Source organism: Myotis daubentonii, chromosome 9 (genome assembly GCF_963259705.1).
Source record: "Myotis daubentonii chromosome 9, mMyoDau2.1, whole genome shotgun sequence".
Classification (NCBI taxonomy): Eukaryota; Metazoa; Chordata; class Mammalia; order Chiroptera; family Vespertilionidae; genus Myotis; species Myotis daubentonii.
In genome coordinates, this window is record NC_081848.1 from 44,514,331 (window position 1) to 44,586,419 (window position 72,089).

General features: G+C 38.8%; 7 protein-coding genes and 1 pseudogene across 7 annotated transcripts in view; 4 read left to right on the forward strand and 4 right to left on the reverse strand.

Moving 5' to 3' along the window:
* Positions 1-317: 317 nt before the first annotated feature.
* On the reverse strand, positions 318-1,271 carry LOC132242104 (olfactory receptor 52R1). The gene has a single exon (XM_059711018.1). It carries the CDS (start codon positions 1,260-1,262, stop codon positions 318-320), a length of 945 nt encoding a protein of 314 aa, XP_059567001.1. The 5' UTR covers positions 1,263-1,271.
* Positions 1,272-11,084: 9,813 nt separating this feature from the next.
* LOC132242105 (olfactory receptor 51F2) lies at positions 11,085-12,062 on the forward strand. The gene has a single exon (XM_059711019.1). It carries the CDS (start codon positions 11,115-11,117, stop codon positions 12,060-12,062), a length of 948 nt encoding a protein of 315 aa, XP_059567002.1. The 5' UTR covers positions 11,085-11,114.
* Positions 12,063-23,848: 11,786 nt separating this feature from the next.
* On the reverse strand, positions 23,849-24,820 carry LOC132242106 (olfactory receptor 51S1). Its single transcript, XM_059711021.1, has one exon. The coding sequence runs from the start codon at positions 24,818-24,820 to the stop codon at positions 23,849-23,851; it is 972 nt and encodes a 323-aa protein (XP_059567004.1).
* A 15,718-nt stretch (positions 24,821-40,538) lies between these two features.
* LOC132241861 (olfactory receptor 51H1-like) lies at positions 40,539-41,495 on the forward strand. Its single transcript, XM_059710825.1, has one exon. The coding sequence runs from the start codon at positions 40,539-40,541 to the stop codon at positions 41,493-41,495; it is 957 nt and encodes a 318-aa protein (XP_059566808.1).
* Positions 41,496-51,144: 9,649 nt separating this feature from the next.
* Positions 51,145-52,092, reverse strand: LOC132242107 (olfactory receptor 51H1-like). Its single transcript, XM_059711022.1, has one exon. It carries the CDS (start codon positions 52,090-52,092, stop codon positions 51,145-51,147), a length of 948 nt encoding a protein of 315 aa, XP_059567005.1.
* A 7,441-nt stretch (positions 52,093-59,533) lies between these two features.
* On the forward strand, positions 59,534-60,115 carry LOC132241862 (olfactory receptor 51H1-like; annotated as a pseudogene).
* Positions 60,116-64,742: 4,627 nt separating this feature from the next.
* LOC132242108 (olfactory receptor 51T1) lies at positions 64,743-65,738 on the forward strand. Its single transcript, XM_059711023.1, has one exon. The coding sequence runs from the start codon at positions 64,761-64,763 to the stop codon at positions 65,736-65,738; it is 978 nt and encodes a 325-aa protein (XP_059567006.1). The 5' UTR covers positions 64,743-64,760.
* A 5,480-nt stretch (positions 65,739-71,218) lies between these two features.
* LOC132242109 (olfactory receptor 51A7-like) overlaps positions 71,219-72,089 on the reverse strand; it is a 957-nt gene continuing 86 nt past the window's right edge. The window contains exon 1 of the mRNA XM_059711024.1: positions 71,219-72,089. This exon is cut by the window's right edge and continues 86 nt beyond it. Coding sequence (XP_059567007.1) covers positions 71,219-72,089 — 871 coding nt within the window.

The following is a 72,089-nucleotide window of genomic DNA, read 5'->3' on the forward strand; positions in this document are numbered from 1 at the left end:
CTACAAACAATGTAAAAATAATTTTTGCTTTAGTGGTCTGTGGAAGATGATATACTTTTCAAAATCTTCACTCATTTTGGAGATTTTTCTGTTTTCTTGTGATGATGAACATAGGTCAACTCAGAACTTCTCAGGGAAGTCTTATTCTGGGGATGCTGAAAATTGTCTCCTTTTGCTTCTGGAAGGTTGCCGACCTCTGGGCCAGTGGTTCAGAGAAATGACTTAGTGATGAGATATGATGGCCTGGCAAACTTTCTGCATTTATGTTCCCAGAGCAGTGGGGTGATTAGGGTGGTTGTGATGCTGTGCACTTGGGCTCAGGGGTCTTTTCCACAACATCCTTGAGTAACCCTGTCCCTGATTTGTTTGGTTCTAACTCCATAGATGATGGGATTGAGCATGGGAGGCACCAGTAGATAGAGATTAGCCAACATGACATGTACCACTCGGGGCACACGGTGTCCAAAGCGATGGGTGAGGAAAGTAAAGAGGGCTGGGATATAAAAAGCCAAGATGACACAGACATGGGAAGCACATGTACCAAAAGCCTTGAGTCGGGCTTCACCAGCGGGCAACCCCAGCACAGTCCTCAAGATCATCACATAGGATATGCTGATGACTATCATATCAAAGCCAACCACCGAGAAGGCCACGAAGAGTCCATATGCACGATTTACTCTGGTATCAGCACACACCAACTTCAACACAGCCATGTGCTCACAGTATGACTGAGGAATGATCTGGCTGGGGCAGAAGGGCATTCTGGAAACCATAAAGCAGAAGGGGCTCACCCACAACAGCCCTCTCATCATCACGACTGCCCCCAGTTTACCCACTGCAGAGGGGGTCAGGATACTAGAGTGACGAAGTGGGAAGCAGATAGCCACATAACGGTCCAAGGCCATTGCCATGAGCACCCCAGACTCCACAGAAGAAAAGGCATGGATGAAGAACACCTGGATGAGGCAGGCATGGTATTCAATCTCATGAGCATGAAACCAGAGGATAGCCAGCATTTTAGGTTGGGTGGAGGAGGAGAGGACCAGATCAGTGACAGCCAGCATAGCCAGAAAGAGGTACATAGGCTCATGCAGGGTGTGGTCAGTTCGAATTATGTGAAGAATAGTGATGTTGCCAACTACAGCCACCACATACATGGCACAAAATAGAAAGGCAACCCAAAAGTGGGAATTCTCGAGTCCTGGGATGCCAAGCAGGATGAAGGACATGGGATGAGAAGAGCTGTTTCCTGAAGCCGACATCACAGGATGGTTAAGTTCTCCATTGGAAAGGTAATCTACTCTCTGCAGGTGATAATCAAATAGCTCAAGTAAATTATTATTTATAATCTTTTGGAAGGAGCAATTGAATAATAGGGCAATAGCATTTAAGGATAAGCTAGAATAATTTCAACTACTTTAATAAATAAAAATTTATAACATAAAGTGATGCTACTCTTGATTCTTTATCCATATTTATGCCATTCAAAATGGGTCAGAACATACTAGCTGTAAGTGTAACTTTTTTATAAGAACATTTTTTTGAAAGTAGAATCTACTAAGGGAAGACTATATTGACAAATAATGCCACAGTAATTCTCACCCTTTTATTCTTTGACCTAACAACTGATTTGGTTAACCTTTCCCCTAGGCCAGTAGTTGGCAAACTCATTAGTCAACAGAGCCAAATATCAACAGTACAACGATTGAAATTTCTTTTGAGAGACAAATTTTTTAAACAAACTATATAGGTAGGTACATTGTTATTAACTTATTTAGGGTACTCCTAAGGCTTAGGAAGAGCCACACTCAAGGGACCAAAGAGCTGCATGTGGCTCGTGAGCCGCATTTTGCCGACCACTGCCCTAGGCCCTTTTTATCCCTTTGTTTAAGCTGCTTGCACAACTTCCAGGGTGGAAAGCCAGCTGAGAAATGCAATAAATTAGTGCCTTGTACATGACTCCACATCCATGCTTTTTTGGTCATAAACTGTCTTTGCTAGATAATGATTGATTAGAATACTCACCCTGGTGGAATAAAGTAGAGATTGTTGCCCTCTTATGACAAAGGCATATATGAAAGTTAGTCACAAAATTATATACTGAATTATAGACAGATCTGCATTTGAACCCAGAATCTCTGCCACATCACTGGAGTGGCTCTAGAATATGCCCCAAGTTGGTCTTCTGTGTATGGGCTGCTTTTTCTAAGAAAGCATCTTTATTAGTTTCTGCCTATGAGCTTCAAAGGAGAACTCAACTGTTCTACATAATTTTGGGGGGAGTAGTGACTCTTCTCAGCCAGGATTCAGCTACTCACAGTATGCAGTCTCTTTCACAAGCCAGCACTTACTCCAGACTCTCCATCGGCCTTCCCACAGACCAGAGCTCTCCCATAGAGATGCTTCTCAGCTTTCTCATTCCATTGACTCTGATTTTCTGCTCTAAGATGGTCTTTCTTGGGTGAACAACAAAGCAGTAGAGCTGACCTAAGACCCGAGTCTGATGTGGAAAAGAGGGCCCTTGACAGGCAGTTCTCTTTCCTCTCTGTGCTTTCTGCTGCTATCCCATGGAATCAGCAATTCCCTTATCATTTTTTTCTCTTGGACTTATGAACTCCACATGCAGAGTTAAGGCTGTAAGTCATGGAGAGTGGACAGGGAGTTAACAATCTTCGATCATTTTTGTGCAGTGCCTGCGGTTTTCAATAGTGTTTCTGTGGAGAAGACAGGTTATCTGGGTTAAGGGATGGAAATGTACATTCCCTAAAGGAAGATTGTCATACTCCCCCTTTTTGCCCAGCATTCTTTCCCCCCTTCCCTGATTTTAAATATTTCCTCCCTCCCTCCCTCTATGGGCTAGAATGCTTGTGAGCACAGTGCATATTAGATGATGAAATTGTCATCTTTTTCAAGCATTCTAGCTAGGGTGATCACACAATGAGCTTCAGACTCAATTTATCTTTCCCCCAAAATATAATCTAACTTGTGGGAACTTGGCATGGCTTTTGTTTCAGGAAATATGGTTATTAGAATTGTATTCTCACATTGATGGAGCTCCTCTTTCATCTGTGAGTATGGGTTTAACCCAGCTTCGGTCCCCACTGACTCTGTGGGGCCTCAATTACTGCACTCATTATGTAGAAATAGTTATGTCCGTTAGTACAATGGTGTTGCTCAAGCCTAAATGGATGAAAGATACAATGGGCTGAGATCTTGCTAAGAAATAGCTTCAGGGATATTTAGATTCTGTTTTCTCATGTTGGGTATCTAAAACTACAGCATAGAACAGCAATGCTGGAGCAGGGTGAGGTTCAGGTCCAGCCTCCTTTTTGCAGGGATTGCAAAAGGAGGTGGTCTTCCTATATTCTTCTGGAGTTTCCCTGAAAGACAGGTTGAGGAGTGAATCTTCTCAGAAGGAAGCTCAGCAGTCATGGATCTCTCGATTGGGAGCCCCAGTGAATCAGGCTATTCTTCACAGAACACATCTTGCCTTCCAGTATCTTGGAGCCCCTGTGAATCCTACTTCTCTCTGGGAGGGGCAGAGATAACTGGGGCAAGGGAAACAACTGACCTTGAGCTCTGTTTTATCTCTGACCAAGCTTCGCATGACTATGAGCAGCTCTAAATGGCTCCTGGGATTCAGTCATTAGCAGAGACCTCAGATGAGGGCCTATTTAAAGGTCTATTGAAGTCTGGCCTATCCCTTCCCCCAAGCATTAGTTTTCCTCCTCCTGAGCCCCACTGCCTCATGCATTGGCTTCCTCTGAGACTAGAGACTAAAGCTGGAAGCATTAACCCCTAACTTTCCCCTCTCCTCTGTGTGCACAAGTACAAAAGCAGGGGATTTAATGCATGTGGCAGAGGGTGCGTTGTTGCGATTACACGAATGTGAGTTTATCTGTATGAAGGTAATTGTTGTTAGTCAGAGTATGTACACTTATAAGTGAAGGAATATTTTGTTCAATGTGAAAGTGTATTGATATGTCATGTGGCCTTGTGTTTATGGAAGAATAGATCAATACATTATTGAAAAAAATGATAGAGATCAGAAATAACTCCAAACATAATTAACTGATTTTCAGCAGAGATATGAATGCAATTCAGTGATGAAAAAATGTCTTTATGGTACTAGAAGAACTGGATATCTGCATGAAAAAACAAAATGAACCTAAACTTCTATTACTTTAATATAAAAATATCTTGATTTGAAATGTAATATAAGCCTACTTTTAAAAGTTAAAACTGTAAGGATTCAAAAAGAAGAAAAATATCATAATATTGTCATAAGCTTGAGGAAAGCAAACATTTCTTGGGCAGGACATAAAAGATATTAGCCATAAAAGAAAAAAAATAACATTAAAGTTCATTTTAAAGAGTCTACTTCAAACGATTCCATTATAAATATGAAAAGGCAAGCCACAGATAGAGAAAATAGTTACAATGCTGTACCTGAAAAAATAAAGCCTTACAATTAATAGAAAGATGAACAACTCACTAAATTTTTAAGCAAATGATTTAAATAGGTACTACTTCACAAGGGAGGTAAAGGAATGGATTTACATATATATATATATATATATATATATATATATATATATATATATATATATATGTGTGTGTGTGTGTGTGTGTGTGTGTGTGTATATGTATATATATGTGTGTATATATATATATGTATATGAAGAGGTGCTCACCATTATTATTATAGGGAAATGAAAAGAATCAAACCACAATGAGAACCAATGCAAACTCATTAGAACAACTAAAATTAAATACAATGATAACACTAAGTTTTGGCAAAAATGTGGGGCAATAGGAGCACCCATGCACTGAGTAGAGCCACATCAGGAACATTTCTGGCAATTTCTTTAAACTTATTAAAGTCAAACATCTCTTTGTCCAAGGAATTTCACTTGTAGTTGCATACCCCAAATAAATGGTTTATATATATACATAAAAAATGTTAAAGAATGTTTACAATAGCTGTATTCATAGCAGGTAAAATGTGGAAACAACTGAAATATCTGTCAATCAATTAAACAATTTTTGCTACATTTAGTCAATAGAATACTACTAAGCAAATAAGGAAAAGGAAGAAAGAACTGGAGGGGGGGGCAGGCGGGGAATATATCCTTTATAATAAAAGCCTAATATGCAAATCAACTGAATAGCAGAACGACCGGTGGAACGCCCAGTCACTATGATGTTCACTGACCGCCAGGGGGCATATGCTCAATGCAGGAGCTGCCCCTAGCCTGCAGGCCCCAGGCCAGCCTAAGCAGGTGCCAGCAGGGGGGCCCCAATCACCCTGCCGGTTGCCCCACAGATTGGCCCTATTGCCGGCCAGGCCTAGGGACCCTACCCATGCATGAGTTTCGTGCATTGGGCCTCTAGTATAGAAATAATACTGTGGAATTCAAAGCACCAAGGATAAAGAGTAGAGCCTAATGCTTTAAAATAGGGAGATGACCTACAAAGGAAGGCCAAGAAGTTTAGTTTTTGTCTGACAAGCCTCGTAGTGAATAGGTGAGATTTCTTTAATAGTTTCTACATGCCAGACTGTATTCTAAAGGTTTTTAAATTACATAATGACTTATTCTCTACAACAACTTCATGAACTTGGTCTCAACATCCTCACTTTACAGGTAGAGAAAGTAAGGCACAGAGAGATTAAGTTTTCACAGTGTAGATATATAGACCCAGTACTTTATCACTAGTCTTATTCACTATGTTAAACTAAACCTTAAAATGTTCAGAGAAAGCCCTGGCCAGTGGCTCAGTTGGTGGGAGCGTGGTCCTGTCCACCAAAGATTGTGGGTTCAATCCCCAGTCAGGTGTGTACAAGAGGCAACCAATCCATCATTATCTCTCACATCGATGTTTCTCTCTCTTTCCCTTCCTCTCTCTAAAATCAATAAACAAGTGTGGCTCAGTGGTTGAGCATCAATTTATGAGTCATGAGGTCACGATTTGGTTTCAGGTCAGGGCACATGCTTGGTTGTGGGCTCTCCAATGGGGGGTGTGCAGGAGGCAGTGAACCAATGATTCTCTATCCCTTGATGTTTCTATCTCTCTCTTCCTCTCCCTTCCTTTCTGAAATCAATAAAAACATTTAAAAAAATCAATAAATACCTTTCTCTTTTTCTCTCTTCCTCTCTCTAAGATCAATAAACATATCCTCAGGTGGAATTAAAAAACATGTTCAGAGAAAATTATTTAAAAATCTAACAATTCTATATAAATCCAATCTATCAATAAAGTATAGGGTCTAAGAAAACATATTTTTTGAGACAAGCAGGAACACAGAAAATTTATCATTTTCTGCATCCATTTTTTTGTCCCTGAATAAAACTGGATTATGTGCTTCAGCAAAATGGAACAGATATCCAGTAAAGTTCAACTATTGCTAACCAAGTATGAATGGAAACTACTCAAGAGTGCCATGTAAAGTAATTCAGAACTCAGAACTCAGAAATTCAGAACTCAGGCTCCATCCCAGACATAATGAATTAGAATTTTCATTTTAATAAGGTCTTGAGGTTATTTGTAGAGTCACCAAATTTTGCAAACGTTTAACTACCATCCTGAGTAAATATCATGAGTGGGATGATGAAGAAAGCCTCTCTTTATCCTGCTAACAGGCAACATGAAAGATAATTTGAAATTCAGAGAAAACAGAAAGTGGTCTTAGAAATCCATTATTAATTATAAATGAAATGAAAAAGTGATATAATTGAATCATGTACAAGGAAAGAACCTATTTTATTGTGATGAATAGATGCTTCCTTAAATAGAGATATGAGCTTAGTGATTTAGGATGATATATGTACATTCCTTTTTTAGTTGCAGGAGAAAATGTCAAAGTCAGTCAAGCCAAGGAAGTGGAGTAAATTGTGATTCTGTGTTATTCAAGTTTGGCATTTATTATATACTAGAGACCTGATGCATGAAATTAGTGCAAGAGTAGGCCCTCCTTCCCCCAGCTGCTGCACTGGCTTCCCTCTGGCACCCTGGATCTGAGCTTCCCTCTGGCCGCCTACAGACACCCTCACAGCCTTAGCTTTGCCTGGAAGGTTGTCCGGAAGGTGTCTGGTCTAATTAGCATTTACGCTTTTATTATTATAGATTTTATTATTGTTTCACTCAGATTTTAAATTTGCCTAATTTCTATAGCCCTATTTTCTAGAAAATAAACTTTTTGAGTTCTTTCGTTGGCAGCAGCTCCATCTTTTTACAGGGTCCTCACAGTCTGAGTAAATAGCAGTAAGTCATGAGTGGGATGATGAAGAAAGCCTGTCTTTATCCTGCTAGCAGGCAAAATGGAAGATAATTTGGATTTCAGAGAAAACAGAAAGTGGTCTTAGAAAACCATGATCCATTATAAATGAAAAGTTGAAATAATTGAATCATGTACAAGGAAAAAAATCAATTTTATTTTGATGAATAGATGCTTCCTTTAATAGAGATATATGCTTAGTGATTTAGGGTGATATATGTATTGTGTAATGTTTGTTTAAGCCTATTTCAATAAAAATTTATTTGCTTTACAGTTCAAACAACTGAAATACAAATATACAATATTTAAATTTAGCTCTAAGGCTGTATATGAATTTATATATCTTTTCCAGGAAAATATTATGCTCTTGGTGACTAAATTTGGGAATGGAAAAAGAAGAGGAGGAAAGCGTAAGGACATTTCTTGCCTGCACCCTACATAGTAGTAAATAAAAACCTAAAGTTAATGGATAAAAAAAGAGAATGTTTATATTCGTTAAAAATATCCTATATAATAAAAGCCTAATATGCAAATTGACTGAACGGCTGAATGACTGGCTGAACAACCCGTCGCTATGACATGCACTGACCACCAGGGGGCAGACGCTCAATGCAGAAGCTGTCCCCAGCCCGCAGGTCCCAGGCCAGCCAAGGAGGGTGCTAGCAGCCCCCCCCCCCCCCCATCACCCTGTCAGTTGCCCTACAGATTGGCCCTGATTGCCAGCCAGGCCTAGGGACCCTACCCATGCACAAATTTTATGCACCGGGCCTCTAGTAAAGATAATAAAACAATTAAAAGTGAGATGGTAAACATACTATGTAGACCTGCTTTAAACTGGTGTGGTAAACCTCCAGGGAAATTCTAGTTCTCACACTAGGATCATGCTGCTCATCTGGTTATAATATCTCCAAACCCCAAGGGTCTCTAGGTAGCAGGACTGGGTGAATTCTGGGCTCCCTACAGAAAACCAGGTCCAGGAGCCACCCACATATGTACTTGGCTGGCAGATCGTGGAAAGGAGCTCTTCCTTTGTCGGGAGCCAGGTATGATGCTAGGGCCAGAAACAGCAGACCAAGAAGAGGGAATGGTGAGAGCTAACCTGGAGGGCAAGGCATGGGGAGAGGGAGACAGGTACTTAGTAGCAGAGGACTGTACCTCAGAGGTAGAAGAGGAGAGATATTAGGAAGAGGGATTCACAGTGACAGGCTGAAGCAGAAGGTTATGAGAATTAGTGAAAGATCACTAAGAAGCTTGCCAACAAACATTTCTTTCCAGGAGAAAATGTCAAAGTCAGTCAAGTCAAAGAAGTAAATTTTTATGACCTGTGTTACCCAAATTTGACATTTCTTATATATTTTATTGTTGTCTCAGCTTTTAAATTTGGCTGATTTCTATATCCCTATTTTCTAGAATTATAAACTTTTTCAGTTCTTTCACTTGGCATCTGCTCCACCTTCGGCAGGATCCTCACAGTCTGAACTCTCTGATAGCTTTCTTATTAGAACCCATTTATATTTAGAAAGAAGGACTTCAAATGCATCCTTGCATTTGACCATTACAGAAACAGCTGAAATAGGCAGATCAAAGATATTTTTTAAAGTTCAAGGTTTACAGGTGAGGAGTCTTAGATGGGAATGGGCTAACAAGGCCCTACCCTGTCCGTGTTGGGAGTGAGGACTGTGACTTTCATCTGCTGGACCAGAATAATACATCCTGGTGGCCACCATGTCCTTCATGGTGAGAGCTAAACCTCTGGACACAGAAATCTATTTGATATTTTTGTTTCCTGTTCCCAACTCCCTTCCTTCTACCAAACCACATACTGTCCTCAAACAAAAACAGACACAATGTATTTAAAGCAAATGTAACAGCATTGTTTGATCTTGGTCTTCTAATGCATGCACATAGCATGCTGCACTTCTGATTTTGTTACAGATATCTTTTGCAATCAGTAAGTATTTAAGTTTGATGTGGTATTCTGTATCAATCGTTTACTTAATGGCTTTAATTTCATCGTATTTCTAAAGGGATTCCCTAAAAGAGTCATAAAAAAATTTTCTCTTATTCTAATATAGTTATAGGGGTTTTGTTTTGCCTTGAAATTTTTAATCTAAATGCAGGAATATGGAAAATAGGATCTTTATAGTTTTATAAATTGTTAGCCAGTTGATTAACCATCATTTTTATCACATATTAGTTCTTTTTTCTAGTGTCATCATCATCATATTCTTTATCCTTATTTATACCTTTTTTTGAAACTATTCTGAGATTATTGGTGGCTTTTCCTGTCATTGTAATTTTTTCTCTGCTGAATTTAATTTCTTGGACTGGTTTGGTGATTGAGATTTTCCTACAAAATTATCAATTTTGTATCTCTTGCAAATAAAGTATTATACTTATACATCTACTTCATTATATTTACCTTTAAAAAATTTATCATACAGTTAACCATGCTTTTTCTACCTTTCTTGACCATTCTGGAAAAAAAGTGCACATATTTTCTTTTTAAGTAATTAACTTTGGTTTTTATTGTTAACTCATTTATTTGTGCTTTTTATTTTTGTCATTTGCCTCTTTTAACATTTGTTTAAATATTTCCTAGCATCTTCTATTGAAAGCTTACAAAAATAATATTTTGCATCCTTATTTTCCAATAAATGTCTATCCTTCATGCTAACCATTGCACTCCAATATGTTGCCTCTCAAGTTATGATATGTGGTTTTGTCATTTTTATTTAGTTTAAAAGATTGTTTTTCTCGTTTATATTTTCTGGCATAGAGAAGATTTTTAATAAATGGATGTTGTTGTTACTTTGAAGCCCTTGTTATTTTATATTTATAATAAATTAATACTATTTGTAGGTTAATTTAATAGCCCAGGTCATACGGTATAATACCTGAAGGAGATTGTTTTGTGTTTAAATAAGAATAGGTAGAATAAGAAAGAGAGATATTAGAAAAGACTTGGTAACTAATTGGAGTGGTGACCAGTAGAAACATATGAGTACAAAACTCCCAGAGCCTTGACTTAGATAATTGGTTAATTTTTGTGAAAATTATAAACTTTGCATAGAATATATAGGAGTAAGAACAATTATAGGGGAAAGTGACCAATTTGATTTTGAATAGAGTGAATTTGATTTATCCATGAGAAATCCCTATGACAATGTCCAGAAGAAAGTTCTATCTTCAGAAACCTGGAAACCAGAGATAGCTTTCAGATAATTTTTTTATTTTGTTATTAAATAAGTAAAAGATGAAACTGTGAAAATGGAAAATATAATTATTTTAATGTCTTTGAGAATGGACAAATGGCAGATCCTTAAAGGATTTCATATTTAAGATTCTTGGGGGCAAAATTAAACCAGAAAAAGAAATTTATGGATGTAGCTATACTTATTGTTTTTAGGAAGGTTCTTTGGACTACTCTATTATCACACATAGAAACATGTGTGTCTTGGGGATCTCTTAGGCATTTTTCTGGACATACGCGGGGAAAAATCTAATAATATCTACATTATAAATGTGACTTGATTTTTTGGTGCTTTAATATAAGATTAATAATTTATTTTAAAAAAATACTGGAAACCAGATTTTTCATCATATTGTTTAGGTAATCTACTGGAGACTTTTATAGTCAGGGATGATTTAATTGTGATGTTTGATTTCCCCAAAAAGAATTACAGACTTAAGAAAATTTTAAGTAGCATAATATGGGAATTCTCTTTTCCCAACAAGTGAGTCTCAGAGTACCACTATGATGTTCTAAGAGATAAGCTATATATTCATTATGTCATGTTCAATTATTCAAATATCCCTGTCTTCTCAGTCCCTCATTATGTTGGTCAACAATACCAGTGCTCAGCCTCTGACCTTCCTCCTGACGGGTATCCCAGGCTTGGGAGCAGTCCAGGCCTGGATCTCCATCCCTTTTTGTCTCCTGTATGTCATCGCCCTGTCTGGGAATAGCATGATCCTCTTTGTGGTCCTCCGTGAGCAGAGCCTCCATGAGACCATGTATTATTTTCTCTCTATGCTGTCAGCCACAGACCTGAGCTTGTCCCTCTGCACACTTTCCACTACCCTTGGTGTCTTCTGGTTTGAAGCTCGAGAGATCAACTTAAATGCTTGCATTGCTCAGATGTTCTTTCTCCATACATTTACTTTCATGGAGTCTGGGGTTTTGCTGGCCATGGCCTTTGATCGTTTCGTAGCCATCTGTGACCCACTGAGATACACCATCATCCTCACCAATGCCAGGATTGCCCAGATCGGGGTGAGCATGTTGATAAGGAACGTTGCTGTCATGTTGCCCGTTGTGCTTTTTGTCAGGAGGTTGTCCTTTTGCAGTTCTGTGGTCCTTTCACATTCTTACTGCTACCATGTTGATCTCATTCAGCTCTCATGCACAGACAACAGAATCAACAGCATCCTTGGGCTGTTTGCGCTCTTCTCCACGACAGGATTTGACTGCCCTTGCATCTTGCTTTCCTATGTCCTGATCATCCGGTCCATCCTCAACATTACTTCCTCAGAGGGGCGGGGAAAAGCCTTCAACACCTGCATATCCCACATCAGTGCTGTTGCCATCTTCTACATTCCTCTCATCAGCTTGTCACTTGTTCATCGCTATGGGCATTCAGCACCTCCATTTGTCCACACCGTCATGGCTAATATCTTTCTGCTCGTCCCCCCAGTGCTCAACCCTATCATCTACAGTGTGAAGACTAAGCAGATTAGAAAGGCTATTGTTAAAGTCTTAATTCAGAAGCAGCTGCAGATCTAATCACTAGTCGTCTCCGAGTAAAAATAAAGCAATTTCTGAATGAGTGCTTTGATAGAATGGGGTAATTGTTCCCAAAATGCCTAGATATGCTTCCAATAGTTCAAATTATGCAACTTATTGATTATATGATATTTGCTTAGTTTTCTTCCAGTAAGTTCATATTAATAAAACCTAAATTATGGTTTTATTTTAAATATTTAGTGAGACACTGTATATAAACAAATATTTATATTTGCAAATTGTATGGTACCTCAATAAAATATTAATTCAGATTCTGCATATAATTCTAAAAGTCTACATTTAATGTTGGAAATTTTATTAATATGCCATTGTGCTTTTCTGATGATATACAAAAAGCACTTCAATTAATTGGATTCCCCTGCCTTAAAACTCTTGATTCTTTGCATGCTTCCAAAATATTTAAACTATAGAGTAAACCCTAAAATGAATATCAGTAAACCTATGTCTTTATAGTCAAGTAATGTTTGACAAAGGGGGCAAGAACATAAAATGGAGTAAAGAAAGTCTCTTCAATAAATGCTGTTGGGAAAATTGGACAGATACATGCAAAAAATTTAAACTAGACCACCAACTTACATAATACATAAGAATAAACTCAAAATGAATTAAAGACTTAAATGTAAGTTGTGAAACCATAAAATTCCTAGAGGAAAACATAGGCAGCAAAATTTCAGGCATTTCTCCTAGCAATAATTTTGCAGATTTATCTCTTTGGGCAAAGGAAAAAAAGAGAAAATAAACAAATGGGACTACATCACACGAAAAAGCTTTTTCACAGCAAAAGAAATAATCAACAAAGTGAAAAGGGAACCCACTGAATGGGAGAACATATTTGCCAATGACACATTTGATAATGGGTTAATTTTCAAAATATATAAAGAACTGCCGGGGTCCAACCCCAGCAGGTCCAGGGGTCCCCAAAGGTGTGGACGGAGTCGGCGAAGAAGGAATGACACGGAGACAGCGTTCAGTTGATCAGCAGCCTAGCCAGGATCTCTAGCCCGGATCTCCAGCCAAGTTCTGGTCTGGATCTCCAGAGAGGTTCTGCTGTTTATTGTCTTGTTACATCCGTATTTATCCCAGTTGATTTTAATCCTGTCAATTTCTATTACAAAGATTAGGGCATTTCTTATCTCCATTCCAGGGAGTAAAGATTATGTAGCTTAAGCATGATTGTTTGTAGTGATTAACTACCCGCCTGGCACTTAGTTAAGGAGTTTCATCCCCTCCCTGACTTCAGGGAAAAATTCCTACCTGGGGAAACAACCTTTCTAGGAGAGGCATCCCCTCCCTGACTTCAGGGAAAAATCCCTACCTGGGGAAACAACCTTTCTCGGAGAGGTGACCTTGGTTAAAACACACAGCGCTAAGGGGAGCAAACATATTAAGAACAGTATGCTATATACGCCAGGTCCCTTGAAACATATGCTGTGCAGATGTTTCTTTCCTGCAGCGACTGTGTCAAGCAGCAAGGATGGACCGGCTTCCGGCAAAGAACTTCTACTACTCAACACCCAATTTAAAACAAATGGGCAAAGGATCTGAATGGACACTTCTGCAAAGAGGACATAAAAATGGCCAATAGATATATGAAGAAATCACATCGCTAATCATCAGCGAGATGCAAACTGAAATCACAATGAGATAGCTTTTTCACTCAAAATGGTTATCATCAATAAATCAACAATAAGTGCCGGTGAGGATGTGGAGAAAAGGGAATCCTTATACATTGTTGGTGGGAAGGCAGATTGCTGCAGGCACTAGGAAAAGCAGTATGGAGTTTCCTCAAAATATAAAACATGGAACTGCCTTTTGACCCAGTGATCCACTTCTGGATATTTTGTAGGTAAAATTATTTTGCCCTTTATTATGTGCAAGGTCATATTCCATGTAAATGCAAAAATGAAGCACTCAGAATCAGTTATTGTTGCTGTTAGCTAAACATTAAAAGTTAAGATAAACTTTGTCTAGAATTCCAGTAATCATCCTGCCTTTATAATCTCATACTTTAACCAAAAAACGAGCATGATGGTATGTTTGGTTGCCTATTATCAGTGAAAGATTATATCCTATGTCTATATTTTTTTAGAATATGAAAAATCAAAAAAACGTTTATAGGCTTCTTCTCTCCAATGTTCTACCTGACCTAACTTATTTATGGTAGCTCTCATCTCAAGCACATCCTGTCTTGTATTAACCTGAAGACAGAGACATTATTGTTGGCTTATCAACATTGATTTACTTACTAATATCTGTTCTTACTTTGTTCTAGGTCCAAGATGTTTTTGCTAGATCTTATTTTCCATTCTCTGTCTAAAATCATATGTTCTCCTAAAACATACCATCAGAATTACAGCTTTTATTTATTTCCAACATTTAAAATTGAGGGCTAAAATTGATATTCTCTTCTGAACTTGATGGTCTAAGATACCAGCAGTGCTTGTGACCCTGGTATTTCCTTTCTGTTCTGTGAAATTAAATGCCTTTGGTGGCCAACAAATGTGAAGAGACTAGATATAAAACATTGAGGAAAGGTGGAGTCAGTCTATGATAGATCTGAGAGCTTGTGACCTAAATCCATTCACATTAGTAATAAAACTAGACATTCTGATGACCAAACAGAACATATCTGTGGGCAGAATTCCACATAAAGTCTGTGATGGTCTTAGATTGTATCTACTATGGCATCCACTTAGTCTTGTGGCCTTACCAATGTCAGAGACTAGTTCTCCCCAAGCCTGCACCTGAGGTGGAAACAGGATCACAAGAGTTAAATCTGTGAGTGAGAGTCAGAGCCTGCTCTCTGCATTTCCATGGATGAGCCTCTCATTGACAGGCAGTGATGAAGCAAGGGCAGTCATTGTTCCCAAGGGAACTAGGCATCTGTTAATTCTCAGGAAGATGTGCCTATGCTAGAGATGAGTATGAGACTATAAATAAGGATATGGATTCTGAAAAGGGGCTGAAGCAGATAAGCTGCAGAATGTGAATAATCTGAAAGCTCTCCACCTTGCTCTGGGATAAGACAACCAGGAACTGGGTTGGTGTCCTAGACACTCAAACTGAAGTTCCTTAAGAGGATTTTATGTTTCTCAATGAAAATCCTGCAATTTATAGAGGTTAACCCTATGCCTTTCAGAGTGCTAGAGATAAAAATGCTTCATGGGGTGTACAGCCTACAGGACCAAGGTACATTTGAGACAGGGTTAACAGTTGCAAAAGATTAGGGTTTAGCCCTGGCCAGTTTTTCTCAGTGGTTAGAGTGTCAGCCCATGGACTGAAGGGTCATAGGTTTGATCCCAATCAAAGGCACATACCTTGGTTGGGCACATGCAGGAGGCAACCAATTGATGTGTCTCTTTCACATCCATGTTTCTCTTTCTGTCTCTCCTCCTCCCTTTCACTCTCTCTAAAAAAAAAATCAATAGAAAAATATCCTCAGGTAAGGATTAACAACAACAAAAGATTAGGGTCCATATGTGGAGTGGGGTACATCTTTGTCTTTGCATGATGAACATAGTTGGAAAAAACAATGTTGTCAACAGTAAGTCATATCTTTAGTTAGCTGAGTTAGGTGGAATCTTGTCAATAAAGGCTTCAGACATGGAATCTTAGAAATGACCCATTTTGAGGGGACTCATTGAACAAGAATGGACATTGTGCTATCACTTTTCTCCCTGTCTTAGTCCCACTTTCCTGATAAGGTCACACTGTGAACTGCACGAATAATTAGTGTGTACATTAATGTTTGAAATTTACTTTCCCAGGGCAACATGGAAGGGGAACCTAGAGAGTGTGTATTTTGCTAAAGCCAATTTTGGGGGAAATTGTAGGAGGAAATTATAGGTGGGCATTGTATTTGGCAGTATTTTTAGTAAAGATAGGGGCTGTGTCCTCGGGGTACAGTGGATGGAGACCCACAGGACCTCCAACATCATGCATACGTCTCTCTCACTGATGACATTGGGACTTCCACAAGGAAAGGGCTGAGCTTTATTCAACTTTGCACTGCTGGTGGGAATGCAGACTGGTGCAGCCACTATGGAAGACAGTATGGAGTTTCCTTAAAAAACTGCAAATGGAACTCCCATTTGACCCTGTGATCCCACTTCTAGGAATATATCCCAAGAAACCAGAAACACCAATCAGAAAGGATATATGCACCCCTATGTTCATAGCAGCACAATTCACCATAGCTAAGATCTGGAAACAGCCTAAGTGCCCATCAGTAGATGAATGGATTAGAAAACTGTGGTACATCTACACGATGGAATACTATGCTGCTCTAAAAAGGAAGGAACTCTTACCATTTGCAACGTCATGGATGGAACTGGAGAGCATTATGCTAAGTGAAATAAGCCAGTCAATAAAGGAAAAATACCACATGATCTCACTCATTCGTGGACAATAGAGACCATTATAAACTTTTGAACAATAATAGATACAGAGGCAGAGCTGCCTCAAACAGATTGTCGAGCTGCAGCGGGAAGGCCGGGGAGGGTTGGGGGGCAGGAGGTAGGGGGGTAAGAGATCAACTAAAGGACTTGTATGCATGCATATAAGCATAACCAATGGACATAAGACACTGGGTGATAGGGGAGGCTAGGGGACTGTCTAGGGCGGGGGGATAAAATGGATACATATGTAATACCCTTTGTAATACTTTAAGCAATAAAAAAAAAAAAAATGCAAAAAAAAAAAAAAATAAAAAAAAAAAAAATAAAAAAGTCTCTTTGCAATAAAGTACCTTCCATTGTGTTTAGTAGATGTATATCAATTTGAGCTGAAAGAATAGACTTTTGCCGGGAGCCGGTCCATGCTTGCTGTTTCAAGGGACCTGGCATATATGGCATACGGTTCTTAATATGTTTGCTCACCTTCTTGGTGCTGTGTTTTAACCAAAGTCACCTCTCCAAGAAAGGTTGAATTCCCAGGTAGGGATTTTCCCCTGAAGTTAGGGAGAGAATAAAACCCCTCAACTAAGTGCCAGGCGGGTAATTAATCCCTTTAACTACGAACAATCATGCTTAAACTACATAATCTTTTCTCCCTGGAATGGAGATAAGAAACGCCCTAACCTTTGTAATAGAGATTGATAGGATTGAATCAACTGGTATAAATACAGTTGTAACAAGACAGAAACACACAGAACTTCAGAGACAGAACTTAGAACAGAATCAAGAAGACAGAATCTACACGGAGCCTAGAGACAGAAGAACTTTGCTGGAGAGAGCATGCCAGAGGATCCTGGAGAGGGACTGGCCTCGGAGCCTAGAGACAGAGCCTAGCGGGAGAACATGGCAAGGGATCCTGGACTGAACCTGACTACAGAGATTGGCAGGAGAACCTGACTGGAACCTGGACACTGAACCTGACTGGAGTACCTGGACAGAACCTCTCTGGAGAGCCTAAGCAGAACCTCTCTGGAGATCCAGACCAGAACTTGGCTGGAGATCCTGGCTAGAGATCCTGGCTAGGCTGCTGATCAACTGAACGCTGTCTCCGTGTCATTCCTTCTTCGCCGACTCCGTCCACACCTTTGGGGACCCCTGGACCCGCTGGGGCTGGACCCCGGCATATGGCGCCCGAACAGGGACCCCTAGGTAAGCACCCCGCCCTCGGGACGGATAGGACTCCACCATAGGAAAAGGGTGGATAGTCTTCGCCGACTCCGTCCACACCTTTGGGAACCCTGGAAAAGGATTCCCATAGGTAAGCCCCCCCCCCCCATTGAGAACCCCCACACTCGGGACAGATAGGACTCCACCAGGGTGCTACAGACCCCCCTATAGAGGATAAGTAGGGTAAGAAGGTGGATAGTGCAGAACTTAGATTGAGAAGATGTGCCATACTGAGTCCAAAGAAAGAAGACTGTATTGATCCTTAGATTGAGAAGATGTGCCATACTGAGTCCAAAGAAAGAAGACTCTGTATTGATCTTTAGATTAAGAAGATGTGCCATACTGAGTCTAAAGAAAAAAGACTCTGTATTGATCTTTTAACATATATGCTTGCTAGCAGAGGAATTAAGGTTACTCCCAGTCAGATGGAACATTTTATACAAGAAATACGTCCATGCTTTTCTGAGGAAGGAAAGGTGCTGGAAAGGTAAATGTAGAGGCATGGGAGAAGGTAGGCCCAAGGAGCCTTATCCTTAACCCCACTGCAGCCTTTCCACCCCGGGAAAGTGCAGGATTGGCAAGCTCTCCCTGGGGTGATAGATCAGGACTCAGGTAATAGCAGAAAGCGCCAATCCTACTCTTAAAATGGATACAAGAGAGCATTTCAGGTTTTTCTTTTTAATGCCTGCTTTTAAAAAATAAAAAAGGGGGAATTTTCCGGGAGCTGGTCCATGCTTGCTGTTTCAAGGGACCTGGCATATATGGCATACGGTTCTTAATATGTTTGCTCACCTTCTTGGTGCTGTGTTTTAACCAAAGTCACCTCTCCAAGAAAGGTTGAATTCCCAGGTAGGGATTTTCCCCTGAAGTTAGGGAGGGAATAAAACCCCTCAACTAAGTGCCAGGCGGGTAATTAATCCCTTTAACTACGAACAATCATGCTTAAACTACATAATCTTTTCTCCCTGAAATGGAGATAAGAAACACCCTAACCTTTGTAATAGAGATTGATAGGATTGAATCAACTGGTATAAATACAGTTGTAACAAGACAGAAACACACAGAACTTAGAACAGAATCAAGAAGACAGAACCTACACGGAGCCTAGAGACAGAGCCTAGCGGGAGAACATGGCAAGGGATCCTGGACTGAACCTGACTACAGAGATTGGCAGGAGAGCCTGACTGGAACCTGGACACTGAACCTGACTGGAGAGCCTGGACAGAACCTGGCAGGAGAACCTAGCGAGGGAACATGGCTACAGAACCTCGCTGGAAATCCGAAGCAGAACCTCTCTGGAGATCCAGACTAGAACCTGGCTACTGAACCTGGCTATGATGATCACCCGAAGGCTGCCTCCGTGTCATTCCTTCTTCGCCGACTCCGTCCACGCCTTTGGGGACCCCTGGACCTGCTGGGGTTGGACCCCGGCAGTCTTTTAAAAGGGGGCATCACATCTGGTAAAATGGCTGGCATAACAGTTACTAAATATTAGAGAACACACAGTAATTCTGGAAGTTTCTGTGAAAAGAGAAAATTAGATCATAGTACCATAGAACATTCAGAATGAAAGCTCCTCAGGTTTTGCTGGGTGGTGGGGGGAGGGTAGGGAGCGGGGGGGATGCAAGTGTGAGTCAGAGAAGTCATCATCTAGGCTCTACTCCCCACTCTCCATACCTGTTACCAAGAAGTTAACATTGACAGGGGCCTTAAGGGGCCTTTGTGAGACAGGTTTCTTCCCTCTAAAGTGGGGTAGCCCACAATACTAGTAATAACTGTCAAGTCACAACACAGAAGCTGCACCTCAGTGGCCAAGTGCACATCCAAACAACTTTGCTACTTGCAGCCCCCTGGTCTCATCTGCCACTCTGGCATTTAAATGAAACCAGACTAAAGTGTTCCATGGGCCTCCTAATGAGAAAGGGCCAGTAAAGACATTTTAGGAGCCAATAGGGCTATGCCATCCTTATTTTGGAGGTCAGAGTCCAGGATTACTGCTAAGCAGTAAGATATAAGGTAGCCCCAGACTAGAGGATTTAGAAGCCAACCCGTAGAAGAAAGAATAAAAAGACCCCAGCAGGCATTATATGCCCTTTAAACTATCTGCTATGATAAATTAGTGTTTCTTGCCAGGGAGGAGGCAAGATGAGTAGACAAACGAGGGACTTAGCCAGGAAAGAAGGCCTCTGGTCTCAGCTCTACCATTTCCTGCCAAATAACACAGGAAGTAGTGGACTGAGAATTCAAACCCTGGCCTGAGGGTCTCCCAACTCTTTATTCACATTGTTCTACTCTCAGTAAATACATGGGAAGCTGGAGGTGGGTGTGTAAGGAAGAAGGAAAGGGTAGACTTTGGAAAATCAAGGCTTCTTGGAGACCTTATAGCTGATTAAAAACATTGCATCAAGATCAGGCTGTTTCCCTGTTCAACAATTTTAAAAGATTTGTTTTAGATTCAGGAAAATCTGAAAATAAATATTGCATCTCTAATTTTATAGACTTGGGGTATTCTTAAATTCTCAGCCTTAGTATTCTCATTGTGAAAGACAGACTAATTTATTTAATTCATTTAATAAGAGAATATATAATATGCCTTGCTGAGAAACTTGATATAATATGAGTAGATAACTATTTCTGCATTCCTGGAATGTATACTAACTTATTATTATGTATTCTTTTTTGGCGACTAAGTTAATTCAATTTGCTACTTTTTATTTAATATGTTTTTTTTTTATAAACATAAGAGAACAGTGATATTTCAATGTCAGAAAATTTTTCAAAACATTAAAGCAGACAATTATAATTAGTGGACGCTGAAAAGCATTGGGTAGGATTCATTAAGTACACTTATTAAAAAATTAAAATGAAATATAAATGAACTATTTAAATGTTATAAAATTTACACAAAGATATAGAAGTCAACCATCATTCTAACAGGTAAAATATTAATGCCACTTTTATTAAAATGAGAAATAAGATTTGAATGTTCACTTTCACTCTTAATCTTTCATAATTGGTTGAGACCCAGTGAATTCATTAAATTATATTGAAATAATGTGCATAATATTACAGAAAAGTCACCAATCACCTATTTTTACTTATATATGCTATATATAAATAAAATCCCCAAAAGTAAAAAAACAAAACTACTCTAATGCATATGATAATTGGTAAAGTAACTATCAATTCAAGATAAAAATGTATTTATTTAGCAAGATGTATGTGGAAACAGAAATGGGGAAATATTTTATTTATAATAGCAACAAAATTATACACTTAAAAACTACATGGAAATAAATTTAATTAAAACTAATAATTTTATTAAAAATGTAAAAAGCTGTTACGAGGTGAAACAACAATCATATATTATTGGATGTAAAAACTTATTAACAAATGTTGATTCTCTTAGATTTAATCTATAAAAACAATGTGGTTTCTCTTAGTATTCCAAAGCTCTTACTTGTTTTGTGAGAGAAGGCTCACTATACCACATATTAACAAAATCATACTATGTGGCTACTGTAATAGCTCAGTGATAAGTGATCATATATATGACACATTAAAAGATCTGTAAAGCAATGTACACAAACAGACAGACACACATATTGTAAGAAATGGCATTCACACATAGTATTTTATTTCAGTGAGAAAAAGAGAATGTATTTAATAGATAGTTTTGCCACTAGTACACATTGACTTTGATTAATATAAGTTTAGACTTCTGACACAGAAAAATCTAAAATTAAAACTATTTCAACAACTTCAGAAGAAAAGCATAAAAGAGTGTATGTAAAACAAAGGACTCAAAGATACATTTTTAGAAGCAAACTATAAAACAACAAAATTATAAAAAAAGAAATAAAAGTGGGTTTGATTATATAAAACTACCTATATTTTTTTTGCAATTTAATTGCCTAAACAAGGCCAAAGACAAACATTATATTGGTAAAGGCATAAAACTAGGATCTCTTGCAAATTTATATTTCACATATAAACAACAAAATAGAAACATGGATAAAGCTACTGATAAAGGGGACAAAATAATAGACATGTGAAAGACACTCATTTTTACTATTGGGAAAATTCAACATAAAGGTAAATGTGATAATTTTCACTAATAAAATTGATGAAAATTTAAGAATAGTGGTAACAGTGAATTTTGCTGGGTATGTAGGGAAAAGGCACACTTCCAGGTAGGGAAGAAATATAAATTAATCTAGCCTTTGGGGAAATGGATCTACTAATACTCATTGAGATAAAAAAAAATGTACAACCCTTTGAAACCAGCAGTGATGACCTGAATATCAGTCTTACAGAAATAAAAGCATAAGTGCACATGGACAGCTGCATAAGAATGTTTATTACAGCATTGTTTAGAGTGCCATAATACTGAAGACAACTCCAGTACCCACTATGAGGAAATAGTTGAGTTAAATGCAGTCCATCCATGCCATGGGATATTATGTAGCCCTTGAATGAATCCATACTTGTTTACTTTGAGGGATTTCTACCATAAGAAAAGCAAGATAAAGAAAGACATGTAGAATGTTATTCAACTTTCGTGCTACAAAGCAAGCCCCTTATATATGTACTAGAGGCCTGGTGCATGGATTCATACACTGGTGGGGTCGCTTGGCCTGGCCTGTGGAAATTGGGCTGAAAGTGGCTCTCAGATATCCCCTGAGGGGTCCCAAATTGCAAGAGAGCGGTTCCTGGTGATGCAATCCAGAATCGGTCTCCCTCCTCTCTGGTTCTGGGTGCGTCACCCGAGAACTGCTGCTGCCAAGTGACCACAGCTCAGCAGCTCCTTTTTTGAGCATCTGCCCCTTAGTGGTAAGTGTGAGTCATTGCTACTGGCTTATTGGCCAGTTGCTTAGGCTTTTATATATAGAGATATTAATAATTGTAATAACAAAGAAAAAATCATTAGGAATTAACCATATTTATAGAAAAAAAACTGTAGTTATAGTGTTAGTTCCTTTTTGTTGCAAACAACCACAAATCTTAGTTGCTTACAACTACAGAATTTATTGTAATGCTTGCTGATCATCAGGTTGACAGACGTCCTTTTGATGTAGGCTGTTTTGACTTGACGGCTCTGCTTCAGATCTCTAGTCAGCTAGGAATGGCTCCAGGGTATAGGTTTGCCCCATGTATCTTGTTTTGGGGACCAAGTAGAAGGGCACTACTACCTGAGCTTAACATTACTCATAGCAAAGGAAGAAACCCCATTGTGAAAATCCCACTTGGGCCTCTGCTCTTATCATATCCACTAACATCCTACTGACAAAAACAAGTCATAGAGACAGTGTTGACCAGAGAAAGTCATGTGTCCAAGCTCAAAATAAAAGTGAAAGTAAGTATAATCTGCACACTCTGATCCCCAACGTGGGTGTGGATATATAATACTACCACTAAGACCAACGACTTCATCTACCATGTGTAAGATTCCATTTATATAAACTTTACATTTATTAGTGTTCACTAAAATGCAATTATGGTTACATTTGGATGGCAATTTAAAGTAATTTTTACTTTTTCAAATTTCTTCTGAATCATTTGAAATTTTAATCAGAAATACCAACATTTTGAACTCAGTGAAGGCTCTTCTTTTTCCTGGCCTGATCAGAGTTATGTAGCATATCCCTTGACATGAATAGCCTAATTGAGATACTTACTTGTGTCCTCTTTCATCCAATTCCCATGGATACGTCAGAATCTCTACTTTTAATGAAGGCCCAACACTATCCAGTTGAGTAGAATGTTTCTGTCTTCTTTTTTTCTTTTCCATGTAACTGCTTAACTCCTTCAATTTCCTCAGTTATTAGGATATAGATGTAGTGTAGAAATTAACAAAAACAAATGAACAACCAACATATTTGGACAGTTGTGACAAGACCTAGATTCTGGCCCTTTTAATGCCATTCATTTGTAGTATAAGGTAGTTAGACCACTGCCATTCTCTGGGGTTCATAAGGTTTCATTAATATACAAAGGCACACATTTGGAACAGGCATATCTATCCATGTGCATGTGCTTGTATGTACCTGAATGGCCATTTCATGCATAATGAACTGAGTTCTCAGTCATGGAAACCTCTGTATCTTGTAGTCCTGAGTCCCTATATGTGGAGGGACATTTTTCTCACTGAGCACAACCTACTTTTCTGGGCTGCAACCTCTTGAGGATTTTCTCTCTAATCTCCTTCATCTTGACACTATAGAGAATAGGGTTGATCAATGGAGGAAGCAGGAAGTGAACATAGGAGAGAAGAGTATGGGCAGGCTGAGGGATTGGCATTCTAAGACGGTCAATGAGTGCCAGGAGGATCATGGGCACATAGAAGAGAAGCACAGCAGAGAGGTGGGCGGCACAGGTTTGACCAGCCTTCCAGCGATCCTCACTTGATCCCAAGCCCTGCAATACCTTGCCAATTAGGCCATAGGAGCAGAAAATAAGCAATGGGTCTAATCCCATGGCTGACAGGACCACAAAGAAGCTGTAGACTGCACCCGAAGCTCCTGGACAGGCCAATCGGGCTATATCTGGGTGCAAGCAATACGAATGAGTCAGAACCTGTGGGTGGCAGTAGGGCATGAGGGCCAGGAGAAATGGCAAAGGCAGATGGAGACCCACGCATCGGAAAACAATGGTGAGGCCAATCTTCTTAACAACATCATTGGTGAGAAGTGTTGGGTAGTGGAGAGGGCGGCAGATGGCCAGTGCCCGATCAAAGGCCATGGCGAGTAGGACAGAGGACTCCATGACAGAAAAGACGTGGACAAAGAACATCTGCAGGAGGCAGGCTGAGGCAGGGACAGCATGAGCATCAGCAAGGGCAAGACCCAACAGGGTGGGCATCAGGGCTGTGGCCAAGCCAACATCAGATACACTAAGCAGGAAGAGGAAGAAGTACATTGGACGGTGTAACGTGGGCTCCATGGCAATGATCCAGAGGGTAGTACTGTTGCCCAGAACAGAGAGAAGGTAGATGGTGATGAGGGGTGCTGTCCACCAGGAGGGTACAGCTGAGAGGGCTGGCATGCCCACCAGCAGGAAGGTGGGGGTCATTGAAGTGCTGCTGTTGGGGGCTGCCTGGGTGGGGAATGTTGACATCGTTCAGGATCCCACTTTGAACTCGGGAACCTGAAAACTGATTAGAAAGATTTACTTAATCTTATGACATGTTTGCATGATCTTTCTAAAGGAGCCTTTCTCTGCTTCCTGCCTTGATAGCAAACACCTGGCAGAGGGTATACACTCCTATGAACACTATTTCTACTCATCCCAATCCCAGACCATCTGACTTCTGTGCTGCCTAAACACACTCACATTTCAGTTCACTTGAACAGGTCTCACAAGTTCACCAATTAACCCTTTATTACTAAATCAAGTCATTTTCCTAAACTGATTTATTTTTCAATGAGCTTTAATTTTTGTGAATCCGCTTTCTCCTTTTCTCTTAAATTCTACCTCTCAGAATTTAACTTCTTAATTCACCCTGATGTGTCCCATCCGATTTTTACATTACATTGATATTTTTGAGAGATCTTTATTTGGCTCTTCTTTTTACTTAGTGGTCTATCTACTCTCATGACTTCAAATCAATTCCATAAAAGGATGTATCATGAATATATATCCCAGATTATTCTATATTCATTTCACCCTAGAAATCTCTATATGGATATTCTATGTATTTTAAATTAAAATAGTCCAAAACAGATCTTAACAAATGCATTTTAAAACCTCTTCCAGCTTCCTCAGTTAGGAAGCAGTAGTGGGAAAATTACAAAAATGATGGAAGGGAAAAAAAGAAGAAATAGGTCTTGGTTTCCTGAGTCAGGAGATGGCATTACTACTCACCAATTTCCCAAAATAAACGTCTCATGATAAAAACTCTTTACAAAAAAAAGAGGAATTTCCTCAACCTGATAAAGGCTATCTATGAATAAAGTTAACATCGTACTTGAATGCAAGATTTAGAATGATAAAAAGTTATCTGCTTTTTGTCACTTTAAAAAATGTTTTTATTTGTTTTTAGATAGAGTGGAAGGGAGAGGGATAGAGACGTAGAAACATTGATGAGAGATAGGAATCAAAGGTGAATCGGCCTTACTTGTAATACTTATTTTTTTTTTATTGGAAAGCTGTATTCTATAGCAAATGAGTAACTATCAATTATTCAGTAAGTGCCATTGTCTCATCTCAAATTTTTCTTCTGTGTCCAATTATTTTTTACATTAACTGTGCTTTGGCTTTTGCTGAGGCTTTTGTTTGCATGATCCTGAACGGCTCCCCTGCTGCCAGTCTGCCTTCCAATCCTTCCTCCTTACAGATCCCATAGTGTTATTTCTAATTTGCAATCTGATAATGTGGCTGTGGTATCTTCCCGTAAAGCCATCTGATTTTCCGCTGCTTTAAAATGAAGGCCACACCTTTATTTGTCATAGAAACCCCTACACCATCTGGCCCCAGACAATCTTTACTGCTTAACCTATTTCTATTCTATTTCTGCTTGAGTCTTAGCTTTCCAGACCTACTGTGATTCCTGAGATGGGTCACTGCTTTAAACGCTTTCAAAAAAAAACAAAACATTTTATAAGTGGAATTTCCTTTTCCCTCTCTGTATCATCATACCTCATTTTTTGTAGGTGAAGTTCCAACTCTGCTGAACACCTCTCCTTCAACAGGCCTTGTGATGGATTGTTTACCCTCTCCTCTCACCCTATGGCACATTCCCTAATGCAGTCCCTGTCATTCCTAATTATTCATATTTCTTTCTTTGCCTTGCTCTTCAATAGACTGCTAACTTCCTCAGGCAGATGCATATCAAACTAATAAGAATTCAAACAAAGAATGTAATTCAAGCTCATATATGCATTAAAAAGTAAAGAAATATGCAAATGCTCATTCCCTAAGTTAGAAACACCTCTGAGTATGTACTGACATGTATGCACGTCCTCACATGAATAAGCACATGAAAATAAAAGCACCCATACGTGTATATATGTTGTTATATGTGTCCACTTATTTCCACAAATCGTGAGCGGAAAATGCTCTTAAACAATCCTTTGCCACCTCACACAATGATAGCCAGGAAAATTTAAAGATTCAATAATTGTTTCAAAAGACAGGTATGCAGCCAAATGAGTAACCCTTATCTCTTCACATACACGTACATGTTCATCATATGTTCACAAACATCCCTTCAATGGTCAACACATATACATACATCTATATACACATCAGAAATGCAGGGGATCTTATACATCTTACAGTCACATCTCACATCACTCAATTAAGCCATTCGTATTGCCCTTCAAATATCTGATAAGTTCCTACAAAGAAAATAAGCTTCCTTTTTCTCAAACTGAAATCTTAATTTCTATAGATTTAATTCTATGACAAAACCAAAAGTAGAGATATTCTCACTAAAGGATATTTATAAATTCTGAATAATGTTTTCCAGGAGAGGAGAAAAGTTTTATTTATTACCCGATTAGTTTCCTGACATCTGAAAGACAAGTGGCTAAGGTTACTAAAGTGATAGAAAATAGGATATCTGATTACAGAGGAGATCTGTCATGGAGAGAGATCTTGCAGCCCCATGGAAATGACAGAGTGTTATGAATAAATTTGCTCACTTTACATTTGCGTCCAGACCTGCTGTTAGGCCCCTCACCACAATCTTCCCTGCTACTTACCAGACCAGCATTGGAGAGTGTGTGTCAGACAAGGTCTTTGGTTGGAGATAAATGCTGAGGAATTAGAATGGCTTCAAGAAGTGGCCAATGTGAGAGGACTTACAGCATAAGGCAGAGTAGGAAGAAATGGCTAAAAAGTGGACGCATCTCTGAGACATGATTGCCCCTCCACATCTTGAGAGATCCCCATTTGTCTCCACATTAATCCTGTCTGTACTAAGAGAGATATCTTCGGTGCTGAGTACCAGGAAATCTGCTGGAGCCAGGTGGTGTGACCCATGGATAAATACCTAACGAAGTACGAGATCCAATCAGGTACTTTATAGAAAATGGATATGGTCAGAGACCTGTGTATGCAGGAAGCATTTTAAAAACACCCAGCATAGCATGCGGGTGGGAAAGTAAAACATTCTAGGGAAGAGAAATGATTAGGGAAGTCACAGGGCCCAATTTTAGAAACTAACTTCCCCCATTCTTAGTCTCAGATCCTCATGGATAGTTGAAATATAAGGCAATGATCAGTTTTGCTGCTCAGTATGTTCAAATTCTTTCTCAGGCTGTGTCGTTACTAGGGATTTAGCCTTGCTCTGAATAAACTGGGGGCAAGGACCCCAGGAGATTATCTTTGGAGTCAGGTAAGTAGAAAGCCAGCCCATGCATAGGGTATAGAAGATTCCACCACTGAATTTTTCAAGGTTCCCTAAGGTCCACCATTTTGGCCTCCAGTAAACGTAGAAATGCACTATATAATTTTAACACGTTCTTCAGTGATATGGTTGTCAGCAAAGTCTATTCCGAGTGACTTCCTAAAGTATAATTTTTTTAAAATTAAAATTATTGGAGTGACATTGGTTAATAGAATTATATAGATTTTAAGTGAGCATCATCTGTATGCTGCATTGTGCTCATCACCCAAAGTCAAGTCTCCTTCTGTCACTATATATTTGACCCTCTTTGTTAAATTTCAAATAGTGCATGCTTGATCATAATCCTTTCCATTCTATCTGCTGTTATCTCTCTGCCTTCTCTCCATTTTCCATTTCAGGAAACAACTTATCTTTATCAGACCTCAGATTCTACCAGATCCCATAGACCTTCTAATATTTTACTCCTTTCAAATTAATCACTCCATCTCCTACCTATATTCATTTCTCTAGCATAGACTTGCACACTTATACCTCTTCCCATGCCATCCTACTACTCTGAGCTATTAGAAGACAAACAAACACTATCTCTTATATTTTTTCATTCCTATAATAAGAACATCTTTCCATTATATATGAAATAAGTTTGTTGAATTTTATGAGCTGTTTTAAAGAGTCTGCCTTTTTAAAACTTTCATTTTGGAATGTAAAGTTATTTTTAATTAAAGTGTAGTTGACGTGTAATATTATATCAGTTCCAATGTACAGCATAGTGATTTGACATTTATATGCCTTATGATGTGATCATCACCAGAAGTCTAGTAACCATCTGTCGCTGTACAGTTATTGCGATATTATTGACTGTATTCCCTATGCTGTACTTTACATCCCTGAGACTTATTTATAAGCTTGTACCTCTTCATCCCCTTACCTTTTACCTTTCAACTATCAGTTTGTTTTTTGTATCTATGATCTGTTTATTTTGTTTGTTCACTTGTTTAGTTTTTTAGGGAGAAAAATAGTCCAAATACAAAAATGTTTCTCACTGCCCAGGTTCTGAGCCCCCGAGCTCTTTGCCTTCTACAAAGGGCCCTATGATTTTCCGTTCTCTCCAATTGCTCCTTCCCAATTCCCAAGCCACAATGTACTTTCCCACTCTTTTTTGAATGAAGTAACTTTCTAAGAACAATCGAATTATTTTCCCAATCTCTTTTCTGTTCTTCCAAGCTCAGAAACAGTAACTTCTCCACTGATTTCTCCCCTGCTTTTTTCTCTCTTTCTTGTTTCATCTCCCCACACACTAACCTCTCCCCATTGACTGTGTCAGTCTCACCTGGAGTCTGATCGTCCTTTCCACCTGCTACTCCCTTTGTGCAGTTCACTCACCACACTCGGTTCTCCCTGCGACCCTCACACTGGTGTTCTAGAGGACTTCCTTAGGTGTATTCTGTATGCTACCTTTGTTGTATCCTATCTGGGGGAGAGGGAAGGGGGGTGGGAGACAGGGAAGGTGAGCACAGGTGTCTAGCCTCTTGTTGCCAGAGCCCCAGGGGGAGCCTCAGTGAGAATGCTGTGGTTAGTTAAGGGCCTGCTGTTCTGCCCAGAGGAAACACCATGATAACCTTTGGACTGCAGCAAGAATGAATGAATCCTTCCATCCCCAGCATTCAGCCTTGCTCTCATAGTCCCTGAAGCAAGTCCTCCTCTACCCCACACTAATCCTGAGCTCAAAGGCCCCATATGTCCTGAGGCCCTCACTTGCCTGGGCCTGTCTGCCCTTTGGCAATTACCACAGTTTATCTACAGCCTTTTTTTTTTTTTTTTTTTAGAGAACATATCATGAGCCCCAGACAGTGCCCCAAGTTCAGTCCACAGGGACACCTTCTGGTTTTGTTGCTTGTCTTTGTTTTGACTAATTGTCATTAGCACAGTGGAGTGCCACATGGTACTAATAGCAAGGGTCACAGATTCCATCTCTGCAGAGATCACTTAGTCACTTTGCTTGACTCAATTCAAAGACTACCTGGGATATAGAATGACCTCTTCTCCTGCTAGGGTTTGACCCCCATCCCTGGCACACATACACTGCTGAATAAAATCAGACCTGTCTGAAATTCAACAGCTGTCCTGACAGGAACCTCTTACTCCTATGGCCCAGTTATTTTGACTCACTCTTTTTTCTTTATGGTCCCTGTACTTTTCACTTTCTTATTTCCCTAACATTTCTTGTTCTTTATAGATGCCCTGTTTTCTGGTGGATCAAGTATCATTAGACACCGCCACTCCCCACACCAGCTTGTGGCTTTTCCTTCACACCCTGGACTTAATCAACCTGGGCATTCATTGTGCTCCATGCCATCCACTGCTCCTCCCCTCCCTGAGACCTTCCAAGGGTACTTTTGTTTCTGTAATCCCTGCAGCAGACCTTGGTAACCAGATCCCAGCCCATGGGTTTGTCCTGGCTCATCCTTGTCACTTCTGATTGCCTTCAGAAGACGGTTCATTAATATCTGTGTTCTGGGGACAGGTAAACTTCTTTTGACTCAGGTTATTGCATCTCTCACTTCCTGCCAGACAACTCCAACAGGTGTGATCTATTGGACCTTGGAGCTGCCCTCAAACTCTCCTGCTCAAGTTTAACACCATGGAGAATGGAGCTGAGGACATTGACTAAGTCTGTCTTAGCTCCCCAGAACACTCACAACCCCATACCCAGGCCTCTGTTAGGTCTCCTGTTTAGTTCAATGTACCACTCCCTATCTTTTCATCAACCTAGGATCCAGAGATGTCTTTATTCTGGTCTGTAAACTATAGAAAGGGCCATTTCTATCTGTACTCTGTGATGATCAGGATAGCCATTATTAATGTGATACATGAATCTGGCCTAACAAGTTGGAGGGAGGGACAGAATTAAACCATCCCTGGCTTTTTCCTTTTCTCAGATCAACATGTGTGTCATTTAATATTATTTATGATGCTCTAGCTTTCAGATTTAGATTAGCTAGTTAAAATTTTTCACTTTGCATGTTCTAGCTGTAAGGCTGTGGACAAGCTACATATCTCTAAGCTTCAACTTCCTCATCAGTAAAGAGAGTTTGCATGTAATGTTCGTGAAGTGTTCAGGACACTGCCTAACTCCTATTATTTACTGTATGTGCCCATCAATTTTGGTTCTCTAATCCCCCTCTTTGTTTAAAATGGCTTTCTCCCAGCAGATAATTTCTGAGCACCTGCTATATACCAGGTATTAGTCTAGGCTACAGTAGTCAACAAAGGAGGTGTATCTTACTTTCTTTTATGGATCTTACCATCCAACAGGGAGTGATAGACAATGAATGAGTAAACAATGTGACAATTCAAATGGCTCTATATAAGGTTTAGGAGATAAGCAGAAAAAGTTTATGGGGTAATTAGTGGAGAGTGACTGAATACTATAGAAAAATTGACATTTCTGAAGGTGATATTTAAGCTAAGATCTAAATACGGAAAATCAACTAGCCATGTGGTAATATGGTTGAAATGTGATCCAGGCAAGTTCTCAGCTGTGAGGCAACAGAAGCCGGCTCATGGCTGGCCAGCGCAGCGGCAGTGGCAGGAGCCTCTCCCACCTTGGTGGCAATGCTAAGGATGTCTGATGGCTTAAGCCTGCTCCCCGCAGACAGTGTCCTAAGCCATCAGTTGGCCATCCCCCAAGGGCTCCTGGACTGCCAGAGGGATGTCTGATTGGCAGCTTAGACCTGATACCCTGGGGAGTGGGTCTAAGCTGTCAGTTGGACATCTTCCGAGGGGTCCCAGACTGAGAGGGCACAGGCTGGGCTGAGGAACTCCCACCTCCAAGTGCACGAATTTTCGTGCATCAGGCCTCTAGTATACATATAAAAACCTCTATGGAATGCTTATAGCAGCTTATTAACTACAGTTCCTTCAACAGGCAAATGAATAAATAGAATATCACCTATACCCATTAATGGATATCCATAAAATAGAACACTTTATTAATAACATAAATAAATTCTAAACTGCATTATGTTAAGTGGAAGAATTCAAGGTTAAAAGATTATATGCTGTATAATGAACCAAAATTCTAAGGTCAGACAACAGATTGGTAAAGGCTTGTGGTGGGTAGAGGGGTTGACTACAAAGGGATAGCAGGAAGGAATGTTTTGGGGTTGATAGAACTGTCCTGTATTTGGACTAGGCTGGTGGATATATATATATACATATATATATATATATATATATATATATATATATATATATATATCTACACTAATAAAAGAGAAAAATGGTAATTGGCGTACGACGATACCCTTTTCATTGGCTAATCAGGGCTATATGCAAATTAACTGCCAACTAAGATTGGCAGTTAACTGCCAACAAGATGGCGGTTAATTTGCATATGTAGGCACAATGCAGGGAGGCGAAAGGGAAAGCAGGAAGAAGCCCCCTGCCACTGACAGTGATTGGAAACCCAGCGGGGAGTTAAGAGCTGGGAATGATCGGAGAATCAAGCGCCTTTTCCACCCTGGCCAGTGATAGCAGGAAGTAGGGGTGGAGCCAGCGATGGGAGCTGGCCACTGTCGAAGCTGGCAGTCCCAGGAGCTAGGGGTCCCTTGCCTGGGCCTAAAGCGAAGCCCACGATCGCGGGGCCGCTGCAGCTGCGGGTCCACGCTGCCCGGGCCAGACGCCTCAATCAGAGGCGTCCTGCAGGGGCAGGGGCGGAGCCCGTGCGATCGCGGCGCCCCCCGCTGCCACTGCAGGTCCCCGCTGCCCAGGCCAGATGCCTAGGCCAGAGGCGTTAGGCCTGGGCAGGGGCGGGGCCTGCAACCGAGGGGAGCTGGGGGTCCCCTGCCCAGGCCTGACACCTCTGCCAGAGGCCTCAGGCCTGGTCAAGGGGCCGATCCGGTGATTGGTGATCGGAGGGTGATGAGGGTCAACTCCTCTGGCCGAGGCATCAGGCCTGGGCGGGGGGCTGAGCCAGGGATTGGGGGGATATGATGGTCCTCTTGCCCAGGCCTGAAGCCTGGGTCAGAGGCGTCAGGCTTGGGCGGGGGGTGGAGCAAGCGATCAGAGAGAGATGGGGGTCCCTTGCCCAGGCATGATTCCTGGGCCAGAGGCCTCAGGCCTGGGCAGGGGCCAGAGCCAGTGATCGGGGGGAGATGGGGGTCCCCTGTCCAAGCCTGACACCACTGGCGGAGGCGTCAGGCCTGGGCAAGGGGCCGATCCTGCGATTGGAGGGTGATGGGGGTCAACCCCTGAGGGCTCCCAGTATGATGTGAGAGGGGGCAGGCTGGGCTGAGGGACACTCCCCCCCCACACACACACCCAGTGCATGAATTTCGTGCACCGGGCCCCTAGTATATATATATATATATATATATATATATATATATATATATATATATATATATATATATTCTGCATTTGTCATTTGTCAGTTGTCATAGAATTGTCCTATAAAAGTGAATTTCAGTACATATAAATTTAAAAAGTATTTTTAAAATATAAATTCTCATAAGACTACTTGGCATTTTAATTTACCTTTCAAGGCACATCCATCTTTTCTTAAATCCTTTGTGTTTTTCCCATTTTTTTCATTATGTATTCCTAGCTTGTTTCCTGCTTATTTCCTTTTTCTTTCTTCTGTCCTTAATTATTGGCATTTGGATTGAAGCATCTGTGACAAATTCTAGTAATACAGTTTTTCAAATGCCTCAGAAATGTATTAAGAATGAATACATAAAAAATAATATGTTTTGAGAAAAATATTCACTCTCATTAATGCTAAAAATTATCTTGGTGTTATGAAACTGCCTAAGGATAGACAAGTTATATTATATAGTCTCACACATTATTTGCAACTGTGTTATCAACTTCTCATGATTATGTTTTTTAATGAGGCTTTTATACAAAATCAAATTATGTGGCAATGAAATCATTTAAGTAGATGTAATAAGGCATCTGTCTAATTCAGATTTGTTTAGTGCCAAATGTTATTAGAGTAATATTTTCTAAAGAAAGTGATAAGAAATAAGAGAAATCTCATTACTCATTCATAGTTAAAAGAAAGAAGAAAAAGGAAGAAACAAGAATAAGCAAAGCAATTTATTTTTATGTAAATAAAAAGTTAGGATGTTATTAAAAAGCCCACATAGAATAAATAAAGAATCTAGATTTGTGTAGCACTGTTAGAAAAAATATTTAATAGAAATATTTAAGGAGTAAAATCTTAGGATTTGTTATTTATTTATTTATCTATTTAGTTAATTAGTTAGTTAATTCTCACCAAGGATATTTTTTCCATTAATTTTTAGAGAGAGTGGAAGGGTGGGAGAGAAAGGGAGAGAGAGAGAGAGAGAGAGAGAGAGAGAGAGAGAGAGAGAGAGAGAGAAGGAGAGAGAGAAACATTGATGTGAGAAAGACACATCAGTTGGGTGCCTTCCACCCATGCCCCAACCAGGCTGGGAATTGAACCTGCAACCCAGGTATATGCCCTTGACTGGGAATTGAACCTGAGGCCCTTTAGTGTGCTGACAGTCTAACCACTTAGCACACAGGCCAGGCCAGGGCAACATTATTTATTTAATGGCATATTTTCCTATTTTACATGACTAGATAGATTGATTTATCGATGAGATATAAAAATTATTAAAATACTAATTAAGGTATATAAAAGAAAGCATACACATTCTTTTTAAAATTATGAATTTATTGATTCTGATAAATATGTGTGATACAGAGGTGAAGATGATGGCTACCAAGCAGATACATATAACTGTCTAAAACTCAACACAAGAATCAAGATAAAAAATGTTGATTTGGAATGAATCTTCTTATATTTGTAGAAGAATAATATGTAATTTCAATTGCCAAAGGAGAAAGTGAAATGAGAAAAGCAAGTTGTTAAATAGAAGAGGGAGTCAAAGACATGGGGTATGGGGTTGGGTTACTATTGAACCTGGGAGGAGGCAATTTACTTAATTCTAGGAAGGTAAAAATGGGTGTGGATGTATTTAAAGAAGGAGCTGAAGGAGTTGTATATTAAGAAAGATTAGATCAAATTATTACAATTTTTTGAGTGAGTAGGGAAAATATTTTTTTATAGAACATGATGGGGGAAGATGGAATGGGAATGGGGATCAGAAATGTGAATATTTGAAATAGGAATGGGATTAGTATAAAATTAAGAAAAAATAAAATAATTAACTAAAGATAGATTCTCTAAATTTACAGAATCATGCAATCTGACCTATTGCAAAATCAATCTTCTCTATTCATTTTCAACTTTGAAGATGTTAAAATAAAAAAAGAGAGATGGTATCATTTGTTTAGTTTTATGTTTGTGCTAGCAGTATATGACAGAAAGTAAAAATAAATCAGAGTTCGTGTGAGATACAAATGATCAACCTGTTTAAGTAAAAACCAAGAACAAAAACAAAACACAGTGTTGGCTGAGAAATTAGAATAAAGTTATAGTGGTTCGGTTACTCCAAAACCCCATTTGTCAATATAGAAGAAAAACATGAATAAGAGCATAACTTAAGCATCATGACACATTTATAACAAGCAATGAAATATAGAGGTTAAATATTGAAAGTAGAGCAATTCCACTTTAATTACGTCAAACAGAATTAAAGGAATGATTATATGATGTAGAGATAAATTTTACATTAAAAAACTCAGTACTTTGATAGCCTATGGTATTGAAAGAATAATCTACATTAACATTAAATTACTCTAGGACTGTCATGTAGAGAGCTTAGTATATGAGCCTCAGTCCATATGAGCATTTTTCCTTACCTCATCATGTAACCTTCATGATCCAGGAAATCCAGAACATACCTGAAGCAGTGAGGATCTCCCGTTTTATTACTTCTATGCTAAGAATAATTTCTAGAGGCAAAGTCTTAGAATTATGTAAAGAATCTGGGCCCACAGGTTGGTGTGGCTTAGTGGATGAGCATCGAACCATGAACCAAGAGGTCACGGTTCGATTCCCTGTCAGGGCACATGCCTGGGTTACAGGCTCAATCTCCAGTAGGGGGCATGCAGGAGGCAGCCCATCAATGATTCCCTCTCATCATTGATGTTTCTATCTTGCTCTCCCTCTCCCTTCCTCTTTCTGAAATCAGAAAAAAATTTTTTTTAAAGAATCTGGGCTCAGCATCAGTGAGTAATATTCAGCTTATGCATTCCACAAGAGTATTAAAGTAATGAGGATTTATGAAGATTATGGTGATGAAAGTATAAAGCAAATATGATAAATTACAGAACTGATAAAACTAAGAATTAATATCAGATATTATTATTGTTATTATTAGTGATGCTGTTGATATTTTTATTGTTCAGAGACCAGGTATGTACAGTAGTGTTATTTGAAAGTGATCATTGGATATTTTGGAATATTAATGGTCTCTTACTGAATTGGGGCATTAACCAATGACTCTCTGAAAGGCCTCTTGCTTTTCTTTTGCACAGAGCATGATAGGACATGATAGGACTTATTAGGTTAATAATAAAAATTGAAAAAATGCAGTGAGACAGCAGGAAAAATTTATTCATTAGGGAGTCATCTTAACTTTAGAATTCATGGGAAAATGGAACAGGAAATCATGGAGTCACTTTTTTTCCTTGGGATAATTTTGTTTATTAGTTTTGCTGTGTTTTGAGACAAATAAAGGCAATTATTGTTTATATTAGGGAATGGAAAGAGTGAAGTGGCTAAGATGGCCCTGAGAGATTGATTGAGCACTAATCGGCCTCTGGAACTCCCCACCCAACACCCTCGCTTTTTCTATAGCCTCCTCAATACTATCTCATTTCCTAGATATGAGAATATAGGAGGTAATTTGACAGCCCTGGAGAGACTCCTGCTCAACCTTGGAGCCACAGGGAATAACCTTGCTCATAGATCTGTGAAACTCTCCATGGAATGGTTTGGGGAGGGGTTTTGCAGCAGCTCAGAAAATAAAATTCCTCATGTGGAAGGTGGCAATGGTTTTGCCAAGAGAACTTCTGATTTTTAAAGAATCCTCTCCCAGCTGAAGATACTCTTAGCAACCAAGTAAGTTTTAGGGCAAAATCGAAGGATAAAGTTGGTCTATCAAAATAATATTGTCAGATATCATCACTGGAATTTATAATTGTTCCTCAACCATTTCTCCCCCTTCCCCATCTCTTATTTCTCCTTTGTTCTCCACCCTAAGCACTCCATGTTCTTGTATTCTTGCTCATTCATGCGTGCTTTAAGGGAAAGATTGAAGACAACTTCTTTAACCTCATGCTGAATAGGTCACTTTTTTAGAAGAGATATCTGTTTTTCTCTAGTGAATGCATTGCTTTAGAAATTAGGGAACTGCCATTCACTTGAACTAACTAATGTAGGAAGAAGGTAAGTGTTACCTATAGAATACTGCATATTGGTTAGACATTGGACTTTTAAAATTCCTTTCATGTAGAATGATTGCAGTTTGAGAATTTCCTGTTGAGAAGCTAAACTACCCCTACTATCAGGTGAGGAGTGGTTATTACAATTAATCTCCAGATCAGGCGGGTTTTTCTTCCTGTTTCCTCAGGTCCTCCCTGTCTATCATATATTCTAATGAAAGCACTAATCAGAAAATTTTATTTTAAGACCAGTTCCTTATTCTATTGACCACAAATACCCTAGAATGCCTAGAAACCTGGAAGTTTCCATAGTACTGATAGCAAATGGAACTCTGTTTGCTGCTATTCACACCATAAAATTGGGAAATTTTATTGTTCATCTGCTCTTTCAATCTAGGATCTATAATGATTTCATGTATCTTGTGGTGGCCAATAGATACAGATAGAAAACACTTACACAGTGTATTTTTTCATAAATGTGGCAGTATGGACGGCAAAGGGTCAGGTCTAGATGAAACTTTTAAAGGAAGAACTTGGGATCTAAGAACCTAATCTTCAGGGGTCAAACTTGAACTCAAAGGCACAGTGATTGTTCAGAATGGCATGTTACACTCTGTTTGGGAGTCAGTATAGAGGCCCTAGGGGGGATCTGGAAGACATGTTCATGTTGTCAGAATCAGAGCAAAATCTAAAGAACCGTATTAGGGAGTAAGAAATTTGTGAGGAATGGAGTTTTGACTTGGTCTTCTCTTACTGAACCCCTCAAGCCTTGTTACACTTAGTTGCAATTTTTCTCAACAAGGCTCTGTTTCACATATACCCCTCCCCAACTTCTCATCTGTTTTGATACTAAGGAGGTGTTTGACTCCAGGAAAGTTATTTTCTTTACCTAGGCATCAATTTCTTTATTAGTAAACTGTGAAATGGATCAACTTTTACTTCCGCTATTTGTTGGATTTCAGTTTTCTCTTATTATTCTCTCCCACCCCTTCCCTCTCCTCATTCTATTTTCTCCTTCCCTCTTTCATTTGTTTACCTCTTAAACTTTTCTCTCAATTTAGTTATTTCCTATAATTATTTGAAAAACTTAATTTTTTTTTTCTCACAAACCATCAAAATACACAAAACAAAGACAACAATTTAGTGGAAGGACAGAAAATTATGCTGATAATCTAATAGTCCATATATTTATACTATTGTCTTTCATAACAGCAATGGAAAAAGACGCATATTTTATAGGAAAGGGGGAAACATGCTAAAATTAAAAAATGGCTGAGGCTGAGGAGATCTGAATCAGAAATCTTTTAAAGAAAATCTGATTTCAAAAATAGTTTTAATATTTTTTTTGATGTATCATGAGCAGGGGCATCCAGAAGTATATACATCTCTGGGGTTAAGAAAACTCAATATTTGTAGAGCAGAAGGTAGATTATTAAAGAGTTACAAGAGTCACAAAGTTAAATATTATTCTTTTTTATTTTATTTTATATTTTATTGCTTAAAGTATTACAAAGGGTATTACATATGTATGCATGCATATAAGCATAACCAATGGACATAAGACACTGGGGGATAGGGGAGGCTAGGGGACTGTCTAGGGCGGGGGATAAAATGGACACATATGTAAATATTATTCTTGTTGATAGAAGAGAACCTATTGATTTTTACTTCTACTAACTGCAAATAATTCTGACCAAAAAATCCAACAGAAAAACAAAACAAAAGATAAAAAGAGAAACAAAATCAAACCCATTATTATACTAAGAACTTATGAAGGAAACTTTTTATTCCAAGTAATCATAATTAAAAGTACATATTTTGTTTTCCAAGGTTTTTACATTTCTAATTCTCACATGGTCCCTGTAGGGTATTAGTATTGTCCACGTATTACATGTGTAAAGTTATTCTGAGGATCAGGGGGTACAGGGATCTGATTTTTCAATGTGTGGGTCTACATGTCTCTTAGTCACTTTGATTCCAATCAATTGTTGAGGCAACTGATGAGTGTCTGAAAGTTGAGAGCTTCTCAAAGTGAGTCTACTCTATCTCTGACTGGCATTCATGTTTAAAGTTGAATGACCCCATCAGGCAGCCTTTAGGAATAAATATAATTACTGATTCTGACAACACGAGCATTCTTCCAGATCCCTACTAAGGCCTCTATACTGATATCAGTTAGAGTGTAACATGCTATTCTGAATGATTGGTCACTGTGCCTTAGCAATAGGATTGTCAAATAATCCTGGTTAAAAAAAATAAAAAGGCTTCAGGTAAGCTCTGGGAGTCTCACTTTTCTTAGAAAACTGAAGCTACTTTATTATTTAAAAAATATTTTTATTGATTTCAGAAAAGGAAGGGAGAAGGAGAGAGAGCCAGAAACATTAATGATGAGAGAGAATCATTGTTTGGATGCCTTCTGCATGCCCCACACTGAGGATCATGCCCTCATGTGCCCTGAATGGGAATCGAACTGTGACCTCTTTGTTCATAGGTCAACGCTCAACCACTGAGTCATGCTGGCTGGGCTAAAGTTACTTTAAAAAGAGAATTGCTTTCCTAAGTATAATTTGCTCCCTCTTCTCCTAAAATTTCACTAGATTAAAGATGACAAAAACATTTTATTTGCTATAATTAGAAATGGCTGTATGAGGTTCCTGGGATGAGAATGATTCTGAGACCACATTCAGACTCAGGGTAAATGAAAGAGGGTTATGCTAAAATAGAAGCATGGACATGTGCACTAAGCATTTCTAACCGTGTCCTACATACAAGATTCATTTCCTTCATGAGCGTTCTGGGCATTTCCTTCATGAGTGTGATGAGTGGGAATGGAATCCTTTAGAGGAGCAAGTAATTCATATTTTATATTGATTTTGTCTTAGTTATTGTGTACTCAGTTTTCTCAACAGGATATACTTTGGAGTAGTAATTTTAGGGATTTAGTTCTCTCTTAAACTCTCCCTGCCCCATGTAAAAATAAAATGGTTCTACTTGCAGGGAAGTCAGATTCTAATATCTTGCTAATCCCCATGGCTGTATTTTCAGGAATCCGTCCATCAAGATCAAGCTCCCTTTTCACGCCTATGTCACATTGGCTTCATGGCAAATAATAACTTCTCCCACTTTCAACACCTTTATTTTGTCTTAACTGGAATTCCAGGGCTTGAACAAAAGTACTACTGGATGGCTTTCCCACTGGGTGCTCTATATGTCATTGCCCTCTTTGGCAATGGTGTCATCATCTCCACCATCAAGTCTGAATTGTCCCTGCATATCCCCATGTACTATTTTCTGTGTATGCTGGCATTGGCAGACATGGGACTTGCCCTTTGTACTTTGCCCTCTATGCTGGGCATATTCTGGTTTAACTACAAGTTTATCGCCTTTGATGCCTGCCTTGTTCAGATGTACTTTATCCACACCTTCTCAGCCATTGAGTCTGGTGTGCTGGTGGCCATGGCCTTTGATCGGGTCGTGGCAATCTGGAACCCCCTGAGGTACAGCACCATCCTAACCAATGGCGTGGTCCGCAAAACAGGGGCAGTCATCTTGACGAGGGCAGTCTGTGTGGTCTTCCCTGTGCCTTTTCTTATTAAGCGACTCCCCTTCTACCGCTCCAACATCCTGTCCCACTCCTTCTGCCTCCACCAAGATGTTATGCGCCTTGCCTGTGCCAGCACCCGTGTCAACAGTCTCTATGGCCTCATTGCTGTCATCTTCACCAAGGGCTCTGACTCCCTCTCTATCCTCCTCTCCTATGTGTTCATACTCCAAACAGTAATGACCATTGCCTCAGGGGAAGGCCGGTTGAAAGCACTCAACACCTGTGTTTCACACATCTGTGCTGTACTCATCTTCTACGTGCCACTTATCGGGGTGTCTGTCATTCATCGTTTTGGAAAGCACCTTTCACCACTAACTCATGCCCTCATGGCTAATGCCTACCTTCTTGTACCCCCTGTGCTGAACCCCATAGTCTATACTGTGAAGACCAAGGAAATACGAAGGAAGATCACCCAAATATTTGGTAAAACCAAGATTACTTCAGAGAGTTAAGGTCTGCTGATTTGAGAGAGAAAGAATCTATTCTTTGAAAATTCAATTATGACTATGACAAATAAAGGTTTACATTTTTTTACACTTCAGTGTGATTTGAATTGGGCCAAAGGAGATTTCCCTGATCTAAGAGCATACTTTCTTATTCTTGTGCCAATCTGTCTTTTGCTCAGTATAGCAAGAGTAGAATCTATAGGACCTGTCCAATGTTCTGCTCTTTAGTCCTGCATTTATGAGTTGACATATAACAGCTGAAGACAAAGAATATTATTAATTTCATTTTGTAATAACACTTTGAACAGAAAGAGGCCATTAGTTTTATGCTTTTAACATTAAAGCTCATTAAATTGATTTAATTTAACATTCTAAATCAAGAGTTACAAATGGCTTTCATTAGCTCAAGGGGAAAGAAACAAACTATACTCATTAAATAATAAGAGAACACCTGGTGATGATACATTATTAAATAAGATATGAATCAGAAAAATGATCAAATTTTAAAATTAAGAATATAAATAAATACAATTGAGCAGGGGCCCTGTTGCATAATTTGGGATCAGAAGATTAAGGGTAAGTTTAGCGCTTCCATGTGTGAAACTGGGTATTAGTTCTCTTACTTTCTCTTTACTGCAATTTTTAATTTTGAAAATGAAAATATCCCTTGGTTTCCAGTGTTGTTACAAAATTAAATTCAATCATATAAATACCATTATTTGTAAAGTTTGCAGTGTTGTGCACCTACAAGAAGTGTTCAAAAATATCAAATGTAAGAGTCTAAGCCTCTAAGAGAACATATCTTTATAGATTGGCCACTAGGTAAAAGACTGTCAGAGTCTTTACATGTTATCTCATTTGTTACCTATAGCATCCTTATAAGGGAGAGTGTTATGTGCTCTTTTCAGATGAAGATATCAAAGCACAAAGTAATATATTTGTTGGCCTAGGCTCATGTAGGCAGATTTCTTGGAGAATGATGGGCACCATGCATATTGTGGGTGATAGATAAAGTGGGATAGGCAGAGTACAGGAGACACTCATAATAGAGATTTAAAAATCATTATGGATAGTGATTGAAGGCAGAGTACCTATATAAAGTAGAAGGAGCATAGGCACATGTGTACACTGAGCTATTTGTATCTCTTTACATGATCCAAGTGACTTTTTCTAAAAATATTTACTGTTTTGCTGTTAAAACTTAAGACAAAAGATTCTTTGTGACTTGAGTGGTGAATGTAATTATCTATTACTCAAATCAGTAGCTATTTTAGACATTTAGACATTTTCTAAGGCAGGCTCTAGCCTAGTAAAGATTAATTCGGTAAGACTATGCATACAAGAAATGAGAATTTCCATTTAAATACTGCAAAGAACTTATATACTTAAATGCATAGCCCATGGACACATGCAATAGGGTAGTGAAGACCTGGAGAGGTGAGTAGGGGCTGAGAGGAGGCGTTTAAAGTGGGGTTGGGTGGGAGATATCTGTAATAGTATCAATAATAAAAATATATTAAAAAATAAATACTGCTTTTGGGTTCAAGAAGCCCTACTGACTTAATCTTAGGTTCATAAAAATTATCTTTATTAAAAAAACATAAGCACATTGCAGACATACAACAAAATCATAAAGTATAAAACATCATTTACATATTCTGGATGTTGTGGGGAGAATTGAGCTTTACCACTACTGCAGGCACAATCACAGTCCTGAGTCTGGAGCAGGGAACAGGACCCAGGTCTACTCTTGTTAAGAGGTTAGGTCTCAATCTGTCCTTTCAACATGGGGAAAGGTCCTTAAAGCAGTGTAAAGTGACCAACATCCTCAGGAGACGAAGAAGTCTCTTTGAGGACTTTCAGGTCTTGGGTGTTTTCACCCATATGTGATACTTGAAATTTCAGCTATGCCAAAATTTTCTAAATCACATTCTACCTTTTAGAGACAGGTAGAAATACCCTTCATAGCCATTATCTTTGGTGTCTTAAGTACATAAAGGCTGACCTCTGAAACAAGTGTACTGGTAAAGGAGTAGGTAGGTTTCTCTATGTCCCTTTCTGTCCCTTTTCTTCTTTAAAGATGAAGATGATTGATAGCCACAGCAGCAGCTGTACTAGCAGTAGAAATATCTGCAATACCATCTACTAAATAACTACAATAACTGGTGTTTTACACATGGTCTTATTACTCCCAAAATTAACTCTAGGGGTGAATACAGGGTGGGACAAAAGTAGGTTTACAGCTGTGAGTATGTGAAACAGAATTTATTCTTGTATTATTTTTTATTAATCATTGTATGATTTTTCATATGAACAACTGTAGACCTACTTTTGCCCCAGCCTGTATATTGAGGGCAAGGGCTTAGATGTCATACACCTTTGAGTTTAAGTTCTGGCTGTGCCACTTATTATCTGTGTAATCTAGGCAATATATCTAATTTATTTAATACTAATTGTTCTAATCTACAAAACCTGGATTGGACTATAATTTATTTTATAAAGTTATGAAGATTAAAGGAATTAATGCATGTATGGCTTAGCCCAGGGCCTGGAAGTAATAAGCATTGAATAAATATCAGTTGGTATTATTATTATTATTATTATTATTATTATTATTACTATTATTATAAATTGAAAAATACACACTGAGGCACAGAATATATATGTAGCTTGGTTATGTTCACATAGTAAGTAAGTGGGCACAATCACAATTTTAAAAAATTGTTTTTATTAATTTTTAGAGACAGAGGAAGGCAGTGGGAGAGAGAAACATCAATGGGGGAGTGAAACATCATATGCCCTGACTGGAAATTGAGCCAGCAATCTTTTGGTGCAGGGGACAAAGCCCAACCAACTGAGTCACACCCACCAAAGCATACACAGCCACAATTTGATCTCTATGTCATTTATTTCTGCTCTAATCTTTATTATCTCCTTCCTTCTGCTCACTCTGGGGTTTTCTTGTTGCTCTCTTTCTAAATCTTTGAGTTGTAGAGTTAGATGATTTACTACCATTTTTTCTTGTTTTTTGAGATAGGCCTGTAGCGCTATAAACTTCCCTCTCAGGAATGCTTTCATTGTGTCCCATAGGTTTTGGATTGTTGTGTTTTCATTGTCATTAGTTTCCAGGATGTTTTTAATTTCTTCTTAGATCTCATTGGTAACCCAGTCAATATTTAATAGCATGCTATTCAGCTTCCAGGTGTTTGAGTATTTTGGGTTGTTTTTATTGTAGTTTATTTCTAGTATTATGCCATCGTGGTCTGCGAAGATGCTTTTTATGATTTCAATCTTCTTGAATTTGGGGATACTTTGTTTGTGACCCAATATGTGGTCTATTTTTGAAGATGTCCCATGAGCACCTGAGAAGAACGTATATTCCCTGGCTTTGGGGTGAAGTGTTCTGAAGATGTCTATTAAGTCCATCTGATCTAGTGAGTCATTTAGGATTGCTGTATCTTTGCTGATTGTTTGTCTATAGGACTTATCCAGTGCTGTCAATGGTGTATTAAAGTCCCCTACTATGATTGTATTGTTGTCGATCTCTCCTTTGATATCTTCCAGGAGTTTTTTTTATGAATTTGGGTGCTCCTGCATTGGGTGCATATATGTTTACCAGGGTTATATCTTCTTGTTGTATTGATCCCTTTAGTATTATGAAGTGGCCTTCCTTATCTCTTGTTAAGGCCTTCACTTTGAGGTCTATTTTGTCCGATATAAGTATTGCTACCCCAGCTTTCTTTTCCTTTCCATTTGCCTGAAAGATATTTTTCCATCCTTTCACTTTCAGTCTGTGTGAGTCCCTTCTAATGAGGTGGGTTTCTTGTAGACAGCAGATGTATGGGTCATGTTTTTTTATCCATTCAGCCACTCAATGTCTTTTGGTTGGAGCATTTAGTCCATTTACGTTTAAAGTTATTATTGAAAGGTACTTGTTTGTAGCTATTCCTTTTTTTGTGTGTGTGGCTGTTTTCTTTCTGAGCTTTTTATTTCTTCTTTTTATACCAGTCCCTTTAGCATTCCTTGCATTGCTGGCTTGGTGGTGATAAACTCCCTTAGCCTTTTTTTGTCTGTGAAGCTTCTTATTTCCCCTTCAAGTTTGAATGATAGCCTTGCTGGATAGAGTATTCTTGGATTCAGTCCTTTGCTTTGCATCACTTTGTAAATTTCCGTCCATTCTTTTCTGGCCTGATGTGTTTCTGTTGAGAAATCATTTGATAATCTAATGGGAGCTCCCTTGTATGTGACTTTCCGTCTCTCTCTTGCGGCCTGTAAGATTTTCTCTTTGTTCTGAACATTTGCCATGGTGATTATGATGTGTCTTGGTGTGGGTCTTTTCGGGTTCACCTTGTTTGGGACTCTCTGGGCTTGTGTGACTTTTTTCTTCCCCACCTCAGGGAAGTTTTCTGATATTATTTCTTCGAATAGGTTTTCTAATCCTTGTTCATCTTTCTGTTGTTCTGGTACCCCTATTATTCGTATGTTGTTTCATTTCATGTTTTCCCAAAGCTCCCTTAGGCTCTCCTCCTGTCTTTTAATTTTTTTCTCCAATTGCAGTACATTTTGGGTGTGTTTTGCTTCCTTGTCTTCTAATTCACTAATTCGGTCCTCCGCTTCTCCTAGCCTACTGTTGATACTTTCAATGGTGTTTTTTATTGCAGCTATATCACTCTTCATTTCTTCTTGGGTCTTACTTAAGTTGTTGATTTTTTCATCTGTTTCTTCTTGCTTCTTGCAGAGGTTGTCGATTTTTCCCTCCATCCGGTTTATGCACTCTAGGACCCTTATTCTGAATTCTTTTTCTGTCATGTTGCATGCCTCTGTATTACTTAGCTGCTTTTCTGGAGAGTCCTCCTTCTCTTTCTCTTGGGGGTTTCTTTGTCTACCCATGTTTGATCTCACTGACATATCTAGACGTTGAGTCGTTCAGTGGCTGCTCCCTGGGTGACAGTGACTCCTTGGTCTGTGGTTGCTCTTCGGGCGGTTGTGGTAGCAGCTGCTCTTGAGTTGGCAGCAGCTCCTCTGGTGGGTGCTGTTCACAGCTGTGGTGGCTCTTCTGGCTGGTGAGGGGCGGTTTCACGTACAGCTGCTGTTCCTTAGCAGAGGGTGTGGTGCTCAGTAGGCTGCTATTGCTCGGTTCTGCTGCGTTGATTTAAGGGCACAAAATACAACACAACAAGGCACCATGTACCAGGCACTAAACACAAACATATTCACAATATTAATAACCCCAAATAAAGGTGACCACCCGAATAAAGAGAATTAGGGGATAAGGAAGAAGGAAGAGATAAAGATAAAAGAGAAAAAAGAAAAGAAAAGTAGGGACCAAAAAAGGGAGTGCAAAAATGAAATTGGGAAAAAGAAGGGGGGAAAATAAAAGCGAGAAAAGAAAAGAAAAAAAAGAGCGAAAAAAGAGAATGAAGTGGAAGAGGGGAAGAGACTTTTTATATGAGGCGAATACTCCTATAGAACCGCCACTAATCCCAGCAAATTCCAGCAACAGCTCCCTGTAGATGGATGCAAACTAGAAACAACCAATAATATAATGATGAAAATAGAATGGAGAACACTAATCCCAAAATAAAATAAAGAGAAAATAAAATGGCACTTTAAAAGATGGTAAAATGGTAGCAGTAATAATGCTGGTTAAAAATAAGAAGGTAGTGATTAAAAGGGTAAAATCAGGAAAAAGAAGATGGAAAAAGAAGAAAAAAAAAGAAGAAGAAAAAAAAGGAGAAAAAAAAAAGAAAAAAAATTGGTTTCTTAGTTAAAAGGTGAAAAAAGAAAAAAAAAATTGCAGTAGTGAAGGTCCTTCGGTTCTTCTATTCGTCAGTCTGGCTTGCCTTTAGTCCTGCCAGGTATTCAGGAGAGTGTTGAGTTTCCCTGTGATACACTGTTCCTCTGTGTTGTAAACGACAGTCCTTATTTCAAAGCAGGCCTTATTTGTTTCTCAGACTGCCTTATTTTGTGTTTAGCAAAGAGTCAGTTTGTGGCTCAGCCTCTGGGTGGCAGTGTTCTGGGGTTGGCCTCTGAGGCTATAGGGCATTGAAAATCCTTCTATAGGCCAGACCCTTTCAACTCCCAGGGACTGATCAGATTATTTTAATCCTTGATCTTGTTCAGGGTGGAATCTGGGTGTGGCTGTGCTCCTTGCCTGGGGGCTGGGGGGAGGAGTCTCACTCTCCAGCGAGAATGGCTGCCCCAGTCCTGGGCTAAGGGGTGTCTCAGCACTCAACACTCAATTCGCTGCCACCTCCCCTGGCCCCCCTTCTCTCCTCAGTCTCTCCCCAGATTCCACTCCTCCGCACCCTCTCCCTCTCTTCAGCACAGGTGAGTGTTTGTATCCGAAATGTCCCATGAACAGGATTCAGTGAGAACAAACAAACAAATGCCGGCTGCAGAAACGGGGAAGGCTTAGGTTCTGTAAGCTCCTCTCTTACTGGCACTGCATGGTCAGGTCAGCTCTTCAGGCTGCCCCCTTTAGGCTCAGTCCTCCATGGTCACAGAAACCAGTTCTCAAATCCCCTGGCAGCGCCAGGAATCCCGCAGATCTCCTTTCCCCCTTCAGGGGCTGTGCCTGTCCCAGGGGATGCGGCTGTCTGCCATGCGGTCTCCCTCCAACCCTCTGGGCTCAGAGGTCTGGCAAACTTTCCTGCCCAAATCCCTGTGTTTTTTTTTTTACCTTTCCAGGGGAGTTCTGCCCTTCCCGGCTGCAAACCGTCTCACCAGCTGAGCAATTTCGCCAATTCGGGGTGGGTGTTACTAGTTTCAGCTGCTCACTCCATTTGCTCCGGGACACAACCTGGGATGCGTCTGCCTATATCGCCGCCATCTTCTTTCTCCCACAATTTGAAAACACATCATTACTCCAGCTTTGAGATTAATAAGCAAGGGACTTTAAATATTTGTAATTCATTCAAATAAATCAAGTTGAAGGAGGATTGAGGGGGAAATTTTTATTATTATTATTATTAGTTAAGGTATTACAAATGTGTCCTCATCCCCCCCTTCCCCTTTAACCGAGGGGGAAATATTTAATTTGTTAGTTAGAAGGAGGTTTGAGCCATGGAAAACACAGCTTTCATATAGCAATGGAAACAAAAGTCAGATTACAGGATCTAGAGAAGGTATTGCAAAGTGATGATGTGGAGTATATGTTCAGATTGCCTATAAATAATTTATATTTTTCTTACTTTGCTACCCTATGGTTCCATGAGAGAATGAGCGGATGATGACATTAAAGGGCACTTTCAGCTAATTGTCTCTGTTATCACATTTGTGAATATTGGAAATATGGTTGGCCTTTATGCTTAGCCCAGTGATAGTTTTCAAATTTTTGGTTATGCATCTATACAAGGAAGTAAAAAGGACACTCCCTAATATATTTATATTCTACTAGAGGCCCAGTGCATGAAATTCATGCATGGGGCAGGTTTCCCTCAGCCCGGCCTGCACCCTCTCCAATCTGGGACCCCTCAAAGGATGTCTGACTGCCGGTTTAGGCCTGATCCCACTGGCAGTCAGACATCCCTCTCACAATCCAGGACCACTGGCTCCTAACCACTCGCCTGCCTGCCTGCCTGATTGCCCCTAACTGCTTCTGCTTGCCAGCCTGATCGCCCCCTAACCACTCCCCTGCTGGCCTGATTGACACTTAACTACTCCCCTGCCAGCCTGGTCACCCCCAACTATCCTCCCCTGCTGGCCTGATGGCCCCCAACTGCTCTCCCCTGCTGTGACCCACCTCTTCTGCCGGGACTCGCCTCCTCCATGCCATGTGGAGACATGGAACCCCCAGGCCTCACTGCATAGAGTGGCTGCTGGGCCCCGCCTCTGCTTTGAGCACAGCCATCATGTGGCAGCCATCTTGTGGTGCCATCTTGTGGTGGCCATCATGTGACAACGTCATGCGCGAGGACCAGACTTTTATTAGTTTAGATTTTATTCATTGAAAAGTGTATACAGATACTCCTATACTACTATCTTAATGCATATGGTAACACATTAAGAAAAAAATTTTGAAGGATGGGATAAAATTAAATACAAATAAAATTTCCATTATTTTCTTTTTGTAGGCAAATTGATGATAATGTATTCTGTTTGAGATTCATGTTTTCCATTTAGATAGCATCAATATTAAGGCCTTGACTGATATTTGCATTCTGCACACACCAACAATTTTCAGTAATTTCCATGGAAAATGTAAACTCTACATTAGTCTTGCAAATTTATTCTTAATCTGCCTCTCTGTCTAGTTTCATTTTAGCAAGATGAACCTCTTCCTTAAAGATTCAGCAATATTGATTACCAGCTTATCTTTCATTAATCTGAACCTCAAAATACAGGTTCCTTCCATCTCTCTAGAATTTGTTTGCAAGCCTAGGAAACCTTGGTACATGAGTCAAGTTTCGATAGACAGGCTTTACAATCAACAGATCTAAATTTGAACCTAGTTCTGTTTCTAATCTAGTTAGAAACTGTGTGTCTTAGAATAAGTTGCTTAACTGCTCTAAATCTCATTTCCCCCATGTGTCGAATGTTGATAACATTTATTCTCAAAGATTGTTGGGAGATAATATATAAAGGCACCTAGCCTTATTAGTTATTATTAACAAATTAAATGTGATATTGTCATGTAATACTTACATGACTTATAATTGTATACATATTTCCTTGAAAGAAAATGCCAGGGTTGAGCAGAAAATTGGTGGGTCTAGAATAATGACTGAAATTCCGTTAGTGTTAAGTGTATATTTATTGAATGAGTAAATAACCCCCCTACCAACTTGACTGTGTAATGATTAATAAAATACTCAAAGCAGGCATTAGCATCAATACAAAGGTACATTGCGTCTGACATACTCATCCCCACACTGTGCGCACTGCTTTCTTAAAGTTTGTCCCAGTGCTGAAAATTTTCATTTGTCCTCATATGAAACCCAGCAGTAATTTTACTCGGTGAAGTTCTGCTGGATTCTCTAGTACACAGCAAAACAGATCTTACTAACGCTGAGCACATCCTGTCAGGTCAGAACACCTATCATTCTATTAAACATATGGCAGGAAACTAGAACTATTATAAATCTGTAAAGAAGTAGTATCCTTTAGAAGAAGAGGTATAAATTAAGTAATCACAAGTGTGTCTGTTTCAATTTTATTATAGGCACTTTTTATCCAATCAACATTAAAACATAAAAACAAATCTACTTAATTCTGTAATAGTTTTCTTTGCTTTATTTTAAGAAAAAAATATTATCTCAGAAATCTAGCCTTCAGCAGTGCTATAGGGCTTCTATAGTTCTTTTAATGTAATTATTATTTAATTGATAATTAAAGAATCATTACTTAACATTATATGAATAAACATAAGCATTATATGAATAAACAGGTGATAATTTATATCATCATTGATGCTCATCTTCAGGTTCAAAGAAGAAATATTATGATGTTGATTAAATTAGATTTTGCATGTGATTTAGCAAAATACAGTATATACATTCCAAAATGGAGCGTATACAGACCAAGAATGATGTGTGTTGTATCTTGACCTGCAAGCCTTGCCCACCCTTTCATTTCACCAGCTGTGTATAATTTGACTGCATTGTAACTGCTGAAAATGCTACGTATTCTGCATCTTCCATTTGATTCCATTACTCTAGGTCCTGTTCCTTCTTCTCTGGAACATGTGGATGATTCGACTTCGTATCTGCTTGGTCTTCACACTATAGACAATAGGGTTTAGTACAGGGGGCAGTAACAGATAGATATTGGCCATGAGCATGTGCACTACTGGGGATAAATGATTCCCAAACCTGTGGGTCATGGTGACACCAATGAAGGGAATATAGAAGAGGAGCACAGCACAGATGTGAGAGAAGCAGGTGTTGAGGGCTTTGAGCCTTTCAGTTTTGGAAGCAATGCCCAGCACAGTCTTCAGGATGAACATGTAAGAAAATAGAATGATGAGGGCATCCATCCCCAATGTGAAGATGACTACGATGAGTCCGTATAGGCTGTTGATGCGGGTGCTGGCACAGGCTAGCCGCATTATATCTTGGTGGAGACAGTATGAATGAGATAAGATATTAGAACGGCAAAAGGGTAGTCGCTTTATAAGAAAGGGCACAGGGAAGACAACGCAGACTGCCCGGGTGAGGACAGCTATTCCAATCTTGCCAATGATGCTGTAAGTAAGGATGGAAGCATAGTGTAATGGGTTGCGGATGGCCACAAATCTATCGAAGGCCATGGATACTAATACTCCTGATTCTACCAATCCAAATGAATGGATAAAGAACATCTGTGTGATGCATGCATCAAAGGGAATCTCATGGGAATTAAACCAGAAGATGCTGAGCATGGAAGGCAAGGTGGACATGGAGAGACTAACATCAGTCAGAGCCAAGATGGAGAGGAAGTAGTACATAGGCTCATGGAGACTCTGATCTACCTTGATGACAGCTAGGATGGTACCATTTCCCAGGAAAGTTAGTGTGTAGAGAAATCCCAGGGGAAAGGCCATCCATGGATTTTTATCTGGTATCCCTGGGATACCCGTCAAAATAAAACTATGGTGATTGATAAGTGATGCATTAGAGTTCATCCTGGTGTTCTCACCACCGGGTGAAGCTGGACTCTTCCACTTTGCTCACAGTTCCTAAATTGGAAACAGTTTCATAAAAGAGGGACAGGTAAGTGGCTTTATGAATATACAAGTGGAACAGCAGAGGGGAGAATTAAGCTAAAAACAGCATCTAAAATGTTTTTGTATCACTGTCTTCTTGCCTCATAGATAATCGCATGGGATGACTTCCCTTCCCTTGAATTTAATTTGTTCATTCAAAAAATGGAAATAAAACTAATCCTCTAATATTTAGACAGTAAAACATCTGGATATCTCCTCTTTTAACAGCTCTTAAGGTTTGACAAAAAAGAAGTAGCAACACCCAAGGACCTAATACCATAGAGAATTTTGCTAAATAATTCAAAAAGCCCCCACTATGCTTACATTACCACACACACATAGTTACACAGATTCCATTGCCTTCACATATCCATGTCCACATGAATCTATGTGCCTGTTTGAATATGCATGTGTATACATATGTATATTCACATACAAGCACATATGTGTGCATATATTCTTCCACATGACTAGGTATTTATTTCACTGTATTTATAATGGCCTCCATTTGTAAATAGACACATTAGTGGATAAATTAGTGGATAAACCTGTTCAAAGTAATATTTAATATTCACAACTCTTAACAACTCTTAATTTTTTATTACCTCATTTTAAAGTAGCAAGGAACAGAAAATAAAGGTTTTGACCCACAAACAACCATAAATGAGATATGGGAGTAATCACTCATAGGATTCAATTTTTTTTATTTAAAACATACTTTTATTGATTTCAGAGAAGAAGGGAGAGAGAGAGAGAAAAAAAAATCAATGATGAGAGAGAATCATCTATGGGCTGCCTCCTGCATGCTCTTTACTGGCTATATACCCTTAACTGGAATCAAACCCAGGACCCTTCAGTCCTCAGGCCGAAGCTCTATCTACTAAGCCAAACTGGGTAGGGCAGGATTTTTATTTTGAGAGTCTCCTAACTCACCAGAAACAGGGCCATTCTTGAAGCCCCTTCTGTCATCAAACAGCATTCAAACTTGTCTTCAAAACATATGAAATAATTATCTTCATTTTATATAGCCAATAAATAGGATAGCCCACTTCTCCCAGGCTAACTGATCATCCCCTTTCCAATAATTCTTCATTCTGTAGTCAGAATACACTTTTAAAAAATTACAATATGATTTTCTCAACACAAACAAAAGCTCCTTCTAGGACTTCTATTATACTTACTGGTAGAATAGAGTCACAAATCCTTATCTTAGCCATCAAGAGTCACCCTTATCTGCCTCTCGAGCACCAACTCACACCCTTTCTCTCCGTTTTGGTCTCTTCAATCCAGCCAAATTTGTGGTGTTTAAGTTCCTGGATCTCATTAAGATACTTCCTGCCACAGGATACCCACATATGTGCTTCCCTGTTCCGTAGGCCTTTCTCCACCTTCTGCACAGTTCCTCTGCCTAACCAAAGCCTAGCTGTCCTTTTCAAGTAAGCCTTTTCCAAATGCCCACTGCCCTTTAAGACTCCTTAGTATACTGTTTTTCACATTCTGGGATTTCTTTCCTTTTAAGTGAATACAGTCAATTAAACATTGCATCAGTATTTGTTTAATGTCTATCTCTCCTACTAGAAGTTAAACTCCCTAAAAGAAAGGAATATTTATCAGTTCATCACCTAATAGATCATATGCTAAACATATAGTAACTTTTCCATATGTGTTAAATAAAGGAATGAAGCAATGAATAAATTAATATGGATGACTGAATGGCATTCTTCTTTCCAGAAGTCTTAAAAACCCTCACACTCCCCCTTCATCTTCTCCATGTGGGTTGACAATTATTAATCAAGAGAAAAATCTGCTTTTCTAGGAGGGTCCAGACAAAAAGCTTAAATAAGGAGTCCACTTCCAAAGGTTGTGATGTGTGTTGCAAACAGAATCCAGGCCTCTTTCCCAATAAATCACAATGCTAAGATCTAAACAAGGCACGCTGTAGTGGTCATCTACCCTGTGGCTGGAATTTGAAGAGGGGCTTTTGAGTACTCTGCATGGTAAGTGAGAGCTCTTCTCTGCTGACTCCTCATCTCAAGCAATTCTGATGGCTTTCACTAGGGAAGAGTCAACTGGCTCATCCTTACTGATAACTTTTCTTGGAAAGACTTAAAAAATCTTTGATATTCTTTGACTAAGCCCTAGGATCTGCTGAACCACTGTTGTTCTATGGAGATTGTTGACTTTTGTTTTGCTTTTCACTTTTTTTAATGATTGTTTTTAAAAAAATCCTTATTGATTTCAGAGAAGAAGGGAGAGGGACAGAGAGATAGAAACATCAATGATGAGAGAGAATCATTGATTGGTTGCCTCCGTATGTCCCCAACTGAGGATCAAGTCCACAACCAAGGTATGTGCCCTTGACTGGAATCAAACCTGGGACCCTTTAGTCCGCAGGCTGACACTCTATCCACTGAGCCAAACCAGCTAGGGCATTCTTTTCACTTTTACAGCCTTTGACTCTGTTTATCCAAATGTGTTTTACCCCCTCTTCTCTTCCCCCCTCCATTCATTTTTCTATTCTCTACCTTCCTTTTCCATTTTCCCTAAGTTTTCAACCCCCCTCTTTTCTCTAGTTCCCAATTTAATTCTCATTTACTCTTCCATCCAATTTTGATTTCATTCTTCTCTATTCACTAGATCTTCCCCCACAGTATATGTCTTTTTTTTCTTAAGTGCAACTTCTATATTTTACTTTTTTTCTCTTTTCTTTGCTTTCTGCTACCCATGATACTCTATAGACTTCTCATTTGTCCTTATCATTTCTCTCATTAGAATTCCTATGAGGATTTAATAAAATTATGTTCATAAATAATCCTACACAGAGCCTGCTAGGTGGAGGGCATAAAAAAATGATTTTAAGATTAATATATTACCTGTATCAACCTCTGGGCTCCAGTTCAGGATGAACTTGGCTTCTCTCCTGCTTTGAGACTAGCAAAGAGAGTACTTATAAGATTGCTCAAACCTCTGGTGGCGACTGGAGCCATCATGATTCTATAACAATTTCACAACTGCTCTGGAGAAATCCCTTGAGGTGTGTTATGTATTGCCACGTGGGCTACTCCACCCGGATTTTCCTGAGAACTCCAAGCCCTTTCTCCATTTGTTAAATTATTTTTGACTCTGTAAACACATCTCAAAAAATTTTGTTTTCCATTTTGATTTTATTTGCATCTTATCAGCCAAGTTTGGAAATGAATGAAGGATCTATTTCTCTCATTCTTGCGTACACACACATGCATGTGTTTATGTCTTCCTTGTGTTAAATCACTACATAAGTTCTAGTATTCCAGCCCAGCATCCGTCCAGGTCTTCTGACTCCAACGTCAGTCTCCGTCTCAGTGGTGACATAATGTGATTTACTCTGAAACAGGGCTGGGGACTACTGTTGTCGGATGGAGAGATGGATTGCCTGAACTCTCCATCAGGAACACAAGACAAAATTTTAAAAATTTGTTGGACTTGTTTGTAATGATTATTTTTCATCAATGAGGTAGTTCCTAAAATCACAGAAATAGCTGGTTATTCCATCAGTGCCTTTATGTGGTTAGTCCTTAAATTGTTTACAGACCCTTTCCACCAGCTCTTCATGCCCTTTTGGTCTCACTTATTTTCTTTCATAAGCATAGTCACATTATAAAAGGCACCATAGAGAATTATGGCAGGAGTTTAACTATCTATTTTTAATTTCTAAACCCATTTATTTCCCAGTGAGTATTACAACCTATAGGAGACCACCTATACCATACACATTATGAGCAGTTGCTTTATAAGTATTTCTGTATATTTTTAAATAATACAATATTACTATGTTTAGACAATACCATATGTTGTAAAGAATGTGGAGTGTCGCCGTGACCGGTTTGTCTCAGTGGATAGAGCGTCAGCCTGCGGACTGAAGGGTCCCAGGTTTGATTCCAGTCAAGGGCATGTACCTTGATTGCGGGCACATCCCCAGTAGGGAGTGTGCAGGAAGCAGCTGAATCGATGTTTCTCTCTCATCGATGTTTCTAACTCTCTATCCCTCTCCTTTTCCCTTCCTTTCGGTAAAAAAAATCAATAAAATATATTTTATAAAAAGGAATGTGGAGTGTAGAATGTTTCAGCCAGAATAGTAAACAATTTGACATTTTCCTCAAAATTAGACAAATAACTATCATACTACCCAATAATTCTTCTCCCATATATCTGTCCAAAAATGCCCACACAAAGACTACATGCTAATGTTTGTGTTGGCATTATTCATAATAGTCAAATACTGTAAATAATCCAATGTAGGTCAACTAGTGAATGGATAAATAAGTGTTTTATTTATATAATGACATACTCAGCAAGAAAAAGAAATAGACTATAGATACATAAATATTATGTTAAATGAGAGAAACCAGACACAAAGGTAATTTATTGTACAATTCCATTTATGTGAAATTTCTAATAAATACAAACTATAAAAAGAGCATAATCATGGTTTCCTGGAGCTGGAGACAGGCCTATGGCTGACCTCAAACTACCATCTGGGAATATTTTTATGTGACGGAATTTTTGTGGGGATTTTTTTTTGGTTTGTTTTTTGTAGGTGAGGTAGTTTTATTTAATATCATTATTATTTTATTTTTAAAATATATATATTTTATTGATTTCAGAGAGGAATGGAGAAGGAGAGAGAAAGAAAAAAAATAGTGCTTTAAGTGGGGCTTATTGGTCTTTTTTTCTTGATCTCAGAGGACCTAATTTTTCCTAATGTATACCAGTAATGGCAACCTCCCAAATGCAGAACCAACCTCAGTCCTACATGAATGCTACCTCACTAGCTTTATGAAAAAAAAAAATACAGCTTAAAGCACTTTTATTACAATAATAAAACTCGAAACTCATATGTAGTACAGGGGAGGTGGGTGAGGGGTAAGCAGCAATAATTTATCTCACCAAATCACTACACAGGACAGCACAGGAGTGAGAGGAGGGAAGGAAAAGCCAGGAAACTTTGAGCTCAGCAGGGGGAGGTGAGCATCAAAAACCAGGAGATGCTGAAGCTGTGATGAGTGGCATCATTTTCTTAAGACAACACTCAAGGATTTGTCATGATGGCTGGCTTTCATTTGGGTTTTAAGTGTCTACAAATAGCACCTTCAATTTAAACTTTTCAATTAAAATTCTTAAAATTTAGGGAGTGGATCCTGGGTAGCTATGGCATTATAAAAGATGTGTCTGTGTGTGTGTGTCGGGGGGGGGGGGGCAGGTCACAAAGAAGGCTTCAGAGGTCCCTGCTGGCTTGGGGACAGATACCTGTAGTGTCTAACATTGCAATGAAAACTATTTGCTTTTAAAAGGCAGAGGGTTTAAGGGGAGAGTGGGATGGGGCAGTGGAGGTGAGGACTCTCCCTGCCCCACTTCAGTTTTGGGTAGGGCTCTTAATTCATCCCAAAGACATCTTTCAACTTGGAGATTATTATTATTTTAATTTTAATTTTATTGAATTGAAGAATGAACCATAGAGGTTATTAGGTAACTTGTCTAAGTTTGAAGAACCACTATTTAAACCCAGATAGTCTCTCACTGTATAGATCTCATCTGACTGAACCAGCTATTAGTTCAGTGAATACTAGAGGGCATTCTGCTCCATCAGGAGTATCAGATAAATGGATATCAGAATTTCTTTCCAGATGTACCTTAGGACAGAGAAGTTTAATTGCAATGGAGTATGAAGAACATACTGTAGAAAAACAAAAACAAAACAGGGTCTGAGTAAATGAGACTGAATGGAAGACTTGGAGTATTTATGAAAAAGGTGCTAAAGCAAGTCTTCTCTGGCTCCTCTGGCTATTTTTTTCTACTTATACAATAACAAATTACCACATATATTTATTATTTTACAATTTTGTAGGTCAGAATTCCAACATGCTCTTACTGGGCTAAAATCAAGATGTCAGCAAGTCTGCATCTTCTTATGAAGATTGTGGGGAAAATCCTGTTCCCTTGCCTTTTCCAACTTCTAGAGCCTACCCACATTTCTTGGCTTCCAGTCCCCTTCCCTTAACTTCACAACTAACAAATCATGTGAGTCTTTCTTAGGCTGCTATCTCTCTGGTTGTCTGAAGCTGGGAAAATTGCCACAATCAGCACTGCTAGGGTTCAGGATCTGAAGAAGGGGCCGACGCACAAATAAAAACACTAGACTAGAAATATGAATTATTAAGGGGTGGGGGCCAGGTGGTAACCTCTCTTTAGGAAAGGCACACTGAAACCTGGTCTTACTCGTGTTTATTCAATTTTAGATACACACCTTACCCTCAGTAAAGCACAGCAAACAGGTCGCAGACAGACAGTCTCAAAGGTCAGTAAAGATCATTAAAGATTTACTTTGAGGCTATCAGGTCAGGAAATTGCTTCAAGCCATCGCTATCTCAACATGGAACAATTGGTTCATAGCTTAACCCTGCTAAAGCTCAAGGTTCATCAGCCTTCTGAATTCCTTGATGCACTCTCATGATAGTATTGACAATGGATAGCTTCCTGTAGAAAATGTCTTCACTTTTAAAGACTCATATGATTAGATTTGACTTACCTGGATAATCCAGAATAAATTCCCCATCTCAAGATCTTGAACTTTAATCACATCTACAAAATCCCTTTTGCCAGTGCAAGCTAACATATTCATGCTTCAAAGATTAGAATATGAGCATCCTTACAGACCATTATTCTGCTTATCAGGGTGTGTCCTTCTAAAGTTCTTTGGGAGCCAAAGTAACTTCTCCCTCCACTATCTGCTGCATGCTCAGGTCTTTTTAGTACCCATATACTCCTAGGAATGCAGAAGGTCAGAGTTTTAAAGTTCTTAAAGAATATTTTTCTCCTCTGTCTGTCCTACATAATTGAGTCCCAGAGAGGATCATGTCTAAATTCCAACAATTTAAGATCACAATCAAGACACACACATATGTTACACACCTGCATATCTGCGTTTATGAGCATCCATATGTCATGTCTGTGCTTGCTAATATTTCCTGTATAATTATTGGCATCTGTATTCATTACCCATATAAATGTACAATGTCAAATATTTCCTTAGCAAAGAGGCAAGACAGCTAACTCCTGGATGTTTCCAGATGGATTATATCCATATTGAATGAGGTGTTAATTGAAGGTTGTTGTTTTTTCTCCTAGGTATTTTAATATATGATGTTCAGTAATAGAAATGTTAGAAACATTGCTTCAGTGATAGAAATATTGCTTCATGGGGCAGGGCCATTTGTTTTTATATCAGACTGTGGACACAAGCATGTTCAAATAATATTTAAGTTATCCTCTCTTATGACTACCATCTTATACTACTGCCACTGATTCTAACTTCTACTGCACTATGTTGTCACTCAACCAAACTACTGATAACCACCAGTGCTTCACCTTGATTGGGATTCCAGCAATGCCAGAGATGGACTTCTGGAGGGCCTTGCTCCTCTGTCTTCTTTATAGTTCCACAGTCCTGGGTAATGTCACCATCTTTGCTGTCATCAAAGTTGAACACAGTCTTCATGAGCCTATGTATTATTCTCTGGCTATGTTAGCCGCCACGGATCTCTGCCTTTCACTTGATGCCTACATCACTCAGATGTTCTTTATCCACAGCTTTGAGGAAGTAGAGTTAGGTGTTCTGGTGGCCCCATGGCCTTTGATCATTTTGTGGCTATTCACTTCCCTTTGCACTGTGCTACTATTCTCACTTATGCAGTCACCAGCAACACTGGGGCAGCAGTCCTGCTACGGAGTGTCGTGGCAGTGCTCCCTGTGCCTTTCCTCATCAAAAGGCTACCTTTCTGCCATCCCAGTGTCCTATATCATGCATACTGCCTTCATCAGAATGCCAGGAGGGCTTGCCTGTGACACCCATGTCAATAGCTTCTATGGTCTGCTGGCTGTGATCTTCATCGTTGTCAATAAATGACATAGAGTGGAAATAAATGACATAGAGACTGAAAAATGATAGAAAAGAGCAATGAAACCAAGAGCTGGTTCTTTGAAAAGAAAAACAAAATTGATAAACCTTTAACTACTAGACTCATCAAGAAAAAAAGAGAGAAGACCAAAATAAATAATATCTGAAGTGAAAAAAGTAACAAGTGACAAGTGAAAAAAGAAATACAAAGGATTGTAAGAAAATAATATGAACAACTATATGCCAAGAAATTGGACAACCTAGGTGAAATGGATAAAATTCTAGAAGCATACAGTCTTTCATAACTATCAAACACTAGTTTAATTCTGCTTAGAAGGGGAGGTGGGCTACAGACATGACTCAGTCAATAGGATGGCTTCTTAGGAGCGGTACCTGTATAAGAGGAGGGACTTGGCAATGGCCAGGGGAACAATGACACCTGAAAGGAAAAGTTCATATTAGAGAAAAATAACTTGAGGGGTAGCTCTTCTTGCACACTCCTGATCCCTCTCTGACATTCAGGGAGCCTCCTTGGCTTAGAATCTGTAGCTTAAGGCAGGGTGAAGAGGAATGGTTATAGTTACCTGATGCAGGCAGGCAGTTTTTGAAGTACTCATTACTGTCAGCCTCCAGGGCCAGGAGGGCTCTGATGTATGAGGTTTGTTTGGGCCCCCGAGCAGGGTTTGAACCTGTGTCAGGAAGATATGTCTGAGCTGTTGTAGAGGAACATGCTCATAAGGGTTCGGTAACTCTTTGCTCCAACTCACGCATGAATGAAAATAGCTCTCTGTTGCCTGGTGACTCTACCGAGCTGCCTATAAAGCTCACACCCTTGGGAGCCAGTTTAGTTCCTGTTCTGTGATGGGAATGAAGAGAAGTTGGTGGTGTTTCCTACTGATGTGAGCAGGTAAAACGAATGCATAAATGGAAAGCTTTGGGAGGAGAGGGGCTAAAGAATGAGGAATGCTAGAAGGAGGGAAGGATGATACGTGATTAGAAGATGGAAGATGGGATAAAGAAAAGGGATGTAATGGAGCCTGGATGAAGTTGAGATAGGGTTATGGAAGACATAAGGGAAATAAAGGAAGAAAGAGGAAAAGAAATAGGACCCAGAACTCTGTCTGAGGTCAATATTATTCAGCAACCAGTCAAACTATTAATTGAAGGTTTCTATTATTCCATATCCTACTTTAGTAGCTTGCATTGAGAGGGAAAAAAAAGATATGCCCAAACTTTCAAGGGACTCACACTTCAGGCAGATAAAGGAGATGACACTTGCATATAAAAATTGCAGGTACCAGATTTTGGAAACAATAAACAGAAGATGGGGACTTATAAATGAAGAGGGTGGGTTTATATCATTATTCATGCCAGAAAGTAGGGATGCTGACCTTTGAATCACTTAGTTATTGAGTTGGGTGGATTCCATCCTCATTTAATCTAGTCTTGTGTATATTAATTGGAAGATATTACCATCTGCCTTGCCACTCAGAGGGAGAACTGAAGATAGAAAGCTCTAGCCCATTCTTCTGGTTAGTGGGCAATGCAGAGAGAATCTTGATGAGCTGAGGCACAAATTTTGTCCTACAACTGGCCCCAGAGGGTCTGAGCTCACTCAGTTTGGAGGAAAGGCTCTCTGTTCCTTCTCCTGTCCACATATCTGCATTCCATACAAAACAAGTTCTCTACCAGCAAAACGAGCCATTGTCTCCTCTCCTCTTAACCCTCACATCATCCAGGGTCATCTTCTTGTCCTTTATGAGCTATAATTTAAAGAACAGAAGATAATGATTATCTACTTTATCTCTTAATTACTCTCCTATTCCAAAACTTCTTTCTACATACACCAGTACATAGAGACCCATAATACAAACATATGCAAACATTCAAATATTCTCTTAAACACACACGGACTGACTCCACAAATATTCTTTTAAAAATAAGCTATGTGGACACTTTTCTTCCTTTTAATTATTTTTTCATTCCTTCTTTAAATAGTATAGATATATAATAAAATATAAGCAAGTCTTGTATTTTAAAATAAGGAAATCATACTGTCCAACTGTTTAACTTCTCCCATAAGCCTGGTTTCTCTAATGTTCTATGATTTAATAAAAAATAAGGAACTTTGGGATTAGTAAATCTGGTCTGAATTTTGAATCTGTATCTAGCTCTTTTACCTTTGAAATACTATTTTACCTTGTGGTATCCTTTCTTTAAAATACGAGAAATATATCTGTATAATTCCCCCCCTTAGATTATATAAAATTATATATAAGGTGGCTATCAAATGTTGACATATACAAATGATCTTAATTCTTTTCTTTTTCTTTTAATCTACCTCCCCTTTTTTCCCAGCCAATGAGAGGAAAATTGCTCTCCTATGTTCCCTAGTGTCTGGGGAAATGTTTTCCCTGAGGCTCATCCTTCCTGCAAAACTTCTAGGCTCAATCTATAGTTTTCTCATCTAGTCTTTATCCATCTCTGTTCAATTATCATTTATCCATCCATCAATACTTCTACTATAAATTATATTATTTGAGTTTTTATCATGTACCAATAACTGTGCTTGTCTCTGGAGAAAATATAAAAATTAGACATAAGTTTTATGTTCCCAGAAAGCTAGCATTTTAGAGGAAGAAAGAAATGTGATCAGGTAATAAGATTGTAGTGGTATAAACAGCATACATAAAGTACCTTTAGAGAAGAGTGAATAGATTGAGTGATTTTGCATTGCAGAGAGATTCCTGAATTGTAATCACAGAGGAGATGGATTCACTATATATATAATTTTCTTTTTCAGATTGAGAGGAAAAAGAATGAAACAGAAATCTTAGTAGCCTTCTGCTTTCTTGTCTGACTAGTCTTCCCTCATTTTCCCATGTATTAAATGCCTTCCATGAATATTTTGCCTTGACTTCTCACACTATACATTCCATTAGGTTAGGAGACTTTAGAATACAGAAACTATTCTTTACTCATTTCTGTCTCCCTGGCCATCCTCACAGTAACTGGCATCAAAATAGTCATTATGAGTCTGAGTGGTTGATTTAATTCAGCATTCTAATCCACATCTCATCTGGTACTGTTTTCCTGATTCTTATTGTTATATCTCAGCCACGTATAATATAATAATACTAAATATTATACCTGAAAGAGCAATTAGTCTATTTTCCCCCTTTGGAGTAACAGTGATTATTTCTATAACCATCTTCTTGACTGAAGGAAGGGGAGAAAATTACTAACAATCCTTCATATTTGTTCTTATATAACAACTGGCAGGGTCTGTTGCTAGTGAATTCCTTATATCTATTCAGATGCAAATTCCTTGTATCTACTCAGGCAAAAAAGCAGAAAACCTAGATAACTGAAATATAAGAATACAATGGCTGGCCAAATCCATAGAACAAGTGGGCTAGGATATCACTCCTTGTTAGCTCTCTGTTGAGGACTAAATGTCTTAAGTCAAAATTTAAAAATCTGTCAGGCTGACACCAACACTCAGTGAACAAGCCTTGAATAGAATTGCCACGGTCATCTTAAATATGGATTACAGATCACGCCTCCTTTTTGACACCATCTCTATTTTCTTTACAGCTATCATTCTGTGGACTTTTTCCACCCAGTGAACTATTAGATATTTTCATTTGTAATGTCACCTCATCTTTGTAATGCCTACCTGTCCCTAAATGATTCCCTTTTAGGTATTAGTTCCCACTTCTATTGCAGTCATGATTTTTACAAAGTCATTCATCACATGTTGCTGTGTCCCCATGCCTTTTATATGGTGTTTTACTTACTACGCCTAGGTTAGGACACCTCAAGTCATGTATTCCAGAATACTGTTTGAAATTTTTCACAGGATTCATAGGGCAGTCAACTCACTATGGGTTGGCTCAAAGTCACATGGTCGATATCCATGGGAAGGAGTAGAAACAAATACCCCAAGGTATATAATGGAATAAAGGAGACAAGACCCATTATTTCAGTGGTTCTAGAAAAGAGAAACAGAATTAGAATCAGCACAAGATGAATCTAAGACTCATATGCATGTGGAGTGGGGAAGAGGGAATTACAGGAAAAGGAATAAAGAATTCCTGATACAAAAGGATATTTTAAATAGAGTCTACTACGAGAAGTTGGCTGATGATTCAGGTATAAGGATACCTCTGGCTACAACATCCCAGAATAACTTCCAACAAGAACATCACGGAGTTTGCTATTATAAGTACCTTGTGGCTCTTATGTACTTCTCCATTATTTCTGGAGCAACTTATATAGTTTGGAGACTTAACACAAAAACCAAATGGTTGCCATTGTTCTGTAAGTGTGTGTGCATATGTATGATATATGTCTATAAACATTTTCTATTTCAGATCAGGGCTTGTCTGGGCAGTAGGGTGCAGATGAGCTTAGAGAGCTTGATGGCTATAATTGGGAAAGAGTAGAGGAAAAAAAAGAGGCCAGATTCTGACAAGAAAAATTAAAGATACCAGGGAATGATGTTATGAGTACAGTAATTAAATTGGGGGTTTGAATACAGAGAAATAATTTTATGATTTGGAGTTTATAAAAAAAGTCATGGCTTGGAAAAAGGCTCAGTATGACACACTCTCATTTTTGCTCCCTTTTCAGAGTGCATCCTCAACCCACCATGGTAACTGTCAATAACACCACATCATCCTCTTCAAACTTCCTCCTCACTGCGTTCCCTGGGCTGGAAGTGGCTCACACCTGGATCTCTATCCCAGTCTGCTGCCTGTACACCATTGCCCTCTTGGGCAACAGCATGATCCTGTTTGTCATCATTGCTGAGCCGAGTCTCCACAAGCCCATGTACTATTTCCTCTCCATGCTGTCAGTTGTTGATCTAGGTCTGACCATTTCAACCCTCCCCACTGTGCTTGGGGTTCTCTGGTTTCATTCCTGGGAGATCAGCTTTAAAGCTTGCCGCATCCAAATGCTCTTTGTACATGGCTTCTCTCTCTTGGAGTCCTCGGTGCTGGCAGCCATGGCCTTTGACCGCTTCATGGCCATCTGCTATCCGCTGAAGTATGCCACTGTCCTCACACACATGATGATCTTGGTGATTGGACTGGTCATCTGCCTACGGCAAGTAATTTTCCTCTTTTCCATGGCTCTAGCCTTGAAGAGTGTTTCTTTCCACGGAGGCCAGGAGCTTTCCCACCCATTTTGCTACCACCCAGATGTGATCAAATACTCATATTCCAACCCCTGGATCAGCAGCTTTTTGGGCATGTTTCTTCAGCTCTACCTGTGTGGCACTGATTTATTGTTCATTCTTTTCTCTTATGCCCTAATTCTCCGTACTGTCCTGAACATTGTAGCCCCCAAGAAGCAACAAAAAGCTCTCAGCACTTGTGTCTGTCACCTCTGTGCTGTCACTGTTTTTTATGCGCCAATGATCAGCCTGTCCTTTACACACCGCCTTCTCAACTCCACCCCTAAGGTGGTCTGTAGCATTTTGGCGAATGTGTACTTGCTCTTACCACCTGTCCTGAACCCTGTAATTTATAGCTTGAAGACCAAGGCCATCCTCCAGGCTGTGCTCCGGCTGCTCCAATCTAAAGGTTCACGGGGTCCCAATGTGAGGAGTCTTACAGGTGGGTAGAATTGAAGGGGAGAAATTGCTGGTCCATAAATCATATTTAAGGAAAGGGATTTGGGTCCTCAGGCGTTTTGGTTACTGAGGCAGTTTCAATTAAATTCTTGGAACAGAAAGAAGAGAATAATTTTCCCCTAAGCTTATCAAAAAGTGTTTTAAAACCACTGCAATTCAAAACCAAATTATTTATGTATAAGTTACTCACATATTTAAAACCATTACATGGACTCCTGAGCACATTAAAAGAACAATTAGATCATTTTATTTCAGCTGAACAATTTACTTATGCTTAAAAATGGTAATTCTTAAACAGAAAACAAATAAGTGACAATTTTATTTTTTTGCATTCAGTTGAACAAAATCATTTATTTCTGTAGTCAAATTTCCTAGGGGCAATACAGATTTTTATCTTGAGCTGGTAAATGAAAAAGTTACAGGTGTGTGCAAAGGCATGTACATAGAAATTTGTGATGTAAAACTGTCGGACATTGTTGCACACTTTTCAGTTCCTAGAGTCACCTCTAGAGAGCTCTGTTTCTTTACAAATGCATTCCCTGAACTTCTATCTTTCCTTCAATCTCGTTTCTCCTTAGTAAAAGTGAAATTTTCAGTTTCAATTGCTCTTTATTAGACCTCTAATGAATTCAATATATGAGATCACACACTGCCTTATTATTTTCCTCATTGCCTAGATATTCTAAGACATTCTGATTCTGATTCCACAGTCCCTTTGCCCCAGGATTATACCTTTTATCTCTTCGCCCTGTTTCTTGGGTTGAGCTGTTAGGCTTCTCAAACTTTTACTGTTCTTGTCACTGTAGAATTTCATAGTGACCAATATTTTTTAATGGGAAATCTTCAAATGACCTTTATTTGTTTTGTGAATAAGTGACTTCTGGATAGGGATGATAGGATGTTGGGAGAACTTTTCTTGCACACACCAAGTTATGAAACTTTGATAATTATTCTGATAATTGTTTCCTCATGATAATTCATGTCTGAGTCCAAGGAACCAAGCAGATATTCTGATTTAAGACACTTGTCTCCGCCCCTACAACTTCTTACTCCTGGCCTACATGGACTACCAGTCCCAAACTCTGGTTTGTTTGGTTCAAGCTTTCTGTTCAATTCAAGTACTGAAAACTTTTTGACTCTGTCCAAACCACAAACCTGTTTTCTCTAATCATTAAATACAATATTAAATATTATTTCTAATTAAAATACTTTGTGTGATTTCCCTTTTACCCAGCATATTCAGATACTTTTGATATATCCCTAGTGTTGTGTCCCATACACAAAAGTGTGTGGCAGAAGCCAGTATTTTAAGTGGAGACTAAGCAGTGCGGGATCATACAGAAAATAGTGCAATTGGGAGTAAAATTCAGTTTTTCAGAATTCAAGGCCAGCATTGCCACCAGAATGTCTCTTGGCATCATGCACTTCATGGGAAGTCTTTGTATTCCATTATACCACAATTTTGTATTTCAAATTTCAGTTCTTCATTCTCATATTACTGCCGAATAAATGTTTATTTGGTTCTATCCCCCTCAACAGGATAAAGCATGACTACTATGCCAAAGTTCAAGAGTCACAAGATGCATCTGATTTCTAGATATCTTGTTCCAGAGCACAGATTAAAGAAAAAAAAAACATTATCTTAGTCACACTGTCCCTTAGTAAGCCCAGAATAAAACAAACTAGAGAAAAGAGACTTCAGAGAATTTGTAAATTTAGATGAGAATTTTGGATATGTGATTTAGCTAAGAATTAGAGGCAGGGGATGGAGAGAACTGTCATAGAATAGAGCATATTAGAAGAGCTAGATTAGGTGACATGGTATTCTCTGAGGATTTTAGGGGATGCTATAAAAATGCCAAATATTTCTCAATATTCATGATTATAAGCCCAGGCCTTGCTGTGCTTAGAGAGGGAAAAGGACTTGTATAGAAGCAAAGAATGACCAGTGGAGAAGAACTAGGAAATAGGAGAGAAGAAAACATCACACAACAATGGAGACTGATCCTGAAATCAATCTGTGTGAGTAGAAATCCCACACCACACCTGATTAACCAGCCAAACTTGACCTCATCAGTTTAGGAATATCAATGGCTCCTTAATTGCTCCTTTGAAAGACCTTTGTAAAAGTTTTGTTTGTTTGTTTGTTTTAAGATCCACAGCTATTTACAATTTATAAATTAAAACATCTGGAAAAACACTTAAATTTTTTTTCTTAAATTTGTTGCTAAAACTTATTGGCAGCAAAAGCTAACATACTAGTGAACTGATGTGAATATAATTATGGTCATTATTTATTCAGTATTGAGTGAATATTCACACCTTTCACTTCAGAAAAATAGCTGTGTTTGAATATAGAGTAATGCCTCAAGGGTTGTAGTGTCTTTTTAAAGTATGAAAAATTTTAAGATAAAAATTGTAGAAATGTGCAATCATTCTTCCAGTTTTGTGATAATCAATGTATAAAGTAATCTGCAGTATGTATGTTAATCCTGCATTGTTATAAATAATACTTTTCATATCAGTCTCAAAATGCAACTCACTTGCTCAAAACAAAAACATTTTCTATAGCCGAAACCGGTTTGGCTCAGTGGATAGAGCGTCGGCCTGCGGACTGAAAGGTCCCAGGTTCGATTCCGGTCAAGGGCATGTACCTGGGTTGCGGGCACATCCCCAGTAGGGGGTGTGCAGGAGGCAGCTGATCGATGTTTTTCTCTCATCGATGTTTCTAGCTCTCTATCTCTCTCCTTTCCTCTCTGTAAAAAAATCAATAAAATATATTTAAAAAAAATTTCTATAGTAATTGTTAATAGAACATTAATTTGTCCTTTATTGTCATTTCAAGGAATGTATTTAATATGTTTAGAGGTTGTTCTAATTGCTAATGTCACGTATATACATATATAATTATCCACATATATTCAGGTTGGGGAAAAAGTAGGTTTACATTTGTTTGTATGGAAAATAATACAATAATTACTAATAATACAAGAATAAACTGCGCTTTGTGTACTCACAACTGTAAACCTACTTTTGCATCATCCTGTATTGTATTTCATTAAATTTTTGTGAATATATTGAGAAACTGAGAAAAGTCTTAAAAACTTTCAAATATTACTCATAATCCTATTGAGAGATTACATAAAATGTGATATAATCTTTTTATTAAGCCAATACATATGCACATACATATACATTTATAAATTAGGATAATAGTGAATACTCAAATGTATATCTTATTTATTTAAAAATTCTTTTTGTATTTAATTATTAATTCATTTTAGTTTATTTTTGTGTGGATTAAAGATCAGACACAAACATGGTTTTTAAAATAGGTTGTAATTTTTTCTACCAGTATTATTTGAGTAATCAATTTATTTTCAACATTGTTTGAGATTCCTTTAATATATGCTATTTCATATTATACATAGTACATCGTGGTGTGTTTGATCTATTTCTTTGTTTTTCCTATTTCTTTGTTGAGCAAACTACTCACAATTTTATACTGTTTAATAAATGTCACTATCATATAACATTTATTATAGTTTTTATCTTTTTAAATTGTATATTTTCCAGTTTACTCTTGTAAATCTAGTTTTAGAATTATTTTAGTAAGTTCTCAATAAAATGTTACTGGAAGCTTGATTGAAAAATGCATTAAACCTATACTATAATTGAGGAAAACAAATAAACGTTAGCCTCTTCACTCTTCTGATCCAGAAATAACATCTATTGACATCTTCAGATGTGGACTGTTTCTGGCTTGTAAAGATTTGAACTTCTGAGTTGAGGACAAATACTAGAAGGAAGATTAGCATTCCTCTTTATTTCTTTCATGACAACCTGTTTGCTCTTTTTGTTTGTTTGTTTTTTGCGCGTAAATAGGACATGAACTATTTTTCAGGGCAGCTCTTTTGACTTAAAGTCTATTAATTACTTCCTACTAATTTTGGCAATAGTTTCCTATCATTCCAAATGTTCTGCATGCTTATGATGTATCATCATATTCTGAATTGTCAAAAGCTTTTTGTTATTTTTACTATGTTTTCCCCCAAACAAGTTGGAAAATGGGTCATTGATATACACTGTACAAGTACTGGATGGAGACATGCCGACACACTTGATGTGTACAGTTCTTTTGAAAAAACAGAGTGCGAGTAAGAGAGACAGACATGTGAACTACCAATGAGAGCACTATTTGAAACAACCTGGGGGATGGGGCAAAAGATTGTCCCTTCCTTTCCGGATTAGGCTACGGGTTCTAGGCAGGGTCAGTTATTGAACAATAAAAACTCAGTTGAACTCACCTGGAGACACAAAATGTATAAGGATATTTATTAATCAGAGAACTTCTTCAAAATAATTTTTAAATGGAAATAATATTATTTGTGAGTTCCCCTTAGACAGTAAAACATTGAAATTTATTACCAATAAATCCTAATTCACAATACAAATTTTTAAGGGTTGATTGACTTATTCTAAAGTTTATGTTTTATACCTTTGTCTGCTCTGAAGTACTTACAAATAACATATGAATAAGAAACAGATAAACTTTATAGAAAATCATTTGAGATAGCCATTCATCTTCAGTTTGCTATTATCTTTTTATAATATAACCATATATGCATGAATACAGTTTCATATTATCATATTTTCCACTATTTTAAAAGGATTTCTAGCTTGTTTAGTGTAATTGAAAATATCATAATTCAAAATAACAAGTACCTGAACAAGCATGAGCGCCATTATTTTAGAACATATATTTTAGAGTGGTTAATCAATAACATCAATGCTTTAACATTTTCTGTACTGTTAGCTTTCCTACTTATCTCCAGTAGTGAAGTAGTCCATCTCTGCCCCTTTTAGTAACTATACCTTTTTTGGAACTCTGTTGTATACAGAACTCTGTTGTAAAGAGGGAGTTTATTTGTCATAATTCAAATGGGAACCACCGGTGATATGCCAACATTTGATTATTAAGGAAAGAGCAAAGAAAGATAATCTTAAACCAACTCATACTTGATAACAAACTTCTTTTACATAAATGGGAGATCAAGAATTTGCATTGAATTGACTACAGGCCCTCAACAAATACAACATATTTGAAGACTGCCTGAAAGAAAATCAGTAACTGGTTTGGGGTAACAACCTTTAACTTCTAGCTCCTTTCATATTCATTCTCTATAAAGGTGTACAATCTTTACTTCCAAGTATGTTTATCTTTATGCTGTAAACATTGTTTCTGAGATTCCATATCAGTCTGCTAATTCATGATTTTAATGATATTACAGATATACCTGTCAATGCCCAGATCAATCCCAAGTTCACAGATCTCAGTGTCCAGTCCGTGTATTGTGCTGATTGCAAGAATGATTAAGAAACATAAGAATAAATCATCCATAATACTTCTTTAGAAAGGTATTATTTTAGTCCCTGACCCTGCTGACCCTGCCTCATTTCCCCCCATACCTTTATTTTATACCAAATTTCCCTAGAATCTTCTCACGAATTTGCCGCGTTTTTACACAGTATACAATGGGGTTCATCAGAGGTGGCACTAGCAAGAAGATATCAGCAGCGAGGATCGTGGCACTTTGGGACTTGTGTTTGCCAAAGCGGTGCATAAAGGCCAAAGCAGTGATGGGCACGTAGAAGATGAGCACAGCACAGATGTGGGAGACGCAGGTGTTGAGGGCTTTGAGCCGTTCCTTATGGGATCCAATTCCCATCACGGTCTTCAGGATGAAGACGTATGACACAGCAATGAACACACTGTCTAACATCATACAGAGGGCAACAAAAAAACCATAGAAAAAGTCAATTGTGTTGTCAGAGCAGGCCAGGTTCATGACATCCTGATGGAGACAATAGGAGTGAGAGAGCAGGTGTTTCTTACCATATGTCAAGCTTTTGAGAGCGAAAGGAAAGGGGAGCACTAAGAGCAGGCTTTTTAGGAAAAACACCAGGCACAGCTTGGCAACTCTGGCATTGGTGAGGATAGAGCTGTATCTAAGAGGGTTGCGTACGGCCAGAAAGCGGTCAAAAGACATAACCAGGAGCACTGAGGACTCCATATCCATGAATCCATGGATGAGGAATTCTTGAGCAAAGCAGGCGTTTGGGGAAATTCCGGTAGCATTGAAAGCAAAAGTCCTCAGCATAGTGGGGAGGGATGAGAGGGACAGGCCCAGGTCAGAGATAGCCAACATGGAGAGGAAATAGTACATGGGTGCATGGAGCGAGGGTTCTGTCCTGATCACAAAGAGGATGCCACAGTTGCCGAGAATGGCCAGCAGGTACATGAGGCAGATGGGAATAGAGATCCATACATGAGCATGCTCC

Excerpts from the sequence above, each read along its gene's own strand:
- LOC132242104 (XM_059711018.1), bottom strand. The coding sequence starts at position 1,262 with ATGTCGGCTTCAGGAAACAGCTCTTCTCATCCCATGTCCTTCATCCTG.
- LOC132242108 (XM_059711023.1), top strand. The coding sequence starts at position 64,761 with ATGGTAACTGTCAATAACACCACATCATCCTCTTCAAACTTCCTCCTC.
- LOC132242106 (XM_059711021.1), bottom strand. The coding sequence starts at position 24,820 with ATGTCAACATTCCCCACCCAGGCAGCCCCCAACAGCAGCACTTCAATG.
- LOC132242107 (XM_059711022.1), bottom strand. The coding sequence starts at position 52,092 with ATGAACTCTAATGCATCACTTATCAATCACCATAGTTTTATTTTGACG.
- LOC132241861 (XM_059710825.1), top strand. The coding sequence starts at position 40,539 with ATGGCAAATAATAACTTCTCCCACTTTCAACACCTTTATTTTGTCTTA.
- LOC132242105 (XM_059711019.1), top strand. The coding sequence starts at position 11,115 with ATGTTGGTCAACAATACCAGTGCTCAGCCTCTGACCTTCCTCCTGACG.